The sequence below is a fragment of the Podarcis filfolensis genome, assembly GCF_964270895.1.
Source record: "Podarcis filfolensis genome assembly, chromosome: 1".
Classification (NCBI taxonomy): domain Eukaryota; kingdom Metazoa; phylum Chordata; class Lepidosauria; order Squamata; family Lacertidae; genus Podarcis; species Podarcis filfolensis.
In genome coordinates this window covers 107,174,623-107,228,470 of record NC_139604.1, presented here as the reverse complement: position 1 = coordinate 107,228,470, position 53,848 = coordinate 107,174,623, and the positions used below count along the sequence as shown (strand labels likewise).

The following is a 53,848-nucleotide window of genomic DNA, read 5'->3' as shown; positions in this document are numbered from 1 at the left end:
GCCTCGGTCCAGTATACCTGAAGGAGCGTCTCCACCCCCATCGTTCTGCCCGGACACTGAGGTCCAGCGCCGAGGGCCTTCTGGCGGTTCCTTCACTGCGAGAAGCCAAGTTACAGGGAACCAGGCAGAGGGCCTTCTTGGTAGTGGCACCCGCCCTGTGGAACGCCCTCCCACCAGATGTCAAAGAGAAAAACAACTACCAGACTTTTAGAAGACATCTGAAGGCAGCCCTGTTTAGGTAAGCTTTTAATGTTTAACAGACAAATGCATTTTAATATTTTGTTGGAAGCCGTCCAGAGTGGCTGGGGAAACCCAGCCAGATGGGCGGGGTATAAATTTATTATTATTGTTGTTGTTGTTGTTGTTGTTGTTGTTGTTGTTGTTGTTATACTACCACTGGGAAGAGTGCAGACAGAAGAAATGCCACAGTGTACCTGCAGCAGCAAAACAGGACACCTTCATCTGCCCCACCTGTAATAACACATGTCTCTCCCATATCCTTCTGTACAGCCACAGCAGGCACTGTAACTATCGAATGGTTTGACTTTACCCCCAAAGGTGCACACTTCCACTGTCACCCAAGACAGATGGGTGACAACAAGAGGGAATGTGAGTGATGAGCTACGCTTGCTGAATTTCCCTCTCATGCAAAACTATTAAAAGGCAAGAAGGGCTGGCCTCCTTTGTATTGGGCTACTTTACTGTCCATTAAACGTCAAATGCAACCAAGCCATAGAGAAAGGAAGATAAGAGTGGCTTCATTGTATCTGCAAAACACTTTACACAGTGGCAGACGTAGGACTTAGACCTTCAAGATGCAGCACTTTGCCCATCAGCTCACTTTGGCAAAAATGCTGTTTTACGACGTTTGCTTCCCTTTCCCGTATAATAGGCAAAACCTCCAGTAGTTCCTCCCATACCCCAGCTCGCATTCAATATCTTTATCAAGAATCAAAATCCTCCATAAAATGGATCCCCCCCCCAACATCTCTCCACTGCCACCACTGACAATAATCAAGGATAAATGTGCTCATTAGGAACAATGGAAGTGTTGATGACAAGGGGAAACATTTGCAGGTGTGAGGGATGAAGCTTCCTGTACAGCTGGCTTTTAACTCGGGCCTCCCTACCACCAGAAAGGAGAATAATGACGAACATCGCCATTTCCAGGAAGATGGAGCTGATTTCTTTTCTAAAGCTGTGCTAGAATAATTATGATGGTGCTAAACAGATTTTTTAAAAAAAAAAAGTTTAAAATACATTTTCTAGGAGAATCAAGAAAGAGAACAGAGCATCTTTTACTGAGCCATAGCATTGTCAATATAGAGATGCTCTTTCTGGGACACCAATAAGCTTGTTTTGCACTTCCCTCACTTGGTAGGAAGTTTCAGGGGCAGACTTTCTACAGGGCCAGTTTCCTAGGGAGAAGAAAGTACTGGAGGCTTACGGAGATTTTCAAATTTGGGGGAAGAATGTAGCCACCAAGATCCCTTCAGCACCCCTTGTTACCAGCCACAGAGGCAATGCCATCAGTGGTTCAGTGGAGACGGGCTGATGCCCAGCTCTGTTTCTCTGAAACATCCACATCAGGAGAGGTCATGCAGGAGACCTGCCCAACAGTTCCTTTCAGCCTCCAGCCAAGCAGATAGGGAAGAATGTCCAGTAAATAGTACCCACTAATGTTCATGTGCCTTGCAGGCTGCTGAACCCTGTGGCATTCCAATTTAATTTGAAATACTTTATTGTCACATGTACAACTTGTATACAGTGAGATTACAAGATTAATGTAAATCCTTAAGTTGTCCCCACAATATATTTTAATAATAATAATAATAATAATAAATATTATTTATACACTGCCCTCCCAAGCCAAGACCGGGCTCGGGGCGGCTAACACCACGTATAAAAACAATTGATTAAAATACAACTTAAAAACAAGATTAAAATACAACATTAAAATGCAGCCTCATTTCAGTAGAAACTCAAATCAAAACTTTTTTTGGGATGAAAACGTCAAATCTTCATCAAGGCCAACTATCCAGACTAGTCCTATGTGGGCCAGAAAAAAGCCAGGGAAGTCCCCAAATAGGAATTCCATCACAGAAGGAGAAAGGAAAAAGGAAAGAGGGGGAGGGGATCAAATTGATTCCAAGCCAACTCTGTCTTACAGGCCCTGCAAAAAGAAATCAGATCCTGCAGCGCCCTGGCCTCATGAGATAGAACTTTCCACCAGGCTGGAGCCAATGTCGAAAAGGCCCTGGCTCTGGTTAAGGCTAATCTGACTTCCTAAGGGCCTGGGACCTCTAGGGTGTTGCTACAACTATAAGTACATTAATTGGCCAATTGTTCAACATTAGGACTTTTGTATGCATAGCAGTTGTGTAAATGTGACGTTTTACCATATTGTGGTGCTACAGCAGCCTAAAAACATCATTTCCCACTAAGCTAGGATAATCAGAACAGGAGCACTAATGTTGGAATGTTAGAATGTATAACTCATGCAGCCTGGGCAAGGCTCTGTCTTACTTTTGCACATTTAACCATACTGAGTCTATCAAAACTAATTCTGAATGAAGTTCTCTTGAAGTCCCATTTACTTTTCATTTTTCATTGTTCTACCCACCCATACACACTGTTACAATGTTACACTGAGCATTTGATGGTTTTAATGGCTTACTCTGTTGCTTAGGATTTGTTTCACTGATGTAATCACTTTTAATTCCAGTGCTCTGCTATCTGTCGAAACAGATGTTGAACATGATTTGCCTTGACTTCCAACCTACTTTTTCTTTTAATCACTGGATCACAAGTCTTGTCCAAAAGGGAAATATGTGTCTATATCTGCCTTCTATCTGCATTTGTTCTCTTGATTCAAAATAATCTGCTTCTTGTGGCTCTTAACTAAATAATCAAAATCTGAGGCTGCGACAAAGGAAGAATACCCCAATTGTATAATACCATGTGCCCCAGAACACGAGGTAATTCTATAATCAAAGCCAAACTATTCTATTATTAGAATGTGCACCTACTTAGAGTGATTGGATTTCCTCTTTGTGTGACGGTGCCTGAAGAACTAGCTCAGGGTGTTTTTTTTTAAGTACAAAAATATTCAGAGATTATCCAAAACTGCCAAGGAAGAATGCTTTTATCTTCTTGATAAACAAATAACCAATTTCAAATATCCTGCATAAGCTCACAGCTTGCTCACGCATTACCCACAAAACACTAAAGACCAATTGATTCAATCAACAGAAGAAAATGGAGAAAGATTGTCCTGAAAAAGAAAATGATAAACGATTATCTATCACTTCATGATGCAAGTAAAGGACTACATGTCTGAATACTCCCTGCATACAAAAAAAGCCACTCCTCATATCTTCTCTTTTTGCTCATTTTTAATGCAAAAATCACCTATACAAGGGGAAGTTTTCAACCATACAATCCCACTGGCAGCCTCAAGGAGTGCAGTCCAGGGAAACTTTTACTACCAGGTGTGTTGCCTGCTGTTTATGACTACTTTTGTTGTGTTTGTTGTTATGTAATTTTTAATATATTTGTAAGCTGCTTTGAGCACAGTTTTGACTTTCGAAAGGCGACGTACAAATAAAATGATTGGTTGGTTGGAAGTAACTTTTTGCATTGTATATAATCATAGAATTGCAGAATTGTAGAGCTGAAAGGGACCCCAAGGGTCATCTAGTCCAACCCCCTGCAATGCAGGAATCTTAGCTAAAGCATCCATGACAGGTGGCCATCCAACCTCTACTTAAAAACCTCCAAGGAAGGAGAGTCTACAACCTCCCGAGGGAGACCGTTCCACTGTCGAACAGTTCTTACGGTCAGAAAGTTCTTCCTGATATTTATATTTTTCCAGACATGTGATGCCATTAAATATTCACAGGAGGCAAATCAAAGACAGCATGAACATCAAAACTGATATCACACTTGCCATTAGGACCACAGCATTTTCTGCAAATAGGAAAGTGAGATTCTGTATATTGAAAATAATAAGTACAGTAGTGGAAAGCAAGGCTTAAAAGGCATAATTCAATTCTTAAATTGCTGAGTCAGCCCACTACCTACAATTGCATCTTTAATACGGAACATTTAGCTCTGTCATAAACATATTTACTGAGAAGTAAATGCCACTAGATTCAATAAGGCTTCCATGCAAATGCACATATTACTTACTCATATCCCTTTTTCACTTTTTACCATGCAAGGTGGCTTACAAGGAATAAATAAAATTGGCAATAAAAATGTCAGAGTGCAAACTACACTTTATAATACAAACTTTGCAGGAATGCAGGCAGCCTCAGTGAGGCTTCTATGTAAATACACACAGGTTTTGGCTGAATGCAGTACAGTAGGTGCAGCAGAAGGGGTGTGTGGAATCCTACATCAAGCCTTTTTTGAGGTGTAGTGCACTTAGTACAACTGCCAGCTAACCAGGAAAGTGCTAAACAAGATTAGTGTGAAAAGTACACACCAGGCAAACATGGCATAAAAGAAACCAACTGTAATTACAGCCCAAGTAGTGCTACGTGAATATTAATGTATATGAAAGTTGCGCCCTTTACTGATATATAAATATTAAAACTCCCTTTGCTTTTAGGTATTTTATGGGACGGCAGGGTGGGGCTTAACTGAATTATTCAATGGTTCATTCCAACATATAAAAACAATTCAAAAAATCAAGATTCAGGTTACATAACTAAATTTACTTTGGAATAGAGCCCCTCCAGCCTGGTGTTATTTTCTTGTAGGTGTATTCTGCAACATGTCATTGATGCAATAATACTGTAGTGCAGCCATAAGCAAACTCGGCCCTCCAGCTGTTTTGGGACTACAATTCCCATCATCCTTGACCACTGGTCCTGTTAGCTAGGGATGATGCCTATGTCTGCTGTACTGCATTAGTGGTGGATTGATACTAGACCGTCCACACATTGGTCCATTTTATTAATCATTCTGTGATGACTCCCCGTTGTTCGTATTATTGCTATCTGTGTAACGGGAACTGTTGTACTAGTGTGCAACAAACCAACCAAGCCCCAAACACTGGTGGTATAGAAGCTACAGGATTTTTGGAGAAAATTACAGGACAAGCCCTGAATGGACATGACACAGTATTAAAATTCCATAAGGAAGGCACAATAAAAAGGATGTCTGAAGGGTCTCATAGGATTACACTGCTTATCTACCACAGCCCTATTTTGTGTGTGTGTGTGTGGCTCCTTTATTGCACAGACTGTTAAGAGGATAGTTACAGGTAGGTAGCCGTGTTGGTCTGCCGTAGTCAAAACAAAATTTAAAAATTCCTTCCAGTAGCACCTTAGAGACCAACTAAATTAGTTATTGGTATAAGCTTTTGTGTGCATGCACACTGTCTATCTGAAGAAGTGTGCATGCACACGAAAGCAAATATAAATAACTTAGTTGGTCTCTAAGGTGATACTGGAAGGATTTTTTTATATTTTGTTCAGAGGATGCAACCCCGTTCTCCTCGAATGGAGTTTGCACCCAACTTGAAGGGAATGTGGATTTTCTATCAAGAGACTGCAGAATTAGTTCCTATATGCTCCCCTTGAGTTCCATGTAGTCCAAAGCCGAAACAGCATTTTCCTTGACCTGTCTCGTTTTCAAGTTTCTCCTTTTCTCCCCGTAGTGGAAGGAGTGGTAGGGAATACCGCGGGGCGGCGGGGGTGGGGGAGCCGCCATCCCCACGGCATACTATTCCCACGCATCCATCTCAGGAGAGGCCACTGACGCGCATGCGCCGAAAGCAGCCGCGCGACCTCGCGTCGGCAAACGAAGGAAGCGCGGGCACTACAATTCCCAGAATGCCTTTGGCTCCCAAGCGAGGCTTGCTTTATCGACGCTGTCAGGAACCGCTGGCGAGGCCCAGAGAAGAGGAAGAACGGCAAGATGGCGCTGACCAGGTTGGTTGAGGGCCTGAAGCGGTACCCTGCGAGGCGGTGGGAACAGATTCCCCTCTCTTTTCCGGAGCTCGTTTTCTTTTGAACCGGAGTCCCAGGTTTTTGTTTATGGTAGTCGGTTGTGAGGAGGTTACGATGGCGGCGCAGTTTCGCCAGCGAGGCCTGGACCGATCCGGGCATTTTCCTGAGAGGTTGATCCGAAGGCCTCGCTGTTTTCGTGGGGGTGAGGAGGCCTCTCTCCCTCCGGCATGTCTAGTAACGGCAACGGAATTTCGGTTTCGCCGGTGATGGTGGTGGGTTCCCATCCACGGCTGGTGCGAATAGACCGCGATGGGGGCGGGGCGATGATCTGGGTTACCGGATACGGGTACACTGATTCAGACGTGCTCTCGCTGTCGGCCGCACCTGGGCAAGGATTTAACCTAAGCCTGGAAGCTGTTTTTGTACCCCGCTCGGTTTTCATACGGGATGTCCTGTTGTGTTGGGAAAGGGCTTCTTCGCATGTTTTATGTCCAAGCGGGATTTTCACACGTTACGTTCAATTAGTGTACAATCTATACACAGAATTTGAGCTGTGCACTTGTAGCGTTATTCACACGCTACGACAGTTGAGCTCTATGGAACGCACGTGCTCATTTGTAGAGACGGTTTGTACCTCTGTTCAGTGTAATGTGTGAACAAGGCTTTGGGGACTGTGGCATGAAGTGGGCTGTAGCTCCGTAGTAGAACACGTGCTTCGCATGGAGAAGGTTTTAGATTGAGTCACTGGCTGCTCCAGGTTGGGCTGGGAAATACTTACGCCTAAAATCTTCTGCCAGTTAACATATGCAATACTGAGCTAAATGAACCATTGCAGTTTGTGTTGCCTCAAACAAAATGTTTCTCAGTATGTTCTGTTTACACCTTCAGTTGCAGCTTATCAGCAGTAGTCAACTGATGGAGTGCATGTATGAAATAAGCAAGACAGTGTGAAAGCCATGTTTACATTTTCATGTGCCATTGTTACATGTTAATCACATGTATGCACGGTGAAAATACTTAACATACAGTGCTACCTCGGGTTACAGACGCTTCAGATTACATACGCTTCAAGTTACAGACTCCGCTAACCCAGAAATAGTACCTCGCGTTAAGAACTTTGCTTCAGGATGAGAACAGAAATCATGCGGCGGCAGCAGGAGGCCCCATTAGCTAAAGTGGTGCTTCAGGTTAAGAACAGTTTCAGGTTAAGAACGGACCTCCAGAACAAATTAAGTTCTTAACCCGAGGTACCACTGTATTCAGCTTTGTCAAACCATGTGCAGGCTTCAGGATTTTTTCTGACATCAGAAGATCATATGTGGAGTTATCTTGGATGTGATTTGATTAATCCTGTGTTATACATTCCCAAATTTATTTGTTTTCCTCTTTATGCATACCAGCTCAGTTGCTTAGACTTAGCATGCTGCTGATAATGCCAAAGTTGCAAGTTTGATCCCCATATGGGACAGCTGCATATTCCTGCATTGCAGGGGGTTGGACTAGATGATCCTCAGGATCCCTTCCAATTCTAAGATTCTGTGAAATACTAGAACTCAGGGGCATCCAATGAAGACTTTGGGGAAGGCTTTGCCTCATCATGCTGCAACAGCAAACTGAAGGACCATAAGTGTGAACGTGGTGTTAAGTGGTTGATATTGAAAGGCTAGAACCTTGCCGCCCAAGGGTCACAGATTAAGTAGGTAAATAAATAAATATGGGGAAGGCAAAGTGTTTCTTACAAAAAGATCTGAAATATTTTCCTTGAAGCTTGAATTGGTTTTATTCTAGATTGTATTATTTGATGTTTTGATGTGTTGCTAACCACTTTGAGATTTTTTTCTTTAAAATATAAATCGGTATAGAAATTAAATTAATAATAATAATAAATTTCATTGAGGGGGAAATTGCACCTAGACATTCTGTTTTAGCAACCATAACCTAGGTTTAAGGTGCCATTTGGGGGTTAGCTTATATATATGAGTTTCTAACGTGGTATTTTATTGGTGATAGTGGGTTGTATCCAATACTACACACATGTAATTCTGGCACAATGGGACTTGTTAAGTTTCTTCTTCCTCCCCAGCACCCCACCCATCTGCTTTGAACTCTCCCCTAATCCTCAAGAGCTGATTTTGAGGGCATGGGCTCGGTCCCTGCTCCTGCCAACCTAGCAGTTTGAAAGCACGTCAAAGTGCAAGTACAGTGGTACCTTGGGTTACAGACACTTCGGGTTATGCATTTTCAGGTTACAGATGCTCTGAAACCCGGAACTACCGGAACAGGTTACTTTCAGGTTTTGGTGCTCGCACATGCACAGAAGCGCTAAATCGTGCTATGCGCAGAAGCGCGGAAAAGCATCATGCGCGTGCGCAGACACGGCACTGCGGGTTGCGAATGTGCCTCCCGCACAGATCACGTTCGCAACCTGAGGTTCCACTGTAGATAAATAGGTACCGCTCTGGCGGGAAGGTAAATGGCGTTTCTGTGTGCCTCTCTGGTTCGCCAGAAGCAGCTTATTCATGCTGTAAACCGGCTCCCTCGGCCAGTAAAGCGAGATGAGCGCCACAACTCCAGAGTCATTCGCGACTGGACATAATGGTCAGGAGTCCCTTTACCTTTAGAGGCTGGAGGGGACAGGCAAGGGAAATAAAGTTATTTTGCACACATGGAAATCTGTTGTGCCAGTGGAGCTGCAATGTTGGATACAGCCCACTGTCTTTTCTGTCTAGTTGGAGTAATGCTCAGATATGCTCCTGCTTTAAACCAAATGTTTATTGTAGCATCAGCATTGCAAACCAGTGGAAAGGAAGAATGATTTTGCCACAAGAACTCAGTATGGACTCTACCTAAACCACCTTGGATTTTGGATCAGAACTGTAGCAGCAGGAACCTGAAGTTCAGGAAGGAAAAGAGCTCTTTAGAGGCAAATGAGAGGAAATAAATCAAAAGTGCAGAACTGCAGTTTCTTTGTAAAACGGTTTAATGGAATAAGAACAATATTTCACGTGTTGTCTAATGTGTACAGATATAGTTCAAATATTAAGTTCCTTCTTTCTGTTTGCTTAGTTTTTTGCCAGCACCAACTCAGCTATCTCAAGACCAGCTGGAATTAGAAGAGAGGGCAAGATCTCAAAGGGTGAGACAGACTGCATTGGTGTCATCACGAAGGGAGCCACCCCCTTACGGTTATCGGAAAGGATGGATACCACGAATGTTGGAGGTAAAGAGTGGTGTGCACAGTTGCTGACATGAATAATTATTTTAGTTACGTTAGAGAAGTGAGACCTTGGCTTTTGAATGTAAGGGCCTATAATATGTCTATTTCTGTAACTCTGCTGCTTACATAGATACCCATCCTAACATCTAGTTCAGTGGTGAGAAACTTGGGGCCTGCCAGATGTTGAATTACGTCACTCCTGACCATTGCTCATGCTGCCTGAGGCTGATGGGATTTGGAGTGTGACAACATCTGCAGAGCCAAAGGTTTACTGTTCCTGAACTTTGCTGTATATTTTGTTGTTTCTTCAGCTTGTAAACTGCCTTGTGTATAGTAATATAAAAAGGCAGTATACAAATTAAAAGTGAAATGAAATGAAAATCCTAGTCTTTGCTGTTACTTTTTGAATGACTAGTCAAGTACTAACAATACCTTCTTGTTTCTTTTGCCCATTTTGTAATCATTTCCAATTTATTTTACTGTATAGGATTTTGGAGATGGAGGTGCTTTTCCAGAAATTCATGTTGCCCAATATCCTCTGGATATGGGCCGAAAAAAGAAAATGTCCAATGCATTAGCTGTTCAAGTGGATGCAGAAGGAAAAATAAAATACGATGCTATAGCTCGGCAGGGACAGTCAAAAGACAAGGTAATAGACTTTCCAGATGCTTGTATATAGATATATAGTTTTATTGTTTATGGATATTGTTTTATTTTACTTGGCTTACTAATTCTAATGCAACCTGGAAAAGTTTTGTTATGAATTCTAGATGAGTTTCTCACAAGTCCAACAGTACAGTGGCAGAACATGAGATTTATATCTTGAAAGTATAACATGTGAAGACACTTTTCTGAATTGCTACACTCTTAAGAAATAATACAGGAACACATTTCATAGCATCTGCCTATTATAAGGCTGTGAGTCTTTATGTGGTCACATAGTCAACATCACTGAGGCCTAGTCTCCATATGCAGCAAAATTATGTAATAGAGTGGACTGTACTACTTCAGGCTGCAGGGCAACATTCATAAACACAACCTTCCATCCTCAGTTTGAAGTACTACAGCCAATTCTACCATCTTAGAATATTTCCACCTCATTCTGCTACATATATAAATCCAGGACCTAGAGTATTGTCCTTAAGCTGGCATCCTCAAACTTGGCCCTCCAGCTGTTTTGGGACTACAGTTCCCATCATCCCTGACCACTGGTCCTGTTAGCTATGGATGATGGGAGTTGTAGTCCCAAAACAGCTGGAGGGCCGAGTTTGGGGGTGCCTGTCCTTAAGTGACTAAGGAGTAGGTGATTTGGCTATTCTCACAGTTAGTTGCTGAGGGTGTTGGTGCCCACTCCACTCCTATGGTTGCCTACCCAGTCTACGTGTCATGTTTCTGGGACCAAGGAAAGTAGACATTGGGGAATCTACTTAGCTTCACCCAAGAATGGGAAGCCAAACAAAGGGATAGATGCTTGAGCACTACTTTCCTTGGTTGCAGGAACTGAAGGACAGCGAAGGTGGAGATAGTTATATTGTCATATATCAGTCTATGAACACACCAACTGTTCTGCCTTAAAGATCCAGTAGCCTTTAAAGTGAAAGGGAGACAAAACTGCACATACAGCTAAATATGAGAGTGACCACACCAGCACTGCCTCTTTGGTTTTGCAGCTCGGCTTCTCCTTTAAAGAGCAAATTGCCTTTTGAGGCTAGAACACACCATGCATACTCTGCATGGATACTTACCTGGCTCATTCTTTACCCAGCCAAGGTGAATGGCAAAGCCTCTTCTCAGTGCATTCTTATTAACCAAATAGGGAATCGAGCCTGTCTTAATTACTGTGAGCTTTAGAAGTGAGTGTGAGACTATGATGAATCTGTGTTAATTATTTTGAAGTAAATGATGTTTGTGTCATGTGAAGTGGAAATGTGTTTCTACCTAGTATTCCTAATAGTTCCTCAGAGTGTGATCGTCCCCACACAGACATATTCTGCTGTTTTTCCTTCAGTAGTGTGGGCTATTTCTCCAGGATCAAGGGAAAAGACAGTGTACCCAATGCTCAGCCTCCATGCATATAAATGCTAAACATGTGGAAAAGAGAGGGCGAAGAGCACTTTGAACAACCTCCATCATGTAGCCTTGTGTTAAGAGTTGCACTATGGGAAAGAACCAAAGAGTCATGTGGGTCTGTCCTCCCAGTAGGCAGGACTCGCCTTATTGCTTTGAGGAAACATTTGTTCTCCATACATGAATGGGCAAGTGGGTAATTGCAAGCCTGTTATTACCAGTAAGGCTACCACATGGTACTCGGTTTACTATCATTTTCTCATAAACAGTGGATAATGAATCGTGGCTTTATCATATTCAGAGCTTACTCGTTTTAATGTGGCTAGAACATCATCTTCTTTCATTCTCTGGGATATTTTGAGCTCTTAAAGTGAGCTTGGTTCTTCATGCTTTGAGATTCTTGGGGGTTTTATAGTTAATTACCATGAAGAAATACTGCTCTTCAAATGTCCTTCATTTGGCTTTGTGAGATGTGTTTCCATTGATACTCATTTAAAGGGTTGTTAATTCTGGAATACTTGAATGAGAATTGGAAAATCGTTCCTGTGCTAAATTATTAGTTGAGCTACAGGTCTGTTTTTATAGTTAGGCAAATGCCATAAAAGATGGAGAGGTGCTGCTTAGAGCAATCTCTTTTGGGGTGAATACTTGCCTCCTTGAGTAACGTTGAGCAATTAGGCTCAGTTTATGGATATATAGAACAACTTAATTCCTGGTTTGCTAGGACTTAGTTCTCCATTTCTTTATTTTTTACCATCATCTTTTCTTGTATATGTTGTGTTTTGGATATTAGAGTTTAATACATTTTCTAGCTTTCACAGTTGTGTAATTATACACATGCTTTGAGAAAACTGTGTGGTATTACTGCCTCCCCCACAAAAGATTAAGCAATCACAAAAGTATGTCACAGTAGCTTGAGAGAAATTACCTGGTAGCACCACAAAAAAGAACACGTGTTACCATTTCTCTTGGCTCCTGGCATAGTCTATAGTAAATGGTATATAGGTTTTGTTTAGTAGACACCTTTATACATGCATCCTGCTGCAACATAATTGCCTTATCCCATTTCTAGATGGCAAAGGGGCACTAGTTCTTGAACCTGAAGAACATTGCCCAGAAGCTCTTAAAACGTAACCTTATTCTTTAAAGAAGAAAGCTGCCACAAAAATGCAGTGATGTTAATAGCAAATGCAGTACACGCAGCAACCATTTTAGGCGTGTCTGGTATGTGTGCAACCTCACACACGTGCATCGTGCCAAACCCAGATGTGACCTGAAAATCTCTCAAAAGTGGGCGGGGTGGGGCGGAACAGGGTGTTTGCAGGCTTTTTCAATGGGTGTTCAAATTATATGCAATTTCATGCAACCCCCTCACAAACAGGGAGTTGCCTATAAAATGAACTTCTCACAAATAAGCCCTCAATAATTCAAGCTTATTTACACAAATGTGTTTCACTTGTTCTGGTCTCAAAAATTAATAAATGTGACAGCTTTGCAAAGCACTCTGCTTTTTCTTAACCAATCAAACTCCATAATGCTTGCAATTTGTGCAGCTTTTAAAGTTTCAGACAGCCATTGCACCAGAGGATGAGCTATTTCCTTGCAATTATTTTATTTATCTTTTACCTTCTGTTTTTATGTTTTGTATTTTAACGTAAGCACCTTGAGTACCATTTGGTGGAAAGGACATAAGCAAAATATCCCAGTAGCTCCAAACAGGGTATGAAAGAATTCCAGGTTTTTAATCAACTCAACTTTGATTCTATGGTCATGATAAAAAGGCTTCCGATTTGGAATTCTAAATATATTCTTAGTGTTTAGCCCTTATCTGGACAATTCTATTTTGGAAAGCTAATCTAGTTTTTTTTTGTTGTTTTTTTAATTAAAAAAGGCTCCATAAATGAGGAGGGAAACGAAGCTCCATGAGTATGCAGGATTTTTTGTTCATTTACAGTATTCCCTTTTCATAATGCTGTTTTCAATGTTTCAGGTCATTTACAGCAAATACACAGACCTGGTTCCAAAGGAAGTTATGAATGTGGATGACCCTGATCTGCAAAGACCTGATGAAGAAGCTGTCAGAGAGGTATTGTGGTCAGTGATGCACCTAACTATTGAAGCCATTTGCATCTCGTCCAAGTGTTTAATGTTACATTTCTGATTGCAGCTTACAGAAAAGACTCGAGCAGCACTGGAAAAGTCTGTCTCCCAGAAAATTGCAGCAGCCATGCCAGTCCGAGCAGCGGATAAACTAGCTCCAGCTCAATACATTCGGTACTGGACAATTTTTGGATTGTTGAAATTTCTTTGCATGCAAAGTTTAATGTAAGGCCTTTTTTGTGAGTGTGAAACATAACCATGATCTCAGGCCACAAGCAGTTACATGAGTGTTAAGAAATTATTGCTGTTTAATGAAATGTGATATTAGTCCTGTTACAGAGAACGTGATGTACTTAGCTATGCATAGGAAACTGTGTGGCTATGTGTTCTCTTCTTGGTTTGTTTCTGATAATGAACTTTCTTGCAATAAATATATGATGGTTTTTATGGCCCATAAATGGTGAATAGCACAATGAGGGCTGTGAAGCTACCTTCAAATATATAGGTCTGAAATACAGGGTATCCAGTTGGAAAGATTTTTACTATCCTACCAGTAAAATTGGATAGGAATTAGAACATTGGGCTCTGCTGTGTGATTGAAACAGAGCTCTGTAGTTCAATGTGTGCTCAGTTTGAAAGAACAGTGACACATCATCTACTTCTGCACTTCTACTCAAGTGTGTATGCTTGGCAATCCAATGTCTGTGAGCAAAACTAAAATTCTGGCAAAGTAAATAAGAGGCTCATTAGAGGCTCTGTACTGATAACTGAATTTCTTCCTTGTTTTTTCAGATACACACCATCACAGCAAGGTGTGGCCTTCAACTCTGGTGCAAAACAGAGAGTTATTAGAATGGTGGAGATGCAAAAAGACCCCATGGAGCCACCAAGATTCAAGTAAGAATCAGAAATTTACAGCTATTGTGCCATAGAGGGTCCAGGGACGGAGATTGACATACTAAGGTTACTATATTTTTCAACTCATTAGGATTAACAAGAAAATTCCTCGTGGACCACCATCACCTCCAGCTCCTGTAATGCACTCTCCCAGCAGAAAGGTAATGGACAACCGTGACAACTCTTATGTAACATTTTTAAACATCTGATGCATAAAGTATGGAGGATTCAAGTGTACGTATCAACAGACAATCCGTTGGGGGCCATTGGGCAGGAACTGTTTTTCTCCAGCCTCAGGGAAGTTAACAAGCTATCCCAGCATTAGACATGATGGAGAGTGGGAAGGACATGGATTACAATAAAATGTAATTTTGTGATGTCAGTTTAGACAGTTTAAAAAATGGATGGATGTAAGTTCTTCTAAGTATCTGTATTGGTACCACTGCTTTTTAACTTGTTGATAAATGGACTCGAGTTGGGAGCAAGCAGTGTGGTGGCCAAGTTGAGATTGACACCAAATTATTCAGTTTGGTGAAACCCAAGATTGTGAAGAGCTCCAAAAGAATCTCTACAAACTAGGTGAATGTACAAAAGAATAGCAAAAGTGGTTCAATGGAAATTGAGGGGAAAGATCCTAATTTCACATATTACGCCAAGGAGATCTGAGAGCAGTGACTAACCAGAAAAGAAAGATCGGGTTTGTGGTGGAGAGCTCAGTGAAACAGCTACTTGCTCCGCAGCAGCTGTGAAAAAGATAAATTCCATTTTAGGAAACCTTAGGACATCTCAGTCAAAAATATAATTGCTGTTACTGTAATGCCTGCAACCACAACTGGAATATTGTGTGTAGTTATGTTTGTCATATCTGAAAAATGATATTGAAATCCTGAAGATAGGTGCATAAAGGGACAACTGAAAGGATCAGAGGCTGCAGCAGCTCCCCTGCAAGGAAGAGTACAGTGTCTGGGGATTCATAGTTTATAAAAAATGTAAGCAAGGAGAAATAAGTTTCAGGGCCATAAAATTATGCACAGCATGAAAGTTGTTTTGTCTCCTTGTCTCATAATGCTAGAAGCCAGGGTCATTCAATAAAGCTAGTCACTCTGAGAAACAGGTTGTTGGGCTAGATGGATCTTTGACCTGAGCTAAAATCATGGAATTGTAGAGTTGGAAGGGACCACAAGGGTCATCTAGTCTAACCCTCTGCAGTGCAGGGATCTTTTGCCCAATGTGGGGTGCGAATCCACAACCCTGAGATTAAAGAGTCATGTTCTACCAACTGAGCTATGTTCCTCCTGGTTAGATTGTCTAGTGACGTTCCAGATTTTTTGTTTTTCTTTTCCCTATAGCTTGTGGCTAGACTTGCTTGCTTGAGAAGTCTAGAGCCATCTATTCCATAGGCACTTTGGCATGGTAAACCTTGTTCATTCATTCCTGATAGCTACTTGAGCAATGTGGCAATGTTTGTAAAAGCCATGAATGTTCTTTGGGCTACTATTTGTTGAAGAAACTTTCAGTGCTACCAATGAGGATTATGTGAATTAAACTCATTGGATATAGATGTAAGTTCCCATTTTAGGGAATTGGACTGGATAAACTGACCTAGGTCTTCCCAAAAAAATTGGTATCTGAGGTTTAAACATTCAGCTACTGTTGCCAGAATTGCTGATAGCTTCTCTTTTAGTTTTAGCTTTCCAGGAGATGCAGCTTGAATGAACATGACAATTGCTGGGGGGGAAACATTTCACTGTGTTTTGTTGACACTTCCTATTTGACGGTTCATGGCTACTCAGCTACTGTGTTTCAGAATGGGAATGAATCCCCGCCTCTCATTGGTAAAAAGGGAAAAAAATCTAAAATCTCTTTACCTCTTCTCTGTTCAGATGACCGTGAAGGAGCAACAAGAATGGAAAATTCCTCCTTGCATTTCAAACTGGAAAAATGCTAAGGTAATTAACTTGTCATAACGTCAAACTGTAATGTTGCATCCTGCTGAGGAAACTCCTCAAAAAATGATCTGCAGTCTGAATGATACTTTAAAGCATCCAGAGCTGAGTAAACCAGCTGTGTTCAGAAAGGAGGTTGCAGTGATATGGCTTGACTCTTCTCTGCCTTTTATCTTAAAACTGCCAAGATGACAAGGGCAAAGAACATGCTAGATAGTAAATTGCTGTTTTGCAGTGATCAACTGTGGTTAGGCAAAGGAAAGTATTTAAAATTCCCTCATACTGCTGTTTGCAGGGTATGAAACCAATTTACCCTGATGCTCTCAAGCCTTTACCAAAAAAAGATATATTCTTGCAGTAGCATCTATTTATCCAAGTCATTGGAAGTGTTGGACTTGAATCAGAAAGAATTAGATTCAAATTCCCACTTAGTCATTAACCCTATATGATTACCTTGGGCCAGTTGTGTACACTCAGGCTAACATACTTCACAGGACTGTTGCTATAGACTGGGGTAATCATATATACACAGTGGAGGAGCAGCAGGATACAAATGGGAGGAATTACGTATATAAAATTATTTACTGGTTCACATTTATGGTATTTATGGTAACTAGCTTCTGTTGCAGTCAGTGTGTATATGTACCACCTTCTCTGTCTACCAACTAAGGTCTATGATGTTGCTAGAGAAAGCTTGGGCCACAATAAATTGGTTATTCTTCAATTGCCTCAGCTGCCTTTGTGTCTCTCCTATACTCTGAGCTATTTTTCTCTTTTGCAAAGGCCCTTTGTGCTTGCAGGAAGAGGGAGTAGTGATGAATTCCTGTGGTGTTTAGGATAATCCTCCTTGTTATTAAAACTTCTGTGGCAGGTCTTACTAAGAGAATATCACATTGAGGCCACTGAATATGTCATAGGTGCAGGGGTTTCTTTGATTCTTTTAATAAAACTTTAGTTTGTAGAAACATGATTAATTTTCCCAGCAACTTAAACATGTTTGGTGATACTTTGGTGCTACTTTTATTTGGAATGTTATTCCCATTGTTAAATAAACGTGCTCAGGATTGCAGCTTCAGTCAGATACTTGGTGGTGGTGGTGGTACGAATCACTTCTGCATTTGTTGGGATTCTTCAGTATACAACAAATACTGAAAAGGAAAAATGTGTTGCATAGATAGAATCAAGGAAGTTTTAAAGACCATTTTAAATCTTGAAACTGAGGGAATTGTATTACTTCAACTAATGCCATAAACAGGGGCTTGGTGTATGGAGGATTACAAAAGTAAAAACCAAACAATGCAACTACTTGCACCTAGAGCAAATGAACTGCCCTCAGACCTTCGGGTATAGGGCGGTATAGAAATTAATTAATTAATTGATTAATATTGAATTACAAGTAATGATTTAGGGCAGCTTCTTGGCATGCCATGTCTTTTCCTTCATGATCAACTGTCTTGTCTGTTTTTCCTCCAGGGTTACACCATTCCATTAGACAAGCGTCTGGCTGCGGATGGCAGAGGACTGCAGACTGTCCACATTAATGAAAACTTTGCCAAGTTGGCTGAGGCTCTCTACATTGCTGACAGGAAGGTCAGGCTATAGTTGCTTCTCTGCAGTGCATCTTTCTGAGTAATTTCTTTCCACAGAATAAATTTGAGCAGCATTGCAACTTTTAGCCGGTTGCTTGGAAATGGCTTTGGGTCAGTAGTGGCTTCTACACTGTTCTTCTAGCCCTCATCTAGTTTCTTGATCAGCCCAAAGCAGCTGGCTGTTTCCAGTTCTGGACTGTACATCCTGTTTTATATTACCACTCAAAAGCATAAAAACTAGGTCTTCTTGTTCTCTCCTTACCATCTGGCTGTGCTCTGAATCTTGTGCAGGCTCGTGAGGCTGTGGAGATGCGAGCCCAGGTGGAGCGGAAGATGGCCCAGAAGGAAAAAGAGAAGCATGAGGAGAAACTCCGGGAAATGGCCCAGAAGGCCAGGGAGCGAAGGGCAGGGATCAAAACCCATGTGGAGAAAGGTATATCCCATCCTCCTGCGGTTTTCATAAAATATTCCAAAGAGGGTTCTGCACATGACAAGTGTACTGACCTTAACAGGAAGACTGCACTATATGCAGTTACAGAAGGGTGGCTTCATTCTGGAGGCCTCTACATGCATAGTGTTCCTCATGCAAAAAGAATGCAGCTCATTTCTATGCATGTTTATGTGGAAGTAAGTTCTCCTTTGTTAAGTGGCATTCAAGTAGGTGTGCATAGAATTGTAGTTTAAGTGGCTTCTTGTTAATGGCATGTAACCTTTAGATGAAAACTGGGGAAAGCACTAAAGTTGTTGGGCCAGGAAAAAATTAAGTATTTCGTGAACAAGTGTAGAAATGTTAGGAGACCCTTCAACTTCTGAGTACTTAGTCCACCATCCCCTGTGTTCTTCATAGCTGCAAGTTCAGCTTCCACTATGTTGCTGTTAACTCACATAAGAGATGGCTGCATGTAATTTTGAATTTCAAATGTATCTGTGCAGAGGATGGAGAAGCTAGAGAACGTGATGAAATCAGACATGACAGACGAAAAGAGAGACAGCACGACCGGAATCTTTCCAGAGCAGCCCCTGACAAAAGGTAAAGTTGTTCAACTAATAATAACTGGGCAGTATACTACTTGATCAAGGTAAATGTAAAACGTTTGATTCTAACCTAACAAATTAGTATTCGTTTGGTTGTTCTTTTGTATTAAGTTACTGTTTATATAAAATTTATATACCACTTCATTGGAAAAAACCTCAAAGCAATTTACAAGATTTGGAAATGTACATACCGTACCTGTAGTGAAGTGATTTCTGGTGTGCTATGGCACACTATTATGTTAAAAGGAGTAGTATGTGTTGATTTTTGTGCTTCTATGTATTAAGTGCTTGTGTATTCTTCTGCATAGCATTAGTTGAGGCTCTGTATAGGACTAGTTCCTTAGTTTCTCTCTATCAGTCCCAAAGGAGGGACCAAGGATGTATTATGATGGGATCTGCATCTGATGGGAACGAGATTCAGGTAGGTAGCCGTGTTGGTCTGATGCACTTGAAATATATTTTTAAAAAATTAAAAAATTGACCAGTAGCACCTTAGAGACCAAGAACAAACTTAGTTGGTCTCTAAGATGCTACTGAACAATTTTTATTTTTTTAAAAATACATTTTGATGGGAACAAGTTAACTTTGAGGATTAGCATGGAGAATATTAAACAGACAATCTATGGCTTTTTAAAATGTGGGGAGGGGTTATGGTTTTGTTTATTATTAAGATATTTATTGTAATCCTTGGAGGAAGAGAGGTATACAGTAATCCTTTACAGTAATCCTTGGAGGAAGAGAGGTATATAAATTTAATAAATAATAATACCACCATGATCTTGCTTTTGATGGTCAGACACTGTAGAATGCAATATTTACCCTTAGGCAAGAATGATGCTTGGATAAAGGCTTGAATGTGGCAGATCCTCCTGTGGCCATCATGTAGATTTCCCCCCACCTATTTTACTCTTAGGCTGCACACTTTGTGCCAGCCGGACTAGCTGTCTATTGTATTTTGAGAACCATCTCTTTGCAGGGTGGATTGATTTTTAAATCACCCAGAAAAAAATCATTAATGGATTAAATTTGCATCTGAAGATTTAAATTGTTTCAAATCATCTCCCTTGTTTTAATTTATGCACTTCCTGAGCAAGCATACATGTGAACTAGCTGCTAGAATAATTAACACACAATTAATTGTGTTAAGTAGCAATTAATAAGAACCTTTATACAATATATTCCACAACTTCTATGCAGCCCAGTTCTTTTGCGCAACAGAATTATACCTGCTTTGGAGACAAGGGGAACAGTTTAATTTTACAGTCTGTTTCTGTTTGGCCCTTTCAGTATTACCTGTATTACCTTTCTGTATTCTGTATTATAAGCAAGATAACTTCCTTGAAGTTGAATACCAGAATCCAAAGATGCTTAAAACATGTTACTAACGACCTAAGAGGTTCTGAAAGAGCACTCCCCTTGCTGTTGCCCAGGCTTGTATGGCAGGCTATTTTTTGAAGTTGAGAGTTTCAAAAACAGTTTGTCATGGTGTGAAGTTAGCTTTATGAAGATGGAAAAATGCAAAGGAACCACTGGGTAGTTCAAATGTCATTCATGACTACGTTATTCCTGTGTTCAAGCAAATCAGCACTGCTTCCTCAAAGTATGTCTAGCCCCCCCCCCCCCTCCGCAAAACTCTTAAGCCTGACTTCCAACATCTTTATTCTGAATAGGCAAACTCCTCACATGGAAGTTTTAATTGTTGATGTTTTTGCAACATAACCAGTATACAATGTTGTTAACTCAGGTCGAAGTTGCAAAGGAATGAGAACAGAGATATTAGTGAAGTCATTGCCTTGGGTGTTCCTAACCCTCGGACATCCAGTGAGATCCAGTATGACCAAAGGCTCTTCAACCAGAGTAAGGTAAGTAATGCCTTCCATTGCTGTGGAAAGTTATCACGTTTGAAGGAGACAATTGCCATGTGTATGTCCAGATGTACAGCATTAAAAAGATATATACGTCATAAAATAAAAATACCCTAAGCCGCCAGGCATCCCCAAACTGTGTCCCTCCACATGTTTTGGCCTACAACTCCCATGATCTCTAACAGGACCAGTGGTCAGGGATGAAGGGAATTGTAGTCTAAAACATCTGGAGGGCCAAAGGTTGGGGATGCCTGTCCTAAGCTATGACATGTCAGCCAATAGATTGAACAAGCCATATTTTATCTGCTTGTTTTCCAAATAGCTCACTGTGTAGTAGATCTGAAAACAGTTATTTGAGCCTATGTTCCTAATTTTCAGCAATTCTAATTTTAAGTACTCAGATGACAACAACTAGGAACCTGTAACTAGTGTGTGTTGCAGGTTATACATTTGTTGTAGAAAATATTAGGCTGGTGGGGAGTGGGTAGGAAAGGAATTGGACTCTGAAGACACATGTCCTCAAGATTATTTTTGTAATGAAGGAGCAGCTACCAAGCACTCTGTACTGTTGCGTTCCAGACCAAGAGAGGCCACAGGAAAGGGCCTATTAAAGCAAGCGCCACATCCCAGAATGGGATAGCCCTATCCTAGAACACATTGAGTGAAGGAAAGCAAACTCAGCACTTCCTCCAGACAATACAATTAAACAGCTTCATTTTCTCAACAGCACTAGATTCTAACACCAACCTGTGCCTTTCAGTTGTTAGGAATTCAACATGTAAATTAGGGGTGGGTAACTTTTGGTCCTCAGGAAAATTTTATGCAGTACTGATTTTAAAAACCTTCTGCAAGTGATCAGTTCAAACCTCTGGCATACAATAATCTGCCCACCCCCATAACCTGCTAGGATGAGGCGGCGGCAGCAGAAAGAGATGAAGAGTCCCCCCCCCTTTGGCTCTGACTCTTCATCATGTGCCTCCTACCAAATTACCCCTAAAGTAGGTAATGTGGCCCTCAACAGGAAAGATGGGTGCCCACTCCAGTATAATGTAATACAAAAGAAGACACCTCTAAATATAAATTAATATACTACCAAAGCCCCTCAATGAGCAGTGGTTAGAAAACTATGGGTAGGTTAATAGTAAAATGCATTGCACTATCCTGCAATATCGCCTTCTTTATGGGTAAATCTAGCATTCACTATAATAGTATTTCAAAGCATGCAGCACTTCTGTTTAGTGGAAAAGAGTGCCCTCTGACACCACTGTGGTTGGAGGCTAAACCTGAACCTGGTATCCCAAGCCATTGGGAACCAAGTTTCTCCTTTCATCTGAATAATTCTATCCTTTTCTCTTACGCTAGTATGCAATGAAGTTGGGACTTGTTGGTTTTTTGGGTAATTTCTGTTCTCCCAGAGAATGCTGTATTCTGACTCTGAATAGCAATCTACCTAATGCAGTTAGGTAGGTTTTCAGAGTAGTATTGATGACTTCTAAGGGAACCTGTTTTTGGACATTGTGCTTGTTAGTATCCAACTAATATAGATGGTTTTGGTGTTCTGCTAGGGTATGGACAGTGGCTTTGCTGGAGGAGAAGATGAAATTTACAATGTCTATGACCAGCCCTGGAGAAGTGGTAAAGACATGGCCCAGAACATCTACAGACCTAGTAAAAATGTGGATAAGGACGTGTATGGTGATGATTTGGAGGCACGAATAAAAACTACTAACAGGTATGGAAATTTCAAGTATTTCCAATTGTATTTTTACTACTAGAACACTCGATTTACTACTTTCTTTTGGTCTTGCAGGTTTGTTCCCGATAAGGAATTTTCTGGCTCAGACCGCAGGCAAAGAGGTCGAGAAGGACCAGTTCAGTTTGAGGAGGATCCTTTCGGTCTAGACAAATTCTTGGAGGAAGCCAAACAGCATGGGGGCTCAAAAAGGCCTTCTGATAGTAGCCGTCCTAAAGAACATGAGCATGAAGGCAAGAAGAGAAGGAAAGAGTAAGGAATTGGTTTCAAGCATTTTAAACAAGACTGCAGGGGATTGTCTAAACCACCTGACAGTTCCTGTATAGTGGATATAGGCACCCAGCTAAAGGGACACTTTTGCCCAAGGAACAGAGGAAGTAAGGAAAAACTGGACCACTGAATTATAGGTTTTGTGTTTGGGGCTCTAGCTTTGTGCTGCCCCTTCGTTTTTACACAGGTGGAGCTCTGTTCTCTTAAGGTCAGAATAAGCTGCCTGGTGTATATGGAGTTCTTAGTTAAAGCTGCTTATTCCATCTGATAATACCCCCTTGTACATAGTTTGCCCTGCTTCTGCTGTAACGTATGTAAGAGGGGGAAGAAAGTGTATTGTGGTTCATTTGCTCTGCTGTGATTGTATAGTTCATTCATCTTAAGCTTATGAGAAACAGCTGGATTCATTTAACTGAGATGAATACGTATCCAAGTTTATTTCAGTTTCTTTATACAGCAGTGAAATAAAGTCTCCTTCCTTTAACTGATGTCAGCAGTTCTTCTGTTTGAAAAGTGGCCTTTGCTTTTCTGACGTTTCACATCAAGCTGAAAGATTGAACAAACACAATTGCTAGTAAGGCAGTAGAAGAAACAATCTTAATATCCATATCAATGTTGATATACTTAATATATTCATTTTTTAGGTGATGTTCCACATAAGTTGAAACCACTCTTCATAAAACATTTGTGTAAGTTTCTACGAATCAAGGCCTGTTTTGAACCCCTAATGAAATACGTTTTTGGCTGAAAGAAATACCAGATCAGCTTATTAATTAAAATTACCTAGGATTACTACAATGTGTGTTTCAGATACAGCTTCATAAATTGCTTTCAACATTTAATTATGCCAACTTTCAACTGTAAATGCACTGACTAATGATCAACCAACTTTCCTTTATTCAATATACCCCATTTCACATTTAGAACTTTAAACATTATAGATTTCCATAACCTCACACTCCACGAAATTTTCAAGACTCATTTTCATTTGTGAAGTAAATGTCTGTGAAAAGACTGTTAGACTGAACTTATTTCAGGTATGAATTGAACTATGAAGGATAGAACATGAGCCATTTTATTTATTTCTCTTCTTTCCTTTAAGGACCTGAAAGTGGGGTGCATAATTTCCCTCTCCTTCATCCTTGTAACAATCCTATGAGGAGGGTTAGCTGAGAAAAGAATAATGGTACAAGGTCTCTGAAATGTTCCTTGGCAAGCAGGCTTTGCATTGGGTTCCTTTTAATTGGCACCAAATGCAAAACCCACTGGAACTGGTTGCACTCAGGAGCTCTTTACGGAAGTTCCCTAGTACAACTGATCCCTGCTGAAAGTTAGGTTTGCAAAGCATATCTTTACAGCCTGGCTTGCGTTGCACCTGAGCTGCAAAGACCCAAGAAGCACACTTCAGAACATGCCCCTGAGTATTTCAACTCCAGCCCACCACCTCTGCTGCAACTGGAAGCGGTAGATAAATAAATGTAGCTATCCGTTGTGAATAAATGTTTGTGGATGACAATGCTAACTAAGGTGCCTCTCAAGTACCACAACAGAGTACAGTGGTACCTCGGGTTAGATATGCCTCGGGTTACATAACGCTTCAGGTTACAGACTCTGCTAACCCAGAAATAGTACTTCGGGTTAAGAACTTTGCTTCAGGATGAGAACAGAAATTGCGTCGTGGCAGCGGCGCAGCAGCAGCAGGAGACCCCATTAGCTAAAGTGGTGCTTCAGGTTAAGAACTGTTTCAGGTTAAGAACGGACCTCCGGAACAAATTAAGTACGTAACCAGAGGTACCACTGTATGTACAAATCAGCTGTGTCAGTTGTTTTCTCCTTGCCCTGTTCTCTGTGGTCAGCTCGGCTTGGGAAAATGGTGGGTTAAGGCTTAACACTAGCATTGCCCCCTACTCAGTGCTGCCTGTAAGGGGGCGGATTACTATAACACAGTAGGAAACAATTCTCTTCCTCCTCCACGCAATCAAGCAATGAGACCGTGTTAGGAGAGCGCAAACTTACCCTCTCCTTGCTCAGACCATGATATAATATTACACCCTGTAGATCAGGAGTGGGTAAAACAAAGACATGCCACCAAATGCTGGCTCTCAAGACTCCCCAGTCCACACCTTTCTCTTTTACCAATCTGGAACATGTTCTTTAACTGTGGTGCCGCCTCTTGCTTTTCTATATGGACAGGTGGATAGATAAAGCCTCTAGTTTTGCATGGCTCTTAGGTAGCCTACTGTAAGTCACATCCATTGCTCTGCCCACTTTCTGGACCCCATCCACCACTGGGGTGTAGGCCTAGAAGGTTGTCCACAAGGGATTATGCCCCTTGGACTGAAAACTATTCACTCCCCTGCTTATAAATCTGTTGTATTTATGCAAGTCTCAAGTCACATAATAGGTCTGAACTTGTGAAAGGTCTGAAATGTGCAACAAACAAGCTAACCAGGCCATTCTCCATGTTCACCTTTAAATATAAAATAGCAATTCTCTTCTAGGATAAGAAATTCAGTATGCACAGTACCATAGCCTCTTACCTTAGCTCCTTCTAGAATATGAGTGTCTTTCTGCAAAGTATTTTTAAGACCTTCTTCTGTAGAAAATCCAACCCAGCCAAAACCTTTGTGGAATCCCGTTTCTTTATCCTAATCATCCAAAACAAGTACGTTGAATTGATTTAGATTTGATGGATCCTATGCACTTAATCAACTACTGCTTAAATGCTACTTCAGTATGGACTACATGTGCCCTTTTCACCTTCAACAGAAACCTGGTCAACAACAGCGTCATGCAGAAAGCCATTACCAATCATAAATGTTAAACAACTGGCAAATTATATTCTCTTCCCAGCAGACTAGGAAGTTTCCTAGCCACTTATTTCACTGGTTTATGTGGGATGACAAGAATGAATTTGCTGGAAGCTAACTAGTTGCCTCAGGAGTAGCCAATGTGGTACCCTCCACATGTTGTTTAATTCAAACTTCCATCAACACCAGGCATCATGCACAAAGGCGACCCTTGAATGGTTCCTCCATAGTTACTGGGGTTACTGGGGTGGTGATCAGGTGGGATTGCTACGAGGAATTATAACAAATATAGAGTAAGCCATCTGTGTCAGCAATGAAAGCATTGCGTTGACTGGGTTTAAACTATTTTGATAGGATTATTGATCAATCCACACCTCTGCATCCCTGTTCCATCTCTCTTGCTTCAAAAGTCACGTACTTCGCCAGGCAGGCTCTTGGGCCATAAAGGTAGTGGGCAAGTTTCTTTGATGTAGCTTTCTGATATGGTAATCTTAGGATGTTAATCTTAGGGCCAGGAAACAGATCTCACATGAAGGTGATAATGATTGCTGTCCTCCTGGCCATCCTCCTTATCATGTGTATTGCTTGTTTATCACCTCCGGGGTTGCCAAATGGACTCCTTTGTAGTTCTGTTAATTAGTTTTGGTGATTTAACTTGTTCCCAGAGGGTTTGTTGAAATGCTCAGAAGAAATCTGATTGGTTCTTACGAACACTCTGTAAAAAGCTCTTTGGAAATAAAACTACCTGGGCCAGGGGCTGCAGACAGACAGAATATTATACGCACCCTTCCCAGAGTCCTGCTGGTTCAAGTCTCTGTGTCTATTCTTATTAATCAGAGTTCAATCCTTCCTTTACTTTGTGAACGCCTCACTGGGGGGTTGAGAATTTTCAGGGGGAAACTAATTTTGGATAGGCCACTGGGAATGGGTGGAGTTATAGCTGAAATCCTATAAGCTGGGAGTAAATCCTCATTAAAAGAGGACTTACTTGTGAGTAGACATATGTGATTGTACTGTAAATATAAAATTTAAAGGAAAGCAGTTACTCTACAAGTAACATTTTGTACTTGATTGCCAGTATCCAAACACAAAATACTCAACTTGGAACATGATCTAGCCATAGTTGCATAATTAACCCTTCCACTGAAATCATTAAGATTTCAGTACAAAAGTAATGCATTCCCATGAAACGCAAAGTGCTCATTTTTTGATGCCCTGTCGTTGTGTTAGCACAGCAAAAGCTGTGTGTGTGTGTGTGTCCGTGTCCCTGTATCCCTGATTTAAATACACAAGCAGTGAACAGCACAAGATAGGAAGCAATCTATCGTAAAGGGGGAACTAGCCACTTCATATGAGCACAAGCAGCCCTTAGATGCAGATATCACAGAGGGCAGAAACTAGCTGAAAGTCCATCTGAAAATAAAGTTTGTAAAATGCATGGGAAGAAAAAGAACCATTGGTGGCCTCTGCTAAGTGTGTTCAAATACAGTTCTAAAGGTGCCAGCAGGGAATACTGCATTGTCTCAATCATTTGAATTTTTCTTTTATAATTTTCAGATGCATTTTAAAATCCAAATGCAGGTGATGATACCAACTGGATATTAATATTTGTTAGGTGGCTTTGTGCCAGACCTGAATTTTATTGTTATATGTAAATTGCAATTGTATAAAACTAAAACGCGGTGGAGAAGAAATATTTTGTTGAGTTTAGGTTCAGTTAACGGCAATAATACTCACAAATGGCACCAAGCATTTTCTCACAGAGCCAAACTGAGCAAAATATTGTTTTACTTCATCTGCAAAAGAGAGAGAGAGATTCATTTATCAAACCAGGTTGTCTTGGGGCGTTTCTGTGCATGACGACGACGTGGTTTTTAAATTAGGGCGAGAATAGTGGAGATCCTCTTAGGGCTGCACACATGGAAGATGGACCGCTGCAAAAGAATTCAGAGCGCTGCACCGTTGCAGAGGAAAGGCGGTTTCTGTAGGTGCTGCTTGCATGGCGTCAGCCGAAATCCCTTCCTCTGTAGCCCTTTAGCCGGGGTACAAAGCCCTCAGCACAAGAAAGAAGGTGGGTTCGACTCACGTCTCGGGCCTCCCAAGCATCTGATGCAGGGATGGAGAAAAGGGCTTAAAACCTCGGGAGCTGGAAGCGCCAGGCACCCACGCTATAACCCCGGCTAGCCTTCTTTTAAGACGCCAAAGGGGCCGACTTACAGCACCCCTTGGGACTCTCTAAAACCCCTTCCCTCCCCTAACCCCGCACCCCACTCACTTGGCCCCGCCGTCCAAGGCACGCGGGCGACGAAGACCTCGAAGAGCCGCCGGGAAGGACCTGCCGCCGCCATCTTGAAAGCCAGGAGGAAGTAAGGCGGGCTCTTGCCGGCCAGCCAATGGGGAGGCGCGCTCTTGCCCTTTCCGCTGAGCGCGAGCAAGGTCACTCCCGGCGCTAAGATGGCGGCGGGCGCCGTCTCGGCGCGGGAGGGTGGCGAGGACGCCTTCCGCCGGCTCTTTCGCTTCTACCGGCGGTGGGAGGGCTCGGACCCTTCTGGGGCGATTGATTTCTCGAAGCCAGCGGCGCGGCAGGTAAACCAGACGGTAGTACCCTACCACACCGCCAACGCACGCTCTTGTCTCCATGGTGACAGCTGCCCCTTCCGGGTTCTTGCACGTGCCGCCCCCCCCCGAGGGGGGGAACCTTCTCTCCTCCATCCCCCGAACAGATTTTGCCTCTGTATTTGCAGCTGAGCAGGAATGCCGGATGGATGGATGGATGGAGGTGGGAAGGCTCCTCTTGTGGCAGAACTGAAGTTATTGGGGGGGGGGTTTAGGCCACCCACCCACAACATGTGTACTCAGGTGTGGAATTCCTCAGGTAGGGAGAGTGTCGATTTTTAATTTTAATTTTAAAAAAAGATTAGTACAGCATATCGCTGCATGCAAGCAGCCACAAGCATTCAAAAATATAATTCACACACGTGCAGTCTGAAGCAATACAGGATTTTGCTATTATCTTTCATATGCTTTTAGCTTTCTGTTTTTTATCCATGTTTGTTTTAACTATAAGAGAATTAGAATCATATGAAAACAAATCTAGTAAAGAAAAAAACAGTGCAGCACTACTAAAAGCCCTTTCCTTAAGAACAGTTAGCTCCCCCAAACCCACCAGAAGATTACAGTCTTCACTTCTTGGCAGAAGGATAATGAGGGAGCCAGTCTAGCCTCTCTAGTAAGGGAGTTCCAGCCTGGGAACAGTCACCAAGAAGGCCTCCCCCATGTCCCCACCAAGCATGCCTGTGAGGGTGGCATCTCATGAAAATCTTGGAGCCCAGCCAGGTTCATTTGAGAGAAAATGGTTCTTTGGATAGCCTGGGCCTAAGTGTAGGCTGGTTGTCTTTAGGATATCTTTTTTTTGCTGCACAAGCAAAGATACATTTATTGATGTTCATGGCATTTTCAAAAGATTAGCATCTTACAGCTGCTACAGTTTACTGATCTGTCACCAGCATTCTAATCTTTTCCACTGAAGGGAAATGGTTACAGTCAGACATACAGTGGTACTTCAGGTTACAGACGCTTCAGGTTAAAGACTCTTCTAATCCAGAAATAGTACCTCGGGTTAAGAACGTTGCTTCAGGATGAGAACAGAAATTGTGCGGTGGCGGCGCGGCAGCAGTGGGAGACCCCATTAGCTAAAGTGGTGACTCAGGTTAAGAACAGTTTCAGGTTAAGAACAGACATCCGGAATGAATTAAGTTCTTAACCCGAGGTACCACAGTATGTCCCATTGAGTTCAGTGAGGCTTGTTGTTGTTGTTTAGTCGTTTAGTCGTGTCCGACTCTTCGTGACCCCATGGACCAGAGCACGCCAGGCACTCCTGTCTTCCACTGCCTCCCGCAGTTTGGTCAGACTCATGTTTGTAGCTTTGAGAACACTGTCTAACCATCTCGTCCTCTGTCGCCCCCTTCTTCTTGTGCCCTCAATCTTCTTGTGCCCAACATCAGGGTCTTTTCCAGGGAGTCTTCTCTTCTCATGAGGTGGCCAAAGTATTGGAGCCTCAGCTTCACGATCTGTCCTTCCAGTGAGCACTCAGGGCTGATTTCCTTAAGAATGGATACGTTTGATCTTCTTGCAGTCCATGGGACTCTCAAGAGTCTCCTCCAGCACCATAATTCAAAAGCATCAATTCTTTGGCGATCAGCCTTCTTTATGGTCCAGCTCTCACTTCCATACATAGTGATGGGAAGATAGTACTGGGAAAACCATGGCTTTAACTATACGGACCTTTGTTGGCAAGGTGATGTCTCTGCTTTTTAAGATGCTGTCTAGGTTTGTCATCGCCTTTCTCCCAAGGAGCAGGCGTCTTTTAATTTCGTGACTGCTGTCACCATCTGCAGTGATCATGGAGCCCAAGACAGTAAAATCTCTCACTGCCTCCATTTCTTCCCCTTCTATTTGCCAGGAGTGATGGGACCAGTGGCCATGATCTTCGTTTTTTTGATGTTGAGCTTCAGACCATACTTTGCGCTCTCCTCTTTCACCCTCATTAAAAGGTTCTTTAATTCCTCCTCACTTTCTGCCATCAAGTGAGGTTTACTCCCAGGTAAATGGGGTTAGACTTTCAGCCTGTTAATTTCATAAAGCTCTTTGAGAAAATTACCTCTGGATACAATATCATTATACACACCTAGAGTTGCAGCACCGCCGGACATCTCTTGTGCTCAGATTGTGAATTGCAGTAAGGAAGCAACTCGCTGTCTGGACACAGGAAGGCCAACTTGGAATTGTTCACGTGTTCAGCAGATTACTTTTAATTATGCTCATGTGCGCTTACCAGATAGCTGGTTTTTCATGTGTTACCAAAGAAGTTATAATTACATTCCCGCAGATTTATCTGATGCTCAGTGCTGCCTCAACAGACTGACATGGGTCCTGCCTAGTTGCTCAGTTTTAGAAAAGAATAGGCACAGGTTGTTGAGCTCTCCTTTAGGAATGTGCTAGACATCTTTCTGTGATATAAGAACACATACATAAACATGAAGAGAACACAGTATTCCTGTTACCTTAACCTCTACTATCTTAAACTTTTCTTACAAAAAAAAAACAACAAAAAAAATTTAAAAAATAAAATTTAAATAAATAAAAAACGGTGAGATATAGGAGTGCAAATATCCAGAGTGTGGGGTCAGGTGGGATTACTATGAGGAATTACTGTATTTTTCGCCCTATAGGACACACTTTTTCCCCTCCAAAAATGAAGGGGAAATCTGTATGCGTCCTATGGGGCGAATACAGGCTTTCGCTGAAGCTTGGAGAGCGAGAGGGGTCGGTGCACACCGACCCCTCTCGCTCTCCAGGCTTCAGGAAGCTATCAGCAAGCCTGGGGAGCCAGCGGGAGTTCCCGCAGGGCTCCCTAGGCTGCGGATAGCAGCCTGCCGCCCGGCGTGCGGGGCGCCCTGAAGCAGAGCGCCCCGCGCGCCGGGCAGACATCCGCAGCCTGGGGAGTCCTGCGGGATTTTCCGCAGGGCTCCCTAGGCTGCGGATAGCAGCCTGCTGCACGGAGTGCGGGGCGCGCTGAAGCAGAGCGCCCTGCGCTTCGGGCAGACATCGGCCAGCCCCACAAGCTCGGGGGACAGCGGGGAGGTGCAGCGCCGCCATCCCGCTGTTCCCCGACCTGGTTTGGTTTCTCCGACCTGGTTTTGGGGGGGAAATAAAGTAAAAAAAAAATCCTTTATTTCCCCCCCAAAAAACTAGGTGTGTCCTATGGGACGAAAAATACGGTATAAAATATGCCTCAAGCCATTGTGTCCACGATGAATGCATTGTGTTGACTGGGTTTGATGCACTGACAATAATTTCTGACCAAATCCCACAACCCTCTGCATCTCTGGCCATTTCCTCTACTGTCCATCTCTCTTGCCTGACAAGTCACGTACACTGCCAGTTGCTTCACCAGGCAGGCATCCTGGGTTATCAAAGATAGTGGGCAAGTTTCTTTGATGTAGCTTTCTGATATGTTAATCTTAGGATGTTAATCTTAGGGCCAGGAAACAGATCTTACATGAAGGGGATAATGATCGCTGTCCTCCTGGCCATCCTCCTTTTTTGAAAAAAAAAAAAATTATTAAAAGTTTAAAGATTACAGAAAGAAGAAAAGAAAAGTTAAACAAAACAAATCAATACATTACAATACATAGAAAGAAAAAAAAACAAAAAACAATGCAGCAAAGCAAAAAGAAAAGCAAAAACAATTAAAAACACATCCAATATTTCCATATCTTTATCTTTCATTTACTTGTTTCATCGACCTCCTCACACCTCCCTTTTTTGTATTCTAGTTCAATTAGCTATATCAGCAAATCCTTTCCATCTTTCTTAATTTTTGTACTATAATTTATCTTAACACAATCTAATCTTAATTTTTCCACTTTGGCCCTAACCCTAACCCATTAACAATCTATTTTTACTTAATTCTTTATAACATTTCTGCTCAAGCGATATAGCTTCATTCCAGCATCCTTCTAACATTCATTAATTTTACAGTATTTCTGTAAATAAACTTTAATTTTTTTCCAATCTTCTTCCACCGACTCTTCTCCCTGGTCTCGGATTCTGCCAGTCATTTCCACCAGTTCCATGTAGTCCATCAACTTCATCTGCCATTCTTCCCGGGTGGGTAAATCTTGTGTCTTCCAATGCTTTGCGATAAGTATTCTTGCTGCTGTTGTAGCATACATAAAGAAAGTTCTATCCTTCTTTGGCACCAATTGGCCGACCATGCCCAGGAGAAAGGCCTCTGGTTTCTTCAGGAAGGTATATTTAAATACCTTTTTCATTTCATTATAAATCATCTCCCAGAAAGTCTTAATCCTTGGGCATGTCCACCAAAGGTGAAAGAATGTACCTTCAGTCTCATTACATTTCCAACGTTTATTATTGGGCAAATGGTAAATTTTTGCAAGCTTGACTGGTGTCATGTACCACCTGTAAATCATTTTCATTAGATTCTCTCTTAAGGCATTACATGCCGTAAACTTCATACCTGTGGTCCATAACTGTTCCCAGTCAGCCATCATAATGTTGTGTCCAACATCTTGTGCCCATTTAATCATAGCAGATTTCACTGTTTCATCCTGAGTGTTCCATTTCAACAGCAAGTTATACATTCTTGACAGATTCTTAACTTTGGGATCTAACAATTCTGTTTCCAATTTTGATTTTTCCACCTGGAAGCCAAGTTTTTTGTCCAAATTATATGCCTCCATTATTTGGTAATAATGGAGCCAGTCTCGCACTCTATTTTTTAATTTTTCAAAACTCTGCAGTTTTAATCTGTCTCTCTCTTGTTCCAGAATTTCCCAATATTTCGGCCATTTGGCCTCCATATTGAGTTTTTTCTGAGCCTTTGCTTCCATTGGTGACAACCATCTTGGGGTTTTATTTTCTAACAAGTCCTTATATCTTATCCAGACATTAAACAGTGCTTTTCTGACAATATGGTTTTTAAACGCTTTATGTGCTTTAACCTTATCGTACCACAGATATGCATGCCAACCAAATACATTGTTGAAACCTTCCAAGTCCAACACATCAGTATTTTCAAGAAGCAGCCATTCTCTCAGCCAGCAAAAAGCGGCTGATTCATAATAAAGTTTAAGGTCTGGCAGGGCAAATCCACCTCTTTCTTTAACATCAGTTAATATCTTAAATTTTATTTGATGCTTCTTGCCCTGCCAGACAAATCTAGAAATATCTCTCTGCCACTTCTTGAAACAGTCCATTTTGTCCAAGATTTGCAATGTTTGAAACAAAAACAGCATCCTTGGCAATACGTTCACTTTTATCACAGCAATTCGGCCTAACAGTGATAACTTCAAATTTGACCATATTTCTAAGTCCTTTTTCTAAGTAAGAAGGAGACAGGATTAACACTGGTTAAGAAAGTGAAATATTTAGGGGTTAATATGACTGCTAAGAATGTGAATTTATTTAAGGATAATTATGAAAAATGTTGGATTGAAGTGAAAAAGGACCTCCTGGCCATCCTCCTTATCATGTACCGTATTTTTCGCACGATTGGACGCACCGGACCATAGGACGCACCTAGTTTTCACGGGGGGAAATCAAGGAAAAAATATGACACCCCCCCCGCAGCTCTGGCAGCAGTGGACAGGCTGCACGCAGCCTGTGCGCTACTCCAAGGCCTTCTCCCTGCTTTTGCGGGAGGTGGCGGAATTCCCCCACCTCCCGCAAAAGCCCACAGGAGCCCCGCGTGACTCCTGCGGGCTTTTCGACCAGGAGGGAGAAGGGACTGAAATGGCCAGTCAGTCCCTTCTCCCTCCTTGGGGAAAAGCCCCCAAGAGCCGCTCGCTCTTTAAAGGCTGCGCGGCTCCTGCGGGCTTTTCTGCGAGGTGGGGGAATTCCCCCACCTCCTAGAAAAGCCAGCAAAGCCGCGCAGCCCCTTTAAAGAGCGCATGGCTTTTGCCTGCTTTTGCGGGAGGTGGGGGAATTCCCCCATCTCCCGCAAAAGCCCACAGGAGGGAGAAGGGACGGACTCGGCCAGTCAGTCCCTTCTCCCTCCTTTGGGAAAAGCCCCCAAGAGCTGCGCGCTCTTTAAAGGCTGCGCGGCTCTTGCAGGCTTTTCTGCGAGGTGGGGGAATTCCCCCACCTCGCAGAAAAGCCTGCAAGAGCCGTGCAGCCTTTAAAGAGCGCACGGCTTTTGCCTGCTTTTGCGGGAGGTGGGGGAATTCCCCCATCTCCCGCAAAAGCCCGCAGGAGGGAGAAGGGACTGACTCGGCCAGTCAGTCCCTTCTCCCTCCTTGGGGAAAAGCCCCCAAGAGCTGCGCACTCTTTAAAAGCTGCGCAGCTCTTGCAGGCTTTTCTGCGAGGTGGGGGAATTCCCCCACCTCCTAGAAAAGCCAGCAAAGCCGCGCAGTCCCTTTAAAGAGCGCACGGCTTTTGCCTGCTTTTGCGGGAGGTGGGGGAATTCCCCTATCTCCCGCAAAAGCCCACAGGAGGGTTGGAGAGTAGCGGGAAGGCGTCGCGCGCCTCCCCGCTGCCCCCCATCCTCTGGGGCTGGCGATGGGGGAAGCGCTGTTTTCCCCACCGCCAGCCTCAAAGAGCAGACTTTCCTGGCTTCAGCGGAAGCAACGCGAAGCCTCCAGAGCGCAGGCTTCGGAGGCTTTGCCTTGCTATCGCTGAAGCCAGGGAGCCTGCATTCGCTCCATAGGACGCACACACATTTCCCCTTCATTTTTGGAGGGGAAAAAGTGCGTCCTATAGAGCGAAAAATACGGTATATTGCTTGTTTATCACCTCCCGAGGTTGCCAAATGCTCTCCTTTGTAGTTCTGTTCTTTGTTTACCCCATGCCTAATTAGTTTTGGTAGTTTAACTTTGTCCCCATGTGGGTTTGTTGAAATACTCAGAAGAAATCTGATTGGTTCTTACAAACACTCCGTAAAAGTTCTTTTGTGAATAAAACGACCTGGTCGAGGGGTAGAGGAGAGAGATTATTATACGCACCCTTCCCAGAGTCTTGCTGGTTCAAGCCTCTGTGTGTATTCTTATTAATCAGAGTTCAATCCTTCCTTTACTTTGTGAACGCCTCATTTGAGAAGCAGCCTGAAGATGTACAACAAATGTTCTACCACTATGGCACCACATAATAAATGAAGTCATATCCATGTTTGAACATTTTTCTACTTGTTAATCATCTGGGTCAAAACTATATGTTACATACAGTATGATGTTGAGATTTTATATCACTGTTGCTGCAATTACCGTATTTTTCGCCCTATAGGATGCACTTTTTCCCCTCCAAAAACGAAGGAGAAATATGTGTGCGTCCTATGGGGCAAATGCAGGCTTTCGCTGAAGCCTGGAGAGCAAGAGGGGTCAATGTGCACCGACCCCTCTCGCTCTCCAGGCTTCAGGAAGCTATCCGCAAGCCTTGGGAGCCCGCGGGAGTTCCCTCCGGTCTCCCAAGGCTTGCGGAGAGATGTCTGCATCCTGAAGCCTGGGGCGCGCTGAGAAGCGCGCCCCGGGCTTCGGACAGCTCTCCGCAAGCCGTGGAAGCCCGGCGCGACTTCCTGCCGGGCTCCCTAGGCTTGCGGATAGCAGCCTGTTCTGGGGTTGGGGGAAGCTCGGGCTTCCCCCACCCCAGCCCCGCGCCTGGGGGGGGGGGAATAAAATTTTTTTTCTTTATTTCTCCCCCCCCCAAAACTAGGTGCGCCCTATGGGGCGAAAAATACGGTAGGTAGAAAACTAGTGGGGTGGGGAGGGCATTCTGGTTTTTCTCTGAATATCTCTCCCTTTAGCTAGTTCTGCTTTGGGTTCTTAAGTCTAAATCCTTTAAAGACTGTTTATTTGTTTAAATATGTGATTTGTCTTTTGTATGAGCCTCAGGGCAATTTTAATATGCATCATATCTGAGCTTAGGTTCTTGCCTCTGAAAACTAAAGTTACAATCACCTACTTGGTACTTAAGGGGCCGCTTCATGGTTTTTTAACAATCAAGTGGCATATACATTTTATGAAATAAATAACAGGGTAATCTTTTTACTGATCACAGTGCCTTAGCCATTGTCTTGAAAAATAATTGGCAGTCTATACACATGACAATGGAGAAGTAGTGATAATTATGGGCAACTAGTTGTCAGAAATCTAGATGAATATGCAAATTTCTGTGCACACTAAAAGACTGTATAAGAATGCACAGACAATTGTCCTAATTCTGGAATATTGCTGTTGAACGTTTTTAATGTAGATTTCTTATCCCTTCGATTGCTCTTTAAAGCTGAAAGGAGAGACCTGTATCATGGCCCACTCACTTGTTTGGTACATCCACAGTGCCTCTGATTATCATCATCCTTGTCTGTGGCAAATATACGAATTACATTTGTTCTTCTCTGTGCTTGATTTTTTTTTATCAATGGGCTTTAAACACTGGTGACAAGTCACAAAAGTTCAGTGTAACCTTGTAAGGAAACTGCATAGGAGTGCTCACTGTGTTATGCATTTTACTAGTTAGTTCTCCACTGTGTGTTCTGTCTCTTCCCTGTCTTTTTTTTTAAAGCCTCTTTGCATTATTATCAGACATGTTTCAGAAAGGAAGATTCTGTCTTGCCTATTGCTTCTTACCCACCTCATCCCATTATCTTCTGACTGTTGCAGGAAATTAACTACTGAAGAGAAAATTAACAATAAAGGTGACATTTTCAGGGTGACAGAGGATTAACACTGTCTTCAGTAACAAAAGATCCCTTTTTATTTCATTAAGAATAACATATTAAAAGTGACTACTAGGTATTAACAATTTCCGACTAGCACCAGTGCTTAGACAGCTTTACTGGTCCTCAGTTAATACTGTAATGAGTGCTGTATAATTACAGCCCTCCCAAGGAGAATTTCTGTCACAGAAAGAAGCTCTTCAGACCCCAAGATTGCATAATTATGATTACCCTCTTATTTCTTCAGCATCGTTTGTAATTTCAATTAAAATCACATATCCACCAGAGTTGGAAACTAATGCATTATCCCAATTGAAATTGGGATTCTACTCTGCCACAGGCTATAAAATGTTGTGGCTTTCTAGCACTAGCAATCCCTGTGTTAATAGCCATAATCGTACATAATGTTGGGATTATGGTGCAGACAGAAAAGTGAGCTGTTTGTCAGAACGCTGTGACTTCAGGTTTCACAACCTACTGAATCAAGAAATAAAATGTGCCACAAAAACCATCACAGGTCCAGAGAAGCAACTGCTGCTTTATTGTCTATCTGACAGTTTCCCTGTAATGAAAACAAATACTATATTGCTTTGAAGAGCTGAAATTCTAAATATAGCACATGCCTTTGACTCAGGTATTTTACAACCTGGTAGATTTCAGGAAGCATCGCGAATCAGTGCGATAGGTATGCATCAGTGGGAAAATTTGAGTGTAAGTTCAATTTCCTGGGTTTACTATTATTTCCATTTTAAAGCTATAGTAACTGACTCTAAAAGATAGTAGGCACAGTCCAGCAAACAGCCCCAGTACAACTAACATCAGGCCCACTTATTTCAGAAAAACACTATTAACTTTTGCTTCATTGTCCCCACTGACTTACTTTGATAACCCATTGAATTTAAAGGTAACACTATCCAATGAACTCTGCTGGTAATTAAAATATTTTAATGAACTTTTAGTATAAACTTGCCTTCTCCACAGAATATTTAAACTGGCAAGGTTCTTCCTCCCCTCAGCTGCTCTTTTTGAAGGCTGACTTTGAGAAATATCAAGGTGTTTTCTGAGCATGTCCAAACTCAGCACAATATCTAGCTGGTTTCTCCTCTCGTGTTGGGAAAAGGCCCTGGAGAGATCCGTCAGGCAGCTTAGTAAGGGACAAGGTACCCTCAACTCTGAGCTAAGGAGGAAGTTTGGGGCTTATTTTTGTAGATGAACTTAGCCTCTCTGAAACGTATTGACATCACAGTCAAGACTCAGTTCCTTTCAAGGGGCAGATTAGGGTTGGTGATGGGCACAACTCCTACTGGCTAATAAAATTCAGCCAGGTTTTGTGGGTCACGTTTCAGGTGTCTCATATTCAATTTTCCGCCACCAGATTGTCAGCTCTCCCCTGAGTTTTTCCTCAGTAAGTGATCACGATGCTTACAGAGCAGGACTGCGTCCAGTTAATCAATGGAAAGCCTATGGCCTCAAAAATTATCCAGGTGAGTGTGTTTGTATGACAAGCGAGGGGCAGGGGAGGACTTTTTTGTTTGCTTCTCTCATTATTTATGATATAAATGTTATATGATCCAAATTTAATTGGGAGAACAGTTTGTAGCAACCTGTATTGTTTCTGAAGGACATAGGTTGTAAACTTGTACGCTCTGTGTTCCTGCTGTTTCTCAGTGTTCTTTTCAGTGCTCACATGTATACAGGCCCTAACAATCTCTTCCCCATCCACCTTCATTTTTGTCTAGGGTTTATATTTATCCCAGATCCCTTCCTTCCGGGCTGCCAGCGTCACTGGGTGAAGCAGTGCCTGAAGACGTACACCCAGAAGCCTAATGTGTGCAATTTGGATATGCACATGTCTTCTACGGAAACCACTGATCTGTGGGGGAAGAGTCAGCATCAGTTGCGGTATGTCCTGGTTCCAAATAATCCCAAGGCAATTTGATAAAAGGTCATTTACATACAGTGGTACCTCGGGTTACATATGCTTCAGGTTACATACACTTCAGGTTACAGACTCCGCTAACCCAGAAATAGTGCTTCAGGTGAAGAACTTTGCTTCAGAATAAGAACAGAAATCGTGCTCCAGCGGCACGGCAGCAGCAGGAGGCCCCATTAGCTAAAGTGGTGCTTCAGGTTAAGAACAGTTTCAGGTTAAGTACGGACCTCCAGAATGAATTAAGTACTTAACCCAAGGTACCACTTTATCTCCTTTATATCCCAGTTCAATAATCACTGACCCCATCTGTATGAGTGCCATTGGTCACTCCCAGAGTTGGCTCATTCAACAACATCATGAATTCAAGCCTTTAGTGTCATTAGCCCAGTATTGTGGAATACTCTGCCAGTAGATACTGCAGGCACCTGCTGTTTCAGCTTTCAAATGCCTGCTGAAAGCTTCTATTCTGTCAGGGTTATTCAGACAGTTGAGAGCATATTCACAATAATTTCTGATTTCAACTTTTATATTTTTTTATTGTATTTTGTATGCACAATTGTTTTAACTGCTCTGATTTTTTTATGAATAGTTATATATAAATATATTTATAAGTAAAAAAGTCTCTTAACTGTGTTTTAAGTGTCTGGTATTGTCTTTGGTTCTATTTAAGAATAACCAAGGTGCTAACATATTTCTGTTCAGATTATTTAACACTAACCAACTTGTTCTTTGAAACAAACTAGGTATTTACTTTTTATAAAAAAATACATGAAAAAAAAGCATTGATGTTTATCCATAGTGTACTAATTTCAAGAGACAGCTTTGTCTTGGTTGCTAACTATTCTCAGTACTGGATTCATGAACTTAGAGGCCCTCTGTGCTGCTCTATGCTGTTCATTCACCCTATTACATGTGACTATGTCAAAATTAGGGTTGTATAAGGATATAATAATAATAATAATAATAATAATAATAATAATATGCTTCCCCATTACCAGACAACTTTAGAACAATTCCTGCTGTAGGTCGGAGCAGGGGACAAATGCCGGCTCCCTCGGCCTGAAAAGCAAGATGAGCGCCACACCCCATAGTCGCCTTTGACTGGACTTAACAATCCAGGGAACCTTGACCTTTTACCTTTAGCTACTTATAGTGATGGGGAGAGTGGTAAGAACAATCATGTAAGCAGTTGAAATCTTTGACTTAGCCAAGAAAGTGAAAGGCTTTCTCCCCTTTTCCCTTGAGGATTTCTTCTACCTCAACTTCTTTCTCTGAGGATTTTTTTGTCTTTGATTATTCTGGGAGCAGTAGAGGAAGCTGCGCTGCTCAAGCAGTTTTGGAGATACAATTTTTGCAGCATGGCAGTGAATTAACCTTATTTGTAGTTGTTTGACCTGAGTTTTTGACATTACAGTTGGGCATCCAGTCAGTTAAAGGGGCCAAAGGATTAAATGAGGCTGAAATGCACTTGCAGAGTAATGTAATTAAAACTTGTCATTATCTGCACATGGAGCCAGTTATTTGTAAAGGCTGCCAGTTCTATTTGACCCGGCAATGAAATTTAAATGCTGAAGTTTTACCTCTATAAAACTTTCCTCCAGCACCAGGATAAAGGATTTCAACAGTGACTGTGTAATTGCCCTGGGAGGTCTTAAATTGTAAAGTCAGGTGATTTGCGCTTCTTTTCAGTTGTTATTTTAAAAGTCTTTTTTATTGCCCAAATATGGGCTTTTGGGTGTGTTCTCTGATTTTGATGTCTGAACTGACTTATAACAAGTTGATGGTTTAGAAATACCCCAATAAATAAATATTTGGAAGCTACAGTCATACCTCTTGTTACGTTTGGTTCAGGTTATGTCTTTTCAGGTTGCGTCCCGTGGCGACCTGGAAGTACCAGAAAGGGTTACTTCCGGGTTTCGCCACATGCACAGATGCGCAAAATGGTGTCATGTGCAGAAGCGGCGACCCGCACTTGCGCAGACGCGGGTTGCGTTCCTTTCAGGTTGCGAATGGAGCGCCGGAACGGATCCCGTTCACAACCAGAGGTACCACTGTAGTGTATTTCTGCTTTTAAGGTAATGTGGTGTAGACCTCTTTTCATGGTCAGAGATGTTGGGTGTCTGCCTTGACCTGGTGGTTGCAAGCAGATCCCACTGGCAAACTTTTAATATCTATTCTCTTTCATTTTGGAGCTAATTTCACTGCCCGAAGACAGTGATGCCATAATAATAATAATAATAACAATAATAATAATATATTTCTTAAACCCTGCCCAACCGACTGGGTTGCCCCAGCCATGCTGGGCAGCTTCCCAAAAAAATACAGAGGGAAAGAAAAAAGAAAGCATTATAAACTTGAATATACCAAATTGAATTGCATACATACACAAAACTCAATGTAGGTGGACTCGGGAGACCTGGAGGCTTCCCTGACCTTTCCACGCATAGCTCTGTGACCTACAGCCATTTCTTTGCTACTCTGGAGCTTCTGTAGTTTTCAAAGTTTTGCAGATGCATCTCAGTTCTGCTGTGCAGCACTGTCTGCCATCTTAATTAGGGGCACCCTGCCAAGATGTGTCAGTGTTCTTCAACCAGATCTCCAAACTCACTTGCTGTTTCTCCTCCCACTCACCCAGCTCTTCCAGTGCTCTTTAATCCTGACCTGCAGTTCTCCCTGCTGCTTTGTTCTCAGCAGTGTGGAATATCATATTAGGCACGACAGCAATTGCTTGTGAAGCTACGTGAAAATATGAAGACCTGAGCAGCTTACTAAAAATATGTCATGAACTTTGTGTCTCTCGGTCAACTACAACATAGTTTCTCTAGGCACTTAGAAAATTAATTTGCAAGTGCCAAATTCAGTGCAATTTGTCTGTGTCTTGGAAGCTTGAGGCTGCTTGTGGATCTCAGTGTCACAGGCAGTGCTAAAAAGTTACTGCACAAAAATAACTGGATTTCCCCCCCGGTGAGATTAAGGAAGGAAATGGGATAATCTATTCTGTTAAAAAAGGATAGTAGTAGTGGGTGCAAGTTGGATTTCTTCCTGTGCACTTAAAGATAGGGAGGCCCAGCTTTCCAGATCAGATACTGCTATTGAGATTATGTAACTTCAAGAATTGGTGGCCTGAATTTGTGTGCTTTTTTCTACCCTCCCCATCTTGTTTTCCTTTTGTATTGTATCTATTGGATATTAAGCCTGCCAGCAGTTACTACCCTTTAAAAATATATCTGTACACTGCTTAGAAAATTTTAGGTTCTTCACAAGTGATAAATAATAATAAAGAATTTGAGCCACTTGGCACTATCATTTATCAAAATGCTCTGAAAAGAGGCCCCCAAGTTGCGTGTCTTAGTATTTCATTGATTTGAAATGACAAGTTACAGGAACATGCAATTATCTGTGGATTGGGAAACATGATCTTTTTATCATTATCAAATGCAATCCTACATGAATTCTGATAGGCAATCTGCCATATTGTTGCAAGAGAAAAATGGAATGGGTTTCATTTACTTTAGATTCAAAGATATTTCAAGATGGAACTTTAATTCCTCCAGTCAGACCAGCTCAGCTTTCCATTAAGCCCCCTACACAAATTGACATCTTTCCCAGTCTTGGAAATACTCACCTTATCCAGCTTTTCTTCACCCTTCCATAGTTCCATTTCACTTTTCTAAAATACTTTCTGTGAATTGCCTTAATCGACCCTTCAGCTCACAGCCCATTTTTTCCCTTTATATTTTTATCATTGAACCTATTGTTGATAATGTAGCACAGATCAAAACTCACTCACATTTGTACAAGTAATAATGAGAATCAAGCTTTACGGGCAGGCTTTTTTAAAGTTAAGAATTGTATTAAGCTGCATCAGAAACTTGGCTTTCTGTATGAAACTCTTGCAGAGATTCATAATTGAAATTGATTTTTTTTTTTAATTTTTCTTTTGTATCTTTCCAGAAACAAAAGTTCCAGCAAACGGGCCTCAAAAACTTTACTGGAAAAGCTTCGCTGGGTGACTTTGGGTTACCATTATAACTGGAATACAAAGGTATTCAAGGACAGCAGAGCCTCTTGGCAATGTATAACAGGATGATAATATGATAGCAAATATTTGTTGATTTTATTTTTGCAGTGGTTAGAAAATGTAAGCATAAAGTCACTGTGCAAGCTTTCTGCTAAAGACCCCATGGCTTCTTAAAGATATTTGAAGCCAAAACATTCTAATCAGATTGAAAACTTGAGGTAGAGTGAGAAAGAATTGTCTATCCGCATGCTGCAGACATGCCTAACCAAATGAGCCTGCAGCCTTATCTGCTTATTGTCTGGCCTTAATAAGAAATCCACCTATTCCCAGTCTTCTCATCAGAAACATTTAGCAGACCATATTGAGGTTTCTAGTTCAGGGAAGTTTGTATTTAGGAATTTGTGGGAAAGTTTCTGGACTATGTCACCCCTGTGTGAAAAATATTAATCGTCATGTCTGGTATACTGAGTGTCTTGATTTTTGCTCCTGGGTCTGAACTATAAAATCACTGTTGCAACCGCTAGCACTAACTGAGCTTCTTGTTGGCAATAGCAGAGGAAGTGACAGTTGAGGCTCTAAAGCCCATTTTGAATGGATGTTACACTTGGAACTCCAGTAGGGGAAGCTGCCTAATCTGCTCCCCACCTCAGCTTTGGAAAGGAGATAGTGGGCTCCAACACAGCCAGGCATTGACCTAAAACTCACTTTAAGTCACAACTGGATGTGTTCATAGGATGGCTTTGTTCCTCTGGAATTCTGTTTGCGTATTTGTTGTTGTTCTTTTGCTCCTTCGCCAGAAATATTCAGCCAACCACTACACGCCTTTTCCATCTGACTTGGCTTTCCTCTCGGAGCAAGTGGCTAAAGCTTGTGGTTTTCCACGTTTCCAAGCGGAAGCAGGAATCCTCAACTACTATCACTTTGATTCATCTCTGGGAATTCACGTGGATGAGTCCGAATTGGACTATTCTCAACCGCTTCTATCATTCTGGTAGGCTACCCAAACATTTTGTAGTAGGCAGCGTACACCTTTCATCTTCTAGCTAATGCATCTTGATTAAAGTGTACAAATGACAGGTTTCATTTGGCAAGCGCAAACTTCCTGCCTCTGGAAGTATGAAGTGTAGGGAAATAGGGCAGATCAAGATCATGGGCAGCAACCGACTACTGATCCAGAATAGTAGGATTGCTGAAGTCTATGGGAGCCATTGTTTATTTCATTTATAAACATTGATTCCGTATCCCGCCCCCCAATAACAGCCCTGTAGGCTAGCCTGTCAATTGACCTTTGGCCACCCCAACATTCTGCACTGTTCCTGAGTTTCTTCTCTGTAAACTGAGGTCAGACTGCAAGTGAAGGCTACAACCCAAAATAGAAGTCCTATTCTGTGGAAGAAGTGGTGAAGGAGTACTTCTTAATGCTTCGTTTTCTTTACTGTTTACATTGGGGAAAGTGCCAATAAATAATTTCTATTATTGGGGTTAGAATGGAGAGGGAATTTTAGCAGAAAAATCACTAGTTGGGAGATAGTTGAGAAACACCTCACCAAGCCTTCATGGCTGCGTTTTGTAAAAGAAAATAATAACACCTGGGACAAGCTACGTGCTGTCAGGTGTCCTGTGTGGTTTGGCCCTGTGAATAACTTTGACCATTACATAAGAACAGGGCAAGCTCACCCATGAGACAAGGTGAGGCCACCGCCTTGGGTGGCAGGATCCACAGCGGCAGCAGATCCCAATGTAGATATTTAGTCTCCCCCCACCCTTGTTTCTGATGTAGATCTTCGCTAACCCTTCTTCAATGATAGGGAGTAGGACACCATTTTGCAATTTGCCTCAGGTGCTAATATGTTTTGGAAGTTGCCCCATACCTGTGAAACAATCTGCCTTCAGATGTCAAGGAGATAAATAACTATATAACTTTTAGAAGACATCTGAAGGCTGCCCTGTATTGGGAAGCTTTTAATGTTTGATGTTTTATTATGTTTCAATATATGCTGTAAGCCGCCCAGAGTGGCTGGGGAAACAAAGCCAGATGGGTGGGGTATAATTAACAACATTATTATTATTATTATTATTATTATTATTATTATTATTATTTATTAAGTCAGGTCCATCTAGGTCAGAACTGTGCGCTGGCTGGCAGCGGCTATCCAGGATTTCAGGCACGGGTGTCTCCCAGACCAACCTGGAAATGCCAGGGATCGAAATTGGGACCTTCTGAATGTAAAGCAGATGTTCTACCACTGAGCTACAGCTCTTTCCCTAATAAACGTGTTAAAAGTACCATAAGAGGAAGGGTGTGGGGAGCTGTTTGTTTGCTTTAGAGTTGAATGAGATAACACTTTGGAAAGTGCATATGTATTATGTAAATTATAACAAAAATACAGCACAACACGGGTGGTCTTTATGTGTGCCAAGTTGCAACGGAACTTCCACCGTGCCTATTGAGAAGAGAATAGCTGGTAAAATCTTCCCATAGCTACAGTTTTACTAACTGCCTTCCCTCTTTTTCCTCTGTTTAGTTTTGGACAGTCATCCATATTTTTGTTAGGGGGGCTGAAACGAGATGAAGCCCCTACGGCCATGTTCATGCACAGCGGGGACATGATGATCATGTCCGGCTTCAGCCGCCTGCTGTACCACGCAGTCCCCAGGATTCTTCCCAACCTGGAGGGGAAGCCTTTGCCTTCTTGCCTGGAGCTGCCTCTCCCTGCTGACCTTCCTGAAGACTCTGTTATGGAGCCCTGCTCTCAGGAGGACTGGCAAGTCTGTGCCAAGTATCTGCAAGCATCCCGTGTCAACATGACTGTCAGGCAAGTGCTTGCTGAAGGTCAGAGCTTCCCAACTGAAGCCAGGACAGGGAGAGACCTGGATGCTTCCTCCGTAGGCTCTTATCATGAGGAGCACAGTGAAATAAAAAAGCACAAGTCTGATACGGGCAGCTGAAACCTGGCCATATGGAGCAGCAACATACGAAGTGGATGTGTAACAAAACGTTTTGAACTTTGTGGGCAAAGTACATGGCTCAGACCAAAGGACTATTTGTGTTGTGTTTTCTCCCAACTAAAGAATGTCGCTCCAGTGCTTTGGTTAACACCATCTGAATATAATAAACATTCCCTGACTTATAGCTGTCTTGTTACTCACTGTTACAAGTGACATCTTTTAGAAGACATCTGAAGGCAGCCCTGTTTAGGGAAGTTTTTAATATCTGATGTTTTATTGTATTTGTATTTTTTTGTTGGAAGCTGCCCAGAGTAGCTGGGGAAACCCAGCCAGATGGGTGGGGTATGTATGTATGTATGTATAAATAAATTATTATTATTATTATTATTATTATTATTATTATTATTATTATTATTACCATGAGGTATTAGGACTGGAGGGAGGCACCAGCCAAAGGAGCAGCTGTTAAGTTTCAGATTTTTGCAACCCTAGGTCATGCCTAAAATAAGCAGGTATGGGTCTGTTTCTTGCCTAGGTGGGAGGCCACAAGGGGAACCCAGAGGAGGGAATGTTACAGATAAATAATAAACCAAATGTTAACTTTGGTTCAGACTGAAATGGCCATTCAAAGACACTTTGCTTGCAGCAGAATGTACATCCCTTCATACGGCCAGCCTGCTCTAGAGAGACCTGCTGTATGCCTTGCAATGTGCTTATTACCCACTGACTGATACCAAGGGTTCATTTTGAGGGTGGGATGAGGCTTTTATTTAAAACAACCTCCCTTTCTCGGAGGAAAATAATTAGGGACTGTGTAGTGATTTTTCTATTCAATATGTCCTTTTCTTCCCCTTGTCTCTGAATACTAAAACTGCCCTGTTCCATCAGCGTCAGGCTGTTTGCTTGCCTGCATAATGCAATCTTTGCAGTCTGCCTCCTTCAGGAGCAAGCAGAAGAGAATGACTTTACAAACAGGAACAATGAAGTTGTAGATGAAGCGCCCAGAAAGAAAATTAATCAGCGACTATCTCTATTGCCCAAAAGGTAAATATATTGAAACAAATAAGGACAACACAGTCTTCAGTGTCCATCTGTTTTAGGATTCCGACTTCCCTATCTGGTTTTTAATGCAATTTTAATTGCCAGAGTGCAGCGCTCTGTCCCAGGGGTGTTTTGTCGCACTTTTCCCATGAATAAGCTTACTCTGTTTTAAATTAAAGATCCCTATCTGTCTTGGAGGACTGTTTCTCTCTCTTTCCTCCTCCTCCCCTCCTCCTTTTTGCTTAGTTATTTTGTTCATGCTGCAGTATTGTTCATGCTGCCTTGAGCAACTCTCACCTTTTCCTTCAGGCTGTGTCTAGCTCTGCTGTTCCTGATATCCCCCAGCAGAACAAGGAGTATCTCTTCACCTCTACATGGCTAAACTCTGAGGAAGTTGGACATTTCTTCGCAATGCTCGACCATGGCGTGGGTTTGGTATAGTCCTCCATATATCTCTCTGGGCTATTCATTCCTGTGGTGCATCAGGATTTTCAAAATAAAACAACTAGCACCTGTTTTCAGATGTTAGGCTTGCATTTCATTAATGGTTCAAAGTCTTTTCTGTGCAGGCATTCAATATGGAATGATATTAATAAATTAGTTTTCCTGAGATAACATGTGAGGGTACACAAAGGAAGAACTGAATTCTCTTTCACATTGAGACTCAGAAACAGCCCACATTTGCCAGCAAATGCAGCTGGGAGCTGCATCCAGTCATGGCTCCCTGACATGCTTGTTGTGTTCCCTCTTAGCATTTCCAGGGGAATACTTAAGCTTTCTTCTGAGTAAGCATGCATAGGGTTACACTATTAAAATGTTTGGGGTATATATTTCTAAAACTATAATGTGTACAGTAGCTCACAGATCTCCCATATAAAGTATGTACCTGAGATGGCCACTTCTGCTTCTGCTTGTTGTGGAAAGAAGGGTGTGTGTTTAGGTTTACCTTAAGAGAGGTTGGCTGCCTGCTGTCAATTAGTGCAGGTCAGCTAATCCCGGGACATTTTAAATTGTGCTCAGTGTGGCTGCCTATCATTTTATTTAACAAACAGTATATATATATATATATATATATATATATATATATATATATATATATATATGGGACGCGGGTGGCGCTGTGGGTAAAAGCCTCAGCGCCTAGGACTTGCCGATCGAAAGGTCGGCGGTTCGAATCCCCGTGGCGGGGTGAGCTCCCGTCACTCGGTCCCAGCGCCTGCCAACCTAGCAGTTCGAAAGCACCCCTAAGTGCAAGTAGATAAATAGGGACCGCTTACTAGCGGGAAGGTAAACGGCGTTCCGTTCTTCACGCTGTTCTTCATCACGCTGGCCACGTGACCCGGAAGTGTCTGCGGACAGCGCTGGCTCCCGGCCTCTAGATTGAGATGAGCGCATAACCCTAGAGTCTGTCAAGACTGGCCCGTACGGGCAGGGGTACCTTTACCTTTATATATATATATATATATATATATATATATATATATATATATATACACACACACACACACACACACACACAGCGTGAGTGGCGCTGTGGTCTAGGGCTTGCCGATCAGAAGGTTGGCGGTTCGAATCCCCACGACGGGGTGAGCTCCTGTTGCTCGGTCCCTGCTCTTGCCAACCTAGCAGTTCGAAAGCACGTCAAAGTACAAGTAGATAAATAGGTACCACTCCGGTGGGAAGGTAAACGGCATTTCCGTGCGCTGCTCTGGTTCTCCAGAAGCGGCTTAGTCATGCTGGCCACATGACCCGGAAGCTGTACGCCAGCTCCCTTGGCCAATAAAGTGAGATGAGCGCCGCAACCCCAGAGTCGGTCAAGACTAGACCTAATGGTCTGGGGTCCCTTTACCTATATACGATGTAATTGTAAGAATGCCTCTAAGTCGTTTACGACCTTATAAGCATGACTGAAACCTGGTGGGATGAGACTCATGACTGGAATGTAGGAATTGTGGGGTATAGCCTGTTCAAAGGGAATAGACCAAACAGGAAGGGAGGAGGAATAGCATTGTATATAAAGGATGTGTATACTTGTGAAGAAATCCATGATCTGGAGCATGAAAAGCAGATTGAGAGTATATGGGTAAAAATTGTAGGAGAGAGAAACAACAGTGCCCTTACTATGGGTGTCTGCTCTTGACCGCCTAGCCAGACTGAAGCCTTGGATGATGCTTTATTAGAGCAGATTACCAAACATTTGAAAAGGAGAGAAATAGTAATCATGGGGACTTCAACTTGTTACGAAAAAGGAGCAATGCTGCTGAGTGCTCCAGATGGCTGGAAAGCCAAACAGGATGTTGATGTTTTGGGACTGTACCGTGGGAACAAGGAACAGTCTATTCTGTGCACTGAGCACCGGATGTTAGCTCAGAGTGTCACATGACCCTGTACTGGAAGTACATGGGTGGAGTTATTCTCTCTCTGGCTGCTGATGTGAGAGGGTGCAGACACGTTTCTCTGCACTACTGGAATGACAGAAATAAAGGCATGTAAATACATTTCTGTCTGTCTCTCTCCCCTCCCTGGGAGTGAGGGAGGAGGGATGGTTGTGTTCTTCTCACGTTGAGGAGAATCGGCCGATAGAGATCTGGCCTTGTCTTGCCGGGAGCCGAGACGGGGGAGATCAACAAGAAATCAAGCCGGGCACCTGGAGAGTGGCCAAATTCCTCTGATATATGGCTTGATATCAAAACATGGTAGCAGACGCTGCTGGTTATCTGATCCATGGGAATCAGCATGAGAGGTGAGAGGTTGATGGATCGTGTGCCATCCTCTGCACCAAGGAAAGAAGATAACGTCTGCATTGCAGCCAGAAGCTGAACGGCTGGACACCAAGAGGGGGTGTTTTCCAAGCAACGGAGCCCCAAAAAGGTATGCTGAATATCGGGCTAAAAGTGTGAATGCAGATTGATTTATTCTCTGGTTCACGAGAGAGCTGCGTTTGGAAAAACAGCTCTGAGAGCCTAGCCTTGCATACCAGGCATATTTGCGGTGAGATAACGAAGAGGTATGCACAGTTGCTAAGCAACGACAGTCGGACAGTGGAAAACTACTGACACCTGGGGCTGGCTCAGTCAGAGCCGGGAAAGCGAAAGTTGTTTTGACTGTGAGACAGCTTGGAGATTGCCTGCCTGAGAGAGAGGCAGAAAGACAGCTCAAAAGGAGCTTTTGGGATTTTACTAGCTCGAGAGTGGAGAGCTGAGGCTTGGATTCAAAATGGATGCCAAGGACAGGGGGAGGGAAGAACGGAGTTCTAATTCCCCCACTGATGTTGCTACTGGAGAGAATGCTGTAGCTTTGAGCGTTGTCCGATGTTACAATTGCGGACAGGCTGGGCATCTTCAGCGGAACTGCAAGAAGCCACGCCAGCCGAAAGGAGCGAAGGGCCGCTCAGCAAAGCCTGAGGCAGCAGGCAAAGGTCGTACCAAGTCTTCGGTGAAACCTGCAAAGGCCCTGATGGCGAAAGGAACCACGCCAGATGTTGGACACTCTTTTGTAATCGATACGGGCTGTAATTTTCATATGTCCCCGCACAGAGGACTCTTTTCGACGTTTAAGAAGCAAAGCTTCGCTGTGGAACAAGCCAACGGTCAGAAGCTGGAAGCGACCGGGGTTGGAACTGTGTATCTCAGGAGTCTGAACCTGACTATACACAATGTTTACTTGGTTCCTGAATTGAAGTTCAATCTGCTGAGTGTTTCGCAGATTGCAAAGAAAGGACTGAAACTGTCCTATGATGATAAGAGCTGCAAGATCTTCAAAGATGGAGAGTTATATCTTTCTGCCAGAGAGAAAGGTGGACTGTATTTGTTGGACTTTAAGCAAAGTGATTACATGGAATGTAATTCTGAGTCTAACATGATTTCTCTTGCAGGTGTGACCAAAACGAGCGCCAAGAAGGTGGCCAGGGTCGACAGAGCGTTTCAGCGGGTGTATGCTGATGTGATTGGTCCTCTAGAACCATCTAGAGGCAATGCAAGATTTTATCTTGTGTGTGTGGATCATTTCTCTAACTTTGTCTGGGTTTATGTGTTAAAGAGGCCACAGGAAGCCTTGGAAAGGTTTCAGGAGTTTTGTGACAAGGTTAAGGATGTGCATGATGCTAACATTGATTGTCTTTTGACAGATGAGAAGCAGATTTTTCTTTTACAGGATTTCCAGAGGTTCCTGCAGAAGAATGGGATAAGACACAAGGTTGCTGTTTCAGCGGAAGCGTGGAACAGGGGTGTCTGTGTACGGGTGAACAGAGAATTGCAAAAGGGGATGAATGCGCAATTGCTTAGTTCACATCTGCCACATGAGTTCTGGGCGGAGTCACTCATGTCGTTTTGTCATGCGTGGGTGAGAAAGGTTTCGAAAGAGTTGGGAAGTTCTCCTTTTGAGAAACTGTTCCAGAGAAAACCTTCTGTTGCCCATTTCAAGGTTTTTGGGTCTCATGTGAGGACAGAAGCTCCAGGTGGAGTAAAGAATGCCAGAGGCATTTTTGTGGGGTATGAAAAGGGTCTCTACAGAGTAATTTTGTCTGAATCTGGTCAGGTGATTCTCACAAAATTTCTAGAGAGTGCTCCTGAAAAGGAGAGAGTGATAGCACACACATTTCCCACAGAGGACGAGTCAGATGATGATGATGATTTCACAGAGTACAGTGGTACTGAGAGCGACAGTGATAGCTCAGAGAGCTCTGTTGTCACAGTCATTGAGAGGAAATCTCACACAATGGATAGACCTTCACAGGTGAAGGTTGAACCACTGTTTACTGTTGGAACTGGTTCTCCTAAGAGTCCTGAGACAGAATCAGTGAGCAGAGAGGATCAGCACCTCATACGCAGGTCTGAGAGAGTCACAAAGGGTGAACCACCCAAAAGGTACTCAGAAGAGTATGCTAATTTAGCTGTTGCATGTGTTGCTGTTGTACACAACCGAGGACAGGTTGGAGCTGTGTCTAAGTCAGAGACACAACAGAGAGTTGCTAGCCAAGGTAATGCAGATGCACTCATTCCTTGGAAGCCAGACAACCAGAGAGGTACACTGGGGAAACCAGTGGCGGGTAGTTCCAAGGGTGGAACTGAAACAACAGGGGAGTGTTATGTGTATAACAACTGTTTGTTTTCTTCTCTGGATCACGCTTTGCTTGCCGCAACACGCATTGATTCTTTTGGGGGAGGTTGTTACGAAAAAGGAGCAATGCTGCTGAGTGCTCCAGATGGCTGGAAAGCCAAACAGGATGTTGATGTTTTGGGACTGTACCGTGGGAACAAGGAACAGTCTATTCTGTGCACTGAGCACCGGATGTTAGCTCAGAGTGTCACATGACCCTGTACTGGAAGTACATGGGTGGAGTTATTCTCTCTCTGGCTGCTGATGTGAGAGGGTGCAGACACGTTTCTCTGCACTACTGGAATGACAGAAATAAAGGCATGTAAATACATTTCTGTCTGTCTCTCTCCCCTCCCTGGGAGTGAGGGAGGAGGGATGGTTGTGTTCTTCTCACGTTGAGGAGAATCGGCCGATAGAGATCTGGCCTTGTCTTGCCAGGAGCCGAGACGGGGGAGATCAACAAGAAATCAAGCCGGGCACCTGGAGAGTGGCCAAATTCCTCTGATATATGGCTTGATATCAACACAACTTCCCTGATAGCTGTTGGGACTCAAACTCTGCCAAGAGTGTAAGGTCTGACAAATTCCTCCATTGCCTCTATTGTCTGACAAATTCCTCCAATTTCATTTCCCAGAAGGTGGAAGAACCGACAAGGGGATCATCTATCTTGGACCTGGTCTTCACCAATAGGGAGGAACTGATTAATGAGGTGGAAGTGCCTGGAAACTTGGGAGGAAGTGATCATATTATCCTGGGTTTCAGGATACAGAGGCAAGGGAAAACTGAGTGTAGTCGGACACACACACTGGATTTTAAGAAGACCAATTTTGAAAAGCTGAAGGAACTACTGGGTGTGATCCTGTGGTCAGAAATACTCAATGAGAAGGGAATCCAAGAAGGATGGGAATTTCTAAAAAGAGAAATATTGAAGGCCCAAATGCATACAATACCAACAAGAAAGAAAAGTGGGAGGCATGTAAGGAAACTGGTGTGGCTGCATAAGGAGCTTACAGTTGAGAGTTAAAAAGGGCATGTATAAGAAATGGAAGAAAGAGGAAGTCACAAAGGATGAGTATACATGAGTAGCCAACAGCTGCAGGGGGAAAGTAAGGCTGGCTAAAGCTCAGAATGAGCTCAGGCTTGCAAGACAGGTTAGAAATAATAATAAAATGTTTCTTCGGTTAAGTCCGATGTAAGAAGAACAAGCAAGTGGTTGATCCTCTGCATGGGGAACACGGAGAAATGCTATTGGGTGACAGAAAAAATGTGGAACTATTTAACACCACTATTCAGTGCTGTCTTATTAAGCACCTTGAATTACCTGAGAAAAGTATCCTTCCTGCTTTGCATTTTCCGAAGGAGATTGAGAGAAGCAGTGTCCTGTAGCAGGGCTCCTGGGAGTCTGGTTTCCCAAGGGAGTCTCATAAGCATCCATTCCTTTCTTTGTTAGGTACTTGAGGAAGAGATAAGGAACTTTTTTCTCATTAACAGAAAGGTCCTGTTGATTACAGAAGAGGGAAAAACAAACTATACTTTGCTGTGGCACATTACAGCCATAATGAGGCTCAGAAGAGCCAACTGATGAGTATTGGAGATGGTTATTGATTTTTAAATGATGGAAGATTCAGCACACAGAAGTGAATCTAGGAGCCAGACTCATTCTTCATGCCATGTTTCTTGGTTACATATAGTCAGCACAGTACAAAGAGAGGGGAGTACAGTACGTTCTTGGCATCCGTCCGTCTTGGGAGACATTGGAGGAGTGCACCTTTGAAGGTTAAGCTACCCCTCCCAGTTTGTTGCCATCTGCAAATTTGATGAGCATCCCCTCAATTCCTTCAGCCAAGTTGTTTGAATTGGAACTAACGGAGCAAATTGGGTTTTTTGTGGGTTGCCGTTTGCTCCAGTGCAGCGGTAAAATGGTTTGTTTTGTTTTTTTTCAGGGAAAGTGCCAGAGCTAAAATAAAATAAAAACACAACTTGGACATGCGGCATTAAAGTGGAGACCTGTGACTGGAAAACATGGTGCAAAAAAAGAAGTCTGGATGAGCCCTTAGATTCTATTAAA

The 53,848-nt window shown here is 42.6% G+C and overlaps 3 protein-coding genes across 3 annotated transcripts; 2 read left to right on the top strand and 1 right to left on the bottom strand.

The window, feature by feature from the left end:
• Positions 1-5,795: 5,795 nt before the first annotated feature.
• Positions 5,796-23,183, top strand: SNW1 (SNW domain containing 1). The gene is made up of 14 exons (XM_083615380.1): positions 5,796-5,942; positions 9,027-9,180; positions 9,665-9,826; positions 13,235-13,330; positions 13,412-13,518; positions 14,137-14,241; positions 14,333-14,402; positions 16,125-16,190; positions 17,661-17,777; positions 18,068-18,209; positions 18,710-18,806; positions 20,556-20,673; positions 22,242-22,408; positions 22,487-23,183. Exons 1-14 carry the CDS (start codon positions 5,929-5,931, stop codon positions 22,683-22,685), a joined length of 1,614 nt encoding a protein of 537 aa, XP_083471506.1. The 5' UTR covers positions 5,796-5,928; the 3' UTR covers positions 22,686-23,183.
• On the bottom strand, positions 23,113-27,918 carry SLIRP (SRA stem-loop interacting RNA binding protein). The gene is made up of 4 exons (XM_083622031.1): positions 27,785-27,918; positions 27,247-27,305; positions 25,240-25,347; positions 23,113-23,245 (listed from the first exon to the last, which is right to left on the bottom strand). The coding sequence occupies exons 1-4, from the start codon at positions 27,855-27,857 to the stop codon at positions 23,180-23,182; spliced, it is 306 nt and encodes a 101-aa protein (XP_083478157.1). The 5' UTR covers positions 27,858-27,918; the 3' UTR covers positions 23,113-23,179.
• Positions 27,919-27,961: 43 nt separating this feature from the next.
• ALKBH1 (alkB homolog 1, histone H2A dioxygenase) lies at positions 27,962-46,038 on the top strand. The gene is made up of 6 exons (XM_083618814.1): positions 27,962-28,095; positions 38,115-38,223; positions 38,479-38,641; positions 42,627-42,717; positions 43,491-43,684; positions 45,219-46,038. Exons 1-6 carry the CDS (start codon positions 27,964-27,966, stop codon positions 45,640-45,642), a joined length of 1,113 nt encoding a protein of 370 aa, XP_083474940.1. The 5' UTR covers positions 27,962-27,963; the 3' UTR covers positions 45,643-46,038.
• Positions 46,039-53,848: the final 7,810 nt, after the last annotated feature.

Coding starts and splice junctions, on each gene's coding strand:
- ALKBH1 (XM_083618814.1), top strand. CDS start 27,964: ATGGCGGCGGGCGCCGTCTCGGCGCGGGAGGGTGGCGAGGACGCCTTC. Junction 38,224..38,478: donor TGGCCTCAAAAATTATCCAG/GTGAGTGTGTTT, acceptor ATTTTTGTCTAG/GGTTTATATTTATCCCAGAT. Junction 38,642..42,626: donor AAGAGTCAGCATCAGTTGCG/GTATGTCCTGGT, acceptor GTATCTTTCCAG/AAACAAAAGTTCCAGCAAAC.
- SNW1 (XM_083615380.1), top strand. Junction 13,331..13,411: donor ATGAAGAAGCTGTCAGAGAG/GTATTGTGGTCA, acceptor TTCTGATTGCAG/CTTACAGAAAAGACTCGAGC. Junction 17,778..18,067: donor TCTACATTGCTGACAGGAAG/GTCAGGCTATAG, acceptor AATCTTGTGCAG/GCTCGTGAGGCTGTGGAGAT.
- SLIRP (XM_083622031.1), bottom strand. CDS start 27,857: ATGGCGGCGGCAGGTCCTTCCCGGCGGCTCTTCGAGGTCTTCGTCGCC. Junction 27,306..27,784: donor GCCTTGGACGGCGGGGCCAA/GTGAGTGGGGTG, acceptor TCTCTTTTGCAG/ATGAAGTAAAACAATATTTT. Junction 25,348..27,246: donor GAAAATGCTTGGTGCCATTT/GTGAGTATTATT, acceptor TTGGATGATTAG/GATAAAGAAACGGGATTCCA.